This window comes from Dromaius novaehollandiae, unplaced genomic scaffold (genome assembly GCF_036370855.1).
Source record: "Dromaius novaehollandiae isolate bDroNov1 unplaced genomic scaffold, bDroNov1.hap1 HAP1_SCAFFOLD_42, whole genome shotgun sequence".
Taxonomy (NCBI): domain Eukaryota; kingdom Metazoa; phylum Chordata; class Aves; order Casuariiformes; family Dromaiidae; genus Dromaius; species Dromaius novaehollandiae.
In genome coordinates, this window is record NW_026991361.1 from 2,323,393 (window position 1) to 2,395,223 (window position 71,831).

Below are 71,831 nucleotides of genomic sequence, written 5' to 3' on the forward strand. Positions count from 1 at the left end.
ACCTGGATCTGTCCTCAGAGGCCCTGCGGCTGCTGTGACCTCACAAGCACAGCCAGCAGGGGGCGCTGTGGAGTAACCGTTGAGGATCTGAGGCTGCTGTGACGTCATAAACACAGCCAGCAGCCATGAACCTGACACTGGCCTCGGAGGCACTGAGGGTGCTGTGACCTCACAAGCACAGCCAGCAGTCATGGGCCTGCCACTGGCCTCAGAGGCACTGAGGCTGCTGTGACCTCATACGCAACGACAGCAGCCATGAGCCTGCCGCTGGCCTAGGAGGCACTCAGGCTGCTGTGACCTGACAAGCACAGACAGCAGCCATGAGCCTGCCGCTGGCCTAGGAGGCACTGAGGCTGCTGGGACCTCACAAGCACAGCCAACAGGGGGCACTGTAGACTAACCTTTGAGGCACTGAGTCTGCTGTGACCTCACAAGCACCGCTAGCAGCCATGAGCCTGACAGTGACCTTGGAGGCACTGAGTCTGCTGTGACCTCACAAGCACAGCCAGCAGCCAGGAGCCTGCCACTGGCCTATGAGGCACTCAGGCTACTGTGACCTCACAAGCACAGCCAGCAGCCATGAGCCTGCCACTGGCCTAGAAGGCACTGAGGCTGCTATGACCTCACAAGCACAGGCAGCAGAGGGCGCTGTAGACTAACCTATGAGGCCCTGAGGCTGCTGTGACCTCACAAGCACAGGCAGCAGCCAGGAGCCTGCCACTGGCCTAGGAGGCACTGAGGCTGCTGTGACCTCACAAGCAACGACAGCAGCCTTGAGCCTGCCACTGGCCTATGAGACACTCAGGCTGCTGTGACCTCACAAGCACAGCCAGCAACCATGAGCTTGCCACTGGCCTCGGAGGCACTGAGGCTGCTATGACCTCACAAGCACAGGCAGCACGGGGCGCTGTAGACTAACCTATGAGGCACTTAGTCTGCCGTGACCTCACAAGCACAGCCAGCAGCAAAGAGCCTGCCCTTGGCCTCGGAGGCATGGAGGCTGCTGTCACCTCCCAAGCAAACCAGCAACCAACAGACTACGACTGGCCGAGGAGGCACTGAGGCTGCGGTGACCTCATGAGCACAGCCAGCAGCCATGAGCCTGCCACCGGCCTGAGAGAAACTGAGGCTGCTGTGACCTCACTAGCTCAGCCATGTGCCATGAGCTTGCCCCTGGCCTCAGAGGGACTCAGGCCACTATGCTCTCACAAGTTCAGCCAGCAGCCAGGACCCTGCCACTGGCCTCGGAGGAACGGAGGCGGCTGTGACCTCACAAGCACACGCAGCAGCCATGAACCTGCCACTGGCCTGAGAGGCCCTGAGGCTGCTGTGACTTCACTAGCACAGCCAGCAGCCAGCAGCCTGCCACTGGCCTAGGAGGTACTGTGGCTGCTGTGACCTCATAAGCACAGCCAGCATGGGTCGCTGTATACTAAGCTTTGAGGCACTGAGGTTGCTGTGACCTCACAAGCACAACCAGCAGCCAAGAGCCTGCCCTTGGCCTCGGAGACACTGAGGCTGCTGTGACCTCGCAAGCACAGATAGCAGCCATGAGACTGCCACTGGCCTCAGAGGCCCTGAGGCTGCTGTGACCTCACAAGCACAGCCATCAGCCATGAACCTGGATCTGGCCTAGGAGGCACTGAGGCTGCTGTGACCTCACAAGCACAGGCAGCAGCCATGAACCTGCCACTAGCCTAGGAGGCACTGAGGCTGCTGTAACCTCAGAAGTACAGGCAGCAGCCATGAGCCTACCACTGGCCACGGAGGCAGTGAGGCTGCTGTGACCTCACAAGCACAGCCAGCAGGGGGCGCTGTAGACTAACCTATGAGGAACTGAGTCTGCTTTGACCTCACAAGCACACGCAGCAGCCATGAACCTGACAGTGGCCTCGAAGGCACTGAGACCGCTGTCACCTCATGAGCACAGCAAGCAGCCAGGACCCTGCCACTGGCCTCGGAGGAACGGAGGCTGCTGTGACCACACAAGCACAGCCAGTAGCCATGAACCTGCCACTGGCCTCAGAGGCCCTGAGGCTGCTGTGACATCACTAGCATAGGCAGTAGCCTGCCACTGGTCTGGGAGGCACTGTGGCTGCTGTGGCCTCATAACCACAGCCAGCAGGGCTCACTGTAGGGTAACATTTGAGAAACTGAGGCTGCTGTGACCTCACAAGCACAGCCAGCAGCCATGAAACTGACAGTGGCCACGGAGGCAGTGAGGCTGCTGTGACCTCACAAGCACAGGCAGCAGCCATGAGCATGAAACTGGCCTAGGAGGCACTCAAACTGCTGTGACGTCACAAGCACAGCCAGCAGCTTTCGGCATGTCACTGGTCTAGGAGGCACTCAGGCTGCTGTGACCTCACAAGCACAGCCAGCAGGGGTCGCTGTAGACTAACCTATGAGGCAGTGAGGCTGCTGTGACCTCACAAGCACAGCCAACAGGGGGCGCTGTGGAGTAACCGTTGAGGAACTGAGGCTGCTGTGATGTCATAAACACAGCCAGCAGCCATGAACCTGACACTGGCCTAGGAGGCACTGAGACTGCGGTGACCTCACAAGCACAGGCAGCAGCCATGAGCCTGACACTGGCCTAGGAGGCACTGAGACTGCGGTGACCTCACAAGCACAGGCAGCAGCCATGAGCCTGCCGCTGGCCTAGGAGGCACTCAGGCTGCTGTGACCTGACAAGCACAGACAGCAGCCATAATCCTGCCACTGGCCTAGGGGGCACTGAGGCTGCTGTGACCTCACAAGTACAGGCAGCAGGGGGTGCTGTAGACTAAACTATGAGGCACTGAGGCTGCTGTGACCTCACAAGCACCGCTAGCAGCCATGAGCCTGCCACTAACCTATGAGGCACTGAGGCTGCTGTGACGTCACAAGCACAGGCAGCAGCCAGGAGCCTGCCACTGGCCTAGGAGGCACTGAGGCTGCTGTGACCTGACAAGCACAGCCAGCAGCCATGAACCTGCCAGTGGACTAGGAGGCGGTGAGGCTGCTGTGACCTCACAAGCACAGCCAGCAGTCATGGGCCTGCCACTGGCCTAGGAGGCACTGAGGCTGCTGTGACCTCACAAGCACAGCCAGCAGTCATGGGCCTGCCACTGGCCTAGGAGGCACTGAGGCTGCTGTGACCTCACCAGCACAGCCAGCAGCCAGGAGCCTGCCACCGGCCTGAGAGAAACTGAGGCTGCTGTGACCTCACTAGCTCAGCCATGTACCATGAGCTTGCCCCTGGCCTCAGAGGCACTCAGGCTACTGTGCTCTCACAAGTTCAGCCAGCAGCCAGGACCCTGCCACTGGCCTAGGAGGCACTGAGGCTGCTGTGACCTCACAAGCACAGCCAGCAATCATGAACCTGCCACTGACATAGGAGGCAGTGTGGCTGCTGTGACCTCACAAGCACAGCCATCAGCCATGAACCTGGATCTGTCCTCGGAGGCCCTGCGGCTGCTGTGACCTCACAAGCACAGACAGCAGCCATGAGCCTACCCCTGGCCTTGGAGGCACTGAGGCTGCTGTGACCTCACAAGCACAGCCAGCAGGGGGCGCTGTGGAGTAACCGTTGAGGATCTGAGGCTGCTGTGACGTCATAAACACAGCCAGCAGCTATGAACCTGACACTGGCCTTAGAGACACTGAGGCTGCTGTGACCTCATAAGCAACGACAGCAGCCATGAGCGTGCCGCTGGCCTGGAGGCACTCAGGCTGCTGTGACCTGAGAAGCACAGACAGCAGCCATAATCCTGCCACTGGCCTAGGGGGCACTGAGGCTGCTGTGACCTCACAAGCACAGCCAGCAGGGGGCGCTGTGTAGTAACCGTTGAGGAACTGAGGCTGCTGTGACGTCATAAACACAGCCAGCAGCCATGAACCTGACACTGGCCTCGGAGGCCCTGAGTCTGCTGTGACCTCACAAGCACAGCCAGCAGCCAGGAGCCTGCCACCGGCCTGAGAGAAACTGAGGCTGCTGTGACCTCACTAGCTCAGCCATGTGCCATGAGCTTGTCCCTGGCCTCAGAGGCACTCAGGCTATTGTGCTCTCACAAGTTCAGCCAGCAGCCAGGACCCTGCCACTGGCCTCGGAGGAACGGAGGCTGCTGTGACCTCACAAGCACAGGCAGCAGCCATGAGCCTGCCACTGGCCTCAGAGGCTCTGAGGCTGCTGTGACATCACGAGCACAGCCAGCAGCCAGCAGCCTGCCACCGGCCTAGGAGGCACTGAGGCTGCTGTGACCTCATAAGCACAGCCAGCAGGGCTCACTGTAGAGTAACATTTGAGAAACTGAGGCTGCTGTGACCTCACAAGCACAGGCAGCAGCCATAATCCTGCCACTGGCCTCGGAGGCCCTGTGGCTGCTGTGACGTCACAAGCACATGCAGCAGCCATGATCCTGCCACTGGCCTATGAGGCACTCAGGCTGCTGTGGCCTCACAAGCACTGCCAGCAGGGGGTGCTGTAGACTAACCTATGAGGCACTGAGGTTGCTGTGACCTCCCAAGCACAGCCAGCAGCCAAGAGCCTGCCCTTGGCCTCGGAGACACTGAGGCTGCTGTGACCTCACAAGCACAGCCAGCAGCCATGAACCTGCCAGTGAACTAGGAGGCGGTGAGGCTGCTGTGACCTCACAAGCACAGCCAGCAGTCATGGGCCTGCCACTGGCCTAGGAGGCACTGAGGCTGCTGTGACCTCACAAGCACAGCCAGCAGTCATGGGCCTGCCACTGGCCTAGGAGGCACTGAGGCTGCTGTGACCTCACCAGCACAGCCAGCAGCCAGGAGCCTGCCACCGGCCTGAGAGAAACTGAGGCTGCTGTGACCTCACTAGCTCAGCCATGTGCCATGAGCTTGCCCCTGGCCTCAGAGGCACTCACGCTACTGTGCTCTCACAAGTTCAGCCAGCAGCCAGGACCCTGCCACTGGCCTTGGAGGCACTGAGGCTGCTGTGACCTCACAAGCACAGCCATCAGCCATGAACCTGGATCTGGCCTCGGAGGCACTGAGGCTGCTGTGACCTCACAAGCACAACCAGCAGGGGGCGCTGTAGACTAACTCTTGAGGCACTGAGGCTGCTGTGACCTCACAAGCACAGCTAGCAGCCATGAGCCTGCCACTGGCCTAGGAGTCACTCAGGCTGCTGTGACCTCACAAGCATAGCCAGCAGCCATGAGCCTGCCACCGGCCTGAGAGAAACTGAGGCTGCTGTGACCTCACTAGCTCAGCCATGTACCATGAGCTTGCCCCTGGCCTCAGAGGCACTCAGGCTACTGTGCTCTCACAAGTTCAGCCAGCAGCCAGGACCATGGCACTGGCCTCGGAGGAACTCAGGCTGCTGTGACATCACTAGCACAGGCAGCAGCCAGCAGCCTGCCACTGGCCTAGGAGGCACTGTGGCTGCTGTGACCTCAAAGCACAGCCAGCAGCCATGAAACTGCCACTGGCCTCGGAGACACTGAGGCTGCTGTGACTTCACAAGCACAGCCAGCAGACATGAACCTGCCACTGACCTAGGAGGCACTGTGGCTGCTGTGACCTCATAAGCACAGCCAGCAGGGCTCACTGTAGAGTAACATTTGAGAAACTGAGCCTGCTGTTACCTCACAAGCACAGCCAGCAGCCATAAAACTGACAGCGGCCACGGAGGCAGTGAGGGTGCTGTGACCTCACAAGCACAGCCAGCAGCCATGAGCCTGACACTGGCCTGTCAGGAACTGACGGTGCTGCTGTGACCTCACAAGCAAAGGCAGCAGCCATGAGCCTACCACTGCCCTCGGAGGCACTTAGGCTGCTGTGACCTCAGAAGTACAGGCAGCAGCCGGGAGCCTGCCACTGGCCTCAGAGGCCCTGAGGCTGCTGTGACGGCACAAGCACAGACAGCAGCCATGAGCTTGCCACTGGCCTTGGAGGCACTGAGGCTGCTGTGACCTCACAAGCACAGCCAGCACAGGTCACTGTAGACTAACCTATGAGGCAGTGAGGCTGCTCTGGCCTCACAAGCACAGCCAACAGGGGGCGCTGTGGACTTACCGTTGAGGAACTGAGGCTGCTGTGACCTCACAAGCACAGGCAGCAGCCATGAGACTGCCACTGGCCTAGGAGGCACTGAGGCTGCTGTGACCTCAGAAGTACAGCCAGCAGCCAGGAGCCTGCCACTGGCCTCAGAGGCCCTGAGGCTGCTGTGACCTCACAAGCACAGACAGCAGCCATGAGCCTGACACTTGCCTTGGAGGCAGTGAGGCTGCTGTGACCTCACAAGTACAGCCAACAGGGGGCGCTGTGGAGTAACCGTTGAGGATCTGAGGCTGCTGTGACGTCATAAACACAGCCAGCAGCCATGAACCTGACACTGGCCTCGGAGGCACTGAGGGTGCTGGGACCTCACAAGCACAGCCAGCAGTCATGGGCCTGCCACTGGCCTCAGAGGCACTGAGGCTGCTGTGACCTCATACGCAACGACAGCAGCCATGAGCCTGCCGCTGGCCTAGGAGGCACTCAGGCTGCTGTGACCTGACAAGCACAGACAGCAGCCATGAGCCTGCCGCTGGCCTAGGAGGCACTGAGGCTGCTGGGACCTCACAAGCACAGCCAACAGGGGGCACTGTAGACTAACCTTTGAGGCACTGAGTCTGCTGTGACCTCACAAGCACCGCTAGCAGCCATGAGCCTGACAGTGACCTTGGAGGCACTGAGTCTGCTGTGACTTCACTAGCACAGCCAGCAGCCAGCAGCCTGCCACTGGCCTAGGAGGTACTGTGGCTGCTGTGACCTCATAAGCACAGCCAGCATGGGTCGCTGTATACTAAGCTTTGAGGCACTGAGGTTGCTGTGACCTCACAAGCACAACCAGCAGCCAAGAGCCTGCCCTTGGCCTCGGAGACACTGAGGCTGCTGTGACCTCGCAAGCACAGACAGCAGCCATGAGACTGCCACTGGCCTCAGAGGCCCTGAGGCTGCTGTGACCTCACAAGCACAGCCATCAGCCATGAACCTGGATCTGGCCTAGGAGGCACTGAGGCTGCTGTGACCTCACAAGCACAGGCAGCAGCCATGAACCTGCCACTAGCCTAGGAGGCACTGAGGCTGCTGTAACCTCAGAAGTACAGGCAGCAGCCATGAGCCTGCCACTGGCCTCAGAGGCTCTGAGGCTGCTGTGACATCACTAGCACAGCCAGCAGCCAGCAGCCTGCCACTGGCCTAGGAGGCAGTGAGGCTGCTGTGACCTCACAAGCACAGCCAGCAGGGGGCGCTGTAGACTAACCTATGAGGAACTGAGTCTGCTTTGACCTCACAAGCACACGCAGCAGCCATGAACCTGACAGTGGCCTCGAAGGCACTGAGACCGCTGTCACCTCATGAGCACAGCAAGCAGCCAGGACCCTGCCACTGGCCTCGGAGGAACGGAGGCTGCTGTGACCACACAAGCACAGCCAGTAGCCATGAACCTGCCACTGGCCTCAGAGGCCCTGAGGCTGCTGTGACATCACTAACATAGGCAGTAGCCTGCCACTGGTCTGGGAGGCACTGTGGCTGCTGTGGCCTCATAACCACAGCCAGCAGGGCTCACTGTAGAGTAACATTTGAGAAACTGAGGCTGCTGTGACCTCACAAGCACAGCCAGCAGCCATGAAACTGACAGTGGCCACGGAGGCAGTGAGGCTGCTGTGACCTCACAAGCACAGGCAGCAGCCATGAGCATGAAACTGGCCTAGGAGGCACTCAAACTGCTGTGACGTCACAAGCACAGCCAGCACCTTTCGGCATGTCACTGGTCTAGGAGGCACTCAGGCTGCTGTGACATCACAAGCACAGCCAGCAGGGGTCGCTGTAGACTAACCTATGAGGCAGTGAGGCTGCTGTGACCTCACAAGCACAGCCAACAGGGGGCGCTGTGGAGTAACCGTTGAGGAACTGAGGCTGCTGTGATGTCATAAACACAGCCAGCAGCCATGAACCTGACACTGGCCTCGGAGGCACTGAGGGTGCTGTGACCTCACAAACACAGGCAGCAGCCATGAGCCTGACACTGGCCTTAGAGACACTGAGACTGCTGTGACCTCACAAGCACAGGCAGCAGCCATGAGCCTGCCGCTGGCCTAGGAGGCACTCAGGCTGCTGTGACCTGACAAGCACAGACAGCAGCCATAATCCTGCCACTGGCCTAGGGGGCACTGAGGCTGCTGTGACCTCACAAGTACAGGCAGCAGGGGGTGCTGTAGACTAAACTATGAGGCACTGAGGCTGCTGTGACCTCACAAGCACCGCTAGCAGCCATGAGCCTGCCACTAACCTATGAGGCACTGAGGCTGCTGTGACGTCACAAGCACAGGCAGCAGCCAGGAGCCTGCCACTGGCCTAGGAGGCACTGAGGCTGCTGTGACCTGACAAGCACAGCCAGCAGCCATGAACCTGCCAGTGGACTAGGAGGCGGTGAGGCTGCTGTGACCTCACAAGCACAGCCAGCAGTCATGGGCCTGCCACTGGCCTAGGAGGCACTGAGGCTGCTGTGACCTCACAAGCACAGCCAGCAGTCATGGGCCTGCCACTGGCCTAGGAGGCACTGAGGCTGCTGTGACCTCACCAGCACAGCCAGCAGCCAGGAGCCTGCCACCGGCCTGAGAGAAACTGAGGCTGCTGTGACCTCACTAGCTCAGCCATGTACCATGAGCTTGCCCCTGGCCTCAGAGGCACTCAGGCTACTGTGCTCTCACAAGTTCAGCCAGCAGCCAGGACCCTGCCACTGGCCTAGGAGGCACTGAGGCTGCTGTGACCTCACAAGCACAGCCAGCAATCATGAACCTGCCACTGACATAGGAGGCAGTGTGGCTGCTGTGACCTCACAAGCACAGCCATCAGCCATGAACCTGGATCTGTCCTCGGAGGCCCTGCGGCTGCTGTGACCTCACAAGCACAGACAGCAGCCATGAGCCTACCCCTGGCCTTGGAGGCACTGAGGCTGCTGTGACCTCACAAGCACAGCCAGCAGGGGGCGCTGTGGAGTAACCGTTGAGGATCTGAGGCTGCTGTGACGTCATAAACACAGCCAGCAGCTATGAACCTGACACTGGCCTTAGAGACACTGAGGCTGCTGTGACCTCATAAGCAACGACAGCAGCCATGAGCGTGCCGCTGGCCTGGAGGCACTCAGGCTGCTGTGACCTGAGAAGCACAGACAGCAGCCATAATCCTGCCACTGGCCTAGGGGGCACTGAGGCTGCTGTGACCTCACAAGCACAGCCAGCAGGGGGCGCTGTGTAGTAACCGTTGAGGAACTGAGGCTGCTGTGACGTCATAAACACAGCCAGCAGCCATGAGCCTGACACTGGCCTCGGAGGCCCTGAGTCTGCTGTGACCTCACAAGCACAGCCAGCAGCCAGGAGCCTGCCACCGGCCTGAGAGAAACTGAGGCTGCTGTGACCTCACTAGCTCAGCCATGTGCCATGAGCTTGTCCCTGGCCTCAGAGGCACTCAGGCTATTGTGCTCTCACAAGTTCAGCCATCAGCCAGGACACTGGCACTGGCCTCGGAGGAACGGAGGCTGCTGTGACCTCACAAGCACAGGCAGCAGCCATGAGCCTGCCACTGGCCTCAGAGGCTCTGAGGCTGCTGTGACATCACGAGCACAGCCAGCAGCCAGCAGCCTGCCACCGGCCTAGGAGGCACTGAGGCTGCTGTGACCTCATAAGCACAGCCAGCAGGGCTCACTGTAGAGTAACATTTGAGAAACTGAGGCTGCTGTGACCTCACAAGCACAGGCAGCAGCCATAATCCTGCCACTGGCCTCGGAGGCCCTGTGGCTGCTGTGACGTCACAAGCACATGCAGCAGCCATGATCCTGCCACTGGCCTATGAGGCACTCAGGCTGCTGTGGCCTCACAAGCACTGCCAGCAGGGGGTGCTGTAGACTAACCTATGAGGCACTGAGGTTGCTGTGACCTCCCAAGCACAGCCAGCAGCCAAGAGCCTGCCCTTGGCCTCGGAGACACTGAGGCTGCTGTGACCTCACAAGCACAGCCAGCAGCCATGAACCTGCCAGTGAACTAGGAGGCGGTGAGGCTGCTGTGACCTCACAAGCACAGCCAGCAGTCATGGGCCTGCCACTGGCCTAGGAGGCACTGAGGCTGCTGTGACCTCACAAGCACAGCCAGCAGTCATGGGCCTGCCACTGGCCTAGGAGGCACTGAGGCTGCTGTGACCTCACCAGCACAGCCAGCAGCCAGGAGCCTGCCACCGGCCTGAGAGAAACTGAGGCTGCTGTGACCTCACTAGCTCAGCCATGTGCCATGAGCTTGCCCCTGGCCTCAGAGGCACTCACGCTACTGTGCTCTCACAAGTTCAGCCAGCAGCCAGGACCCTGCCACTGGCCTTGGAGGCACTGAGGCTGCTGTGACCTCACAAGCACAGCCATCAGCCATGAACCTGGATCTGGCCTCGGAGGCACTGAGGCTGCTGTGACCTCACAAGCACAACCAGCAGGGGGCGCTGTAGACTAACTCTTGAGGCACTGAGGCTGCTGTGACCTCACAAGCACAGCTAGCAGCCATGAGCCTGCCACTGGCCTAGGAGTCACTCAGGCTGCTGTGACCTCACAAGCATAGCCAGCAGCCATGAGCCTGCCACCGGCCTGAGAGAAACTGAGGCTGCTGTGACCTCACTAGCTCAGCCATGTACCATGAGCTTGCCCCTGGCCTCAGAGGCACTCAGGCTACTGTGCTCTCACAAGTTCAGCCAGCAGCCAGGACCATGGCACTGGCCTCGGAGGAACTCAGGCTGCTGTGACATCACTAGCACAGGCAGCAGCCAGCAGCCTGCCACTGGCCTAGGAGGCACTGTGGCTGCTGTGACCTCAAAGCACAGCCAGCAGCCATGAAACTGCCACTGGCCTCGGAGACACTGAGGCTGCTGTGACTTCACAAGCACAGCCAGCAGACATGAACCTGCCACTGACCTAGGAGGCACTGTGGCTGCTGTGACCTCATAAGCACAGCCAGCAGGGCTCACTGTAGAATAACATTTGAGAAACTGAGCCTGCTGTTACCTCACAAGCACAGCCAGCAGCCATAAAACTGACAGCGGCCACGGAGGCAGTGAGGGTGCTGTGACCTCACAAGCACAGCCAGCAGCCATGAGCCTGACACTGGCCTGTCAGGAACTGACGGTGCTGCTGTGACCTCACAAGCAAAGGCAGCAGCCATGAGCCTACCACTGCCCTCGGAGGCACTTAGGCTGCTGTGACCTCAGAAGTACAGGCAGCAGCCGGGAGCCTGCCACTGGCCTCAGAGGCCCTGAGGCTGCTGTGACGGCACAAGCACAGACAGCAGCCATGAGCTTGCCACTGGCCTTGGAGGCACTGAGGCTGCTGTGACCTCACAAGCACAGCCAGCACAGGTCACTGTAGACTAACCTATGAGGCAGTGAGGCTGCTCTGGCCTCACAAGCACAGCCAACAGGGGGCGCTGTGGACTTACCGTTGAGGAACTGAGGCTGCTGTGACCTCACAAGCACAGGCAGCAGCCATGAGACTGCCACTGGCCTAGGAGGCACTGAGGCTGCTGTGACCTCAGAAGTACAGCCAGCAGCCAGGAGCCTGCCACTGGCCTCAGAGGCCCTGAGGCTGCTGTGACCTCACAAGCACAGACAGCAGCCATGAGCCTGACACTTGCCTTGGAGGCAGTGAGGCTGCTGTGACCTCACAAGTACAGCCAACAGGGGGCGCTGTGGAGTAACCGTTGAGGATCTGAGGCTGCTGTGACGTCATAAACACAGCCAGCAGCCATGAACCTGACACTGGCCTCGGAGGCACTGAGGGTGCTGGGACCTCACAAGCACAGCCAGCAGTCATGGGCCTGCCACTGGCCTCAGAGGCACTGAGGCTGCTGTGACCTCATACGCAACGACAGCAGCCATGAGCCTGCCGCTGGCCTAGGAGGCACTCAGGCTGCTGTGACCTGACAAGCACAGACAGCAGCCATGAGCCTGCCGCTGGCCTAGGAGGCACTGAGGCTGCTGGGACCTCACAAGCACAGCCAACAGGGGGCACTGTAGACTAACCTTTGAGGCACTGAGTCTGCTGTGACCTCACAAGCACCGCTAGCAGCCATGAGCCTGACAGTGACCTTGGAGGCACTGAGTCTGCTGTGACTTCACTAGCACAGCCAGCAGCCAGCAGCCTGCCACTGGCCTAGGAGGTACTGTGGCTGCTGTGACCTCATAAGCACAGCCAGCATGGGTCGCTGTATACTAAGCTTTGAGGCACTGAGGTTGCTGTGACCTCACAAGCACAACCAGCAGCCAAGAGCCTGCCCTTGGCCTCGGAGACACTGAGGCTGCTGTGACCTCGCAAGCACAGACAGCAGCCATGAGACTGCCACTGGCCTCAGAGGCCCTGAGGCTGCTGTGACCTCACAAGCACAGCCATCAGCCATGAACCTGGATCTGGCCTAGGAGGCACTGAGGCTGCTGTGACCTCACAAGCACAGGCAGCAGCCATGAACCTGCCACTAGCCTAGGAGGCACTGAGGCTGCTGTAACCTCAGAAGTACAGGCAGCAGCCATGAGCCTGCCACTGGCCTCAGAGGCTCTGAGGCTGCTGTGACATCACTAGCACAGCCAGCAGCCAGCAGCCTGCCACTGGCCTAGGAGGCAGTGAGGCTGCTGTGACCTCACAAGCACAGCCAGCAGGGGGCGCTGTAGACTAACCTATGAGGAACTGAGTCTGCTTTGACCTCACAAGCACACGCAGCAGCCATGAACCTGACAGTGGCCTCGAAGGCACTGAGACCGCTGTCACCTCATGAGCACAGCAAGCAGCCAGGACCCTGCCACTGGCCTCGGAGGAACGGAGGCTGCTGTGACCACACAAGCACAGCCAGTAGCCATGAACCTGCCACTGGCCTCAGAGGCCCTGAGGCTGCTGTGACATCACTAGCATAGGCAGTAGCCTGCCACTGGTCTGGGAGGCACTGTGGCTGCTGTGGCCTCATAACCACAGCCAGCAGGGCTCACTGTAGAGTAACATTTGAGAAACTGAGGCTGCTGTGACCTCACAAGCACAGCCAGCAGCCATGAAACTGACAGTGGCCACGGAGGCAGTGAGGCTGCTGTGACCTCACAAGCACAGGCAGCAGCCATGAGCATGAAACTGGCCTAGGAGGCACTCAAACTGCTGTGACGTCACAAGCACAGCCAGCACCTTTCGGCATGTCACTGGTCTAGGAGGCACTCAGGCTGCTGTGACATCACAAGCACAGCCAGCAGGGGTCGCTGTAGACTAACCTATGAGGCAGTGAGGCTGCTGTGACCTCACAAGCACAGCCAACAGGGGGCGCTGTGGAGTAACCGTTGAGGAACTGAGGCTGCTGTGATGTCATAAACACAGCCAGCAGCCATGAACCTGACACTGGCCTCGGAGGCACTGAGGGTGCTGTGACCTCACAAACACAGGCAGCAGCCATGAGCCTGACACTGGCCTTAGAGACACTGAGACTGCTGTGACCTCACAAGCACAGGCAGCAGCCATGAGCCTGCCGCTGGCCTAGGAGGCACTCAGGCTGCTGTGACCTGACAAGCACAGACAGCAGCCATAATCCTGCCACTGGCCTAGGGGGCACTGAGGTTGCTGTGACCTCACAAGTACAGGCAGCAGGGGGTGCTGTAGACTAAACTATGAGGCACTGAGGCTGCTGTGACCTCACAAGCAGCGCTAGCAGCCATGAGGCTGCCACTAACCTATGAGGAACTGAGGCTGCTGTGACCTCACAAGTACAAACAACATCCATGAGCCTGATACTGGCCTGTCAGGATCTGAGGCTGCTGTGATCTCACAAGCACAGGCAGCAGCCAGGAGCCTGACACTGGCCTCGGAGGCACTGAGGCTGCTGTGACCTCACAAGCACAGCTAGCAGCCATGATCCTGCCACTGGCCTAGGAGGCACTGAGGCTGCTATGACCTCACAAGCACAGCCAGCAGCCAAGAGCCTGCCCTTGGCCTCGGAGGCACTGAGGCTGCTGTGGCCTCACAAGCACAGCCAGCAGCCATGAACCTGCCGGTGGACTAGGAGACGGTGAGGCTGCTGTGACCTGACAAGCACAGCCAGCAGTCATGGGCCTGCCATTGGCCTAGGAGGCACTGAGTCTGCTGTGACCTCACGAGCACAGGCAACAGCCAGGAGCCTGCCACCGGCCTGAGAGAAACTGAGGCTGCTGTGACCTCACTAGCTCAGCCATGTGCCATGAGCTTGCCCCTGGCCTCAGAGGCACTCAGGCTACTGTGCCCTCACAAGCACAGCCAGCAGCCAGGACCCTGCCACTGGCCTCGGAGGAACGGAGGCTGCTGTGACCTCACAAGCACACGCAGCAGCCATGAGCCTGCCACTGGCCTAGGAGGCACTGAGGCTGCTGTGACCTCACGAGCAGAGCCAGCAGCCAGGAGCCTGCCACCGGCCTGAGAGAAACTGAGGCTGCTGTGACCTCATTAGCTCAGCCATGTGCCATGAGCTTGCCCCTGGCCTCAGAGGCACTCGGGCTACTGTGCTCTCACAAGTTCAGCCAGCAGCCAGGACCCTGCCACTGGCCTCGGAGGAACGGAGGCTGCTGTGACCTCACAAGCACAGCCAGCAGCCATGAGCCTGCCACTGGCCTTGGAGGCCCTGAGGCTGCTGTGACCTCACAAGCACAGCCAGCAGGGCTCACTGTAGAGTAACATTTGAGAAACTGAGGCTGCTGTGACCTCACAAGCACAGCCAGCAGCCATGAAACTGACAGTGGCCACGGAGGCAGTGAGGCTGCTGTGACCTCACAAGCACAGGCCGCAGCCATGAGCATAAATCTGGCCTAGGAGGCACTGTGGCTGCAGTGAGCTCACAAGCACAGGCAGCAGCCAGAATCCTGCCACTGGCCTAGGAGGCACTCAGGCTGCTGAGGCCTCACAAACACAGCCAGCAGGGGTGGCTGTATACTAACCTTTGAAGCACTGAGGTTGCTGTGACCTCACAAGCACAACCAGCAGCCAGGAGCCTGCCACTAACCTATGAGGCACTGAGTCTGCTGTGACCTCACAAACACAGCCAGCATCCATGAGCCTGACACTGGCCTGTCAGGATCTGACGGTGCTGTGTCCTCACAAGCAAAGGCGGCAGCCCTGAGCCTACCACTGCCCTCGGAGGCACTGAGGCTGCTGTGACCTCAGAAGTACAGGCAGCAGCCATGACCTGCCACTGGCCTAGGAGGCACTGAGGCTGCTGTGACTTCACAAGCACAGCCAGCAGCCATGAACCTGACAGTGGCCTTGGAGGCACTGAGGCTGCTGTGTTGTCACAAGCACAGCCAGCAGCCAGGAGCCTGCCACTGCCATAGGAGGCAGTCAGGCTGCTGTGACCTCACAAGCACAGCCAGCAGCCAGGCGCCTGCCAGTGGACTAGGAGGCGGTGAGGCTACTGTGACCTGACAAGCACAGCCAGCAGTCATGGGCCTGCCACTGGCCTAGGAGGCACTGAGGCTGCTGTGACTTGACAAGCACAGCCAGCAGCCATGAAACTGACAGTGGCCACGGAGGCAGTGAGGCTGCTGTGACCTCACAAGCACCGCTAGCAGCCATGAGCCTGCCACTAACCTATGAGGCACTGAGTCTGCTGTGATGTCACAAGCATAGCCAGCATGCATGAGCCTGACACTGGGCTGTCAGGATCTGACGTTGCTGCTGTGTCCTCACAAGCAAAGGCAGCAGCCATGAGCCTACCACTGCCCTCGGAGGCACTTAGTCTGCTGTGAGCTCAGAAGCACAACCAGCAGCCAAGAGCCTGCCCCTGGCCTTGGAGACACTGAGGCTGCTGTGACCTCACAAGCACAGCCATCAGCCATGAGTCTGCCACTGGCCTAGGAGGCACTGAGGCTGCTGTGACCTCACAAGCACAGTCATCAGCCATGAACCTGGATCTGGCCTCAAGGCCCTACGTCTGCTGTGACCTCACAAGCACAGCCCGCAGCCAGGAGCCTGCCACTAACCTATGAGGCACTGAGTCTGCTGTGACCTCACAAGCACAGCTAGCAGCCATGAGCCTGCCACTGGCCTGTGAGGATCTGACGGTGCTGTGACTTCACAAGCAAAGGCAGCAGCCAGGAGCCTACCACTGCCCTCGGAGGCACTGAAGCTGCTGTGACCTCACAAGTACAGGCAGCAGCCATGAGCCTACCACTGCCCTTGGAGGCCCTGAGGCTGCTGTGACCTCACAAGCACAGACAGCAGCCAGCAGCCTGCCCCTGGCCTTGGAGGCACTGAGGCTGCTGTGGCCTCACAAGCACAGCCAGCAGGGGGCGCTGTGTAGTAACCGTTGAGGAACTGAGGCTGCTGTGACGTCATAAACACAGCCAGCAGCCATGAACCTGACACTGGCCTCGGAGGCACTGAGTCTGCTGTGACCTCACAAGCACAGGCAGCAGCCATGAGCCTGACACTGGCCTTGGAGACACTGAGGCTGCTGTGACCTCATAAGCAACGACAGCAGCCATGAGCGTGCCGCTGGCCTGGGAGGCACTCAGGCTGCTGTGACCTGACAAGCACAGACAGCAGCCATAATCCTGCCACTGGCCTAGGGGGCACTGAGGCTGCTGTGACCTCACAAGCACAGCCAGCAGGGGGTGCTGTAGACTAACCTCTGAGGCACTGAGGCTGCTGTGACCTCACAAGCACCGCTAGCAGCCATGAGCCTGCCACTAACCTGTGAGGCACTGAGGTTGCTGTGACCTCACAAGCACAGGCAGCAGCCAGGAGCCTGCCACTGGCCTAGGAGGAACTCAGGCTACTGTGCCCTCACAAGCACAGCCAGCAACCATGAACCTGCCAGTGGACTAGGAGGCGGTGAGGCTGCTGTGACCTCACAAGCACAGCCAGCAGTCATGGGCCTGCCACTAACCTATGAGGCACTGAGGCTGCTGTGATCTCACCAGCACAGCCAGCAGCCAGGAGCCTGCCACCGGCCTGAGAGAAACTGAGGCTGCTGTGACCTCACTAGCTCAGCCATGTGCCATGAGCTTGCCCCTGGCCTCAGAGGCACTCAGGCTACTGTGCTCTCACAAGTTCAGCCAGCAGCCAGGACCCTGCCACTGGCCTTGGAGGCACTGAGGCTGCTGTGACCTCACAAGCACAGCCAGCAGCCATGAGCCTGACACTGGCCTCAGAGGCTCTGAGGCTGCTGTGACATCACTAGCACAGCCAGCAGCCAGCAGCCTGCCACTGGCCTAGGAGGCACTGAGGCTGCTGTGACCTCATAAGCACAGCCAGCAGGGCTCACTGTAGAGTAACATTTGAGAACCTGAGGCTGCTGTGACCTCACAAGCACAGGCAGCAGCCATAATCCTGCCACTGGCCTCGGAGGCCCTGCGGCTGCTGTGACGTCACAAGCACTGCCAGCAGGGGTCGCTGTATACTAACCTTTCAGGCATTGAGGTTGCTGTGACCTCACAAGCACAGACAGCAGCCATGAGCCTGCCCCTGGCCTTGGAGGCACTGAGGCTGCTGTGACCTCACAAGCACAGCCAGCAGGGAGCGCTGTGTAGTAACCGTTGAGGAACTGAAGCTGCTGTGAAGTCATAAACACAGCCAGCAGCCATGAACCTGACACTGGCCTCGGAGGCACTCAGGCTGCTGTGACCTGACAAGCACACACAGCAGCCATAATCCTGCCACTGGCCTAGGAGGCACTGAGGCTGCTGTGACCTCACAAGCACAGCCAGCAGGGGGTGCTGTAGACTAACCTATGAGGCACTGAGGCTGCTGTGACCTCACAAGCACCGCTAGCAGCCATCAGCCTGCTACTAACCTATGAGGCACTGAGGCTGCTGTGACGTCACAAGTACAGCCAGCAGCCATGAACCTGCCAGTGGACTAGGAGGCGGTGAGGCTGCTGTGACCTCACAAGCACAGCCAGCAGTCATGGGCCTGCCACTGGCCTAGGAGGCACTGAGGCTGCTGTGACCTCACAAGCACAGCCAGCAGTCATGGGCCTGCCACTGGCCTAGGAGGCACTGAGGCTGCTGTGACCTCACAAGCACAGCCAGCAGTCATGGGCCTGCCACTGGCCTAGGGGGCACTGAGGCTGCTGTGACCTCACAAGCACAGCCAGCAGCCAGGAGCCTGCCACTGGCCTAGGAGGAACTCAGGCTACTGTGCCCTCACAAGCACAGCCAGCAACCATGAACCTGCCAGTGGACTAGGAGGCGGTGAGGCTGCTGTGACCTCACAAGCACAGCCAGCAGTCATGGGCCTGCCACTAACCTATGAGGCACTGAGGCTGCTGTGACCTCACCAGCACAGCCAGCAGCCAGGAGCCTGCCACCGGCCTGAGAGAAACTTAGGCTGCTGTGACCTCACTAGCTCAGCCATGTGCCATGAGCTTGCCCCTGGCCTCAGAGGCACTCAGGCTACTGTGCTCTCACAAGTTCAGCCAGCAGCCAGGACCCTGCCACTGGCCTTGGAGGCACTGAGGCTGCTGTGACCTCACAAGCACAGGCAGCAGCCATGAGCCTGACACTGGCCTCAGAGGCTCTGAGGCTGCTGTGACCTCACAAGCACAGCCAGCAGGGGGCGCTGTAGACTAACTTTTGAGGCACTGAGGCTGCTGTGACCTCACAAGCACAGCCAGCAGCCATGAGCCTGCCACTGGCCTAGGAGTCACTCAGGCTGCTGTGACCTCACAAGTTCAGCCAGCAGCCAGGACCCTGGCACTGGCCTTGGAGGAACTCAGGCTGCTGTGACCTGACAAGCACACGCAGCAGCCATGAACCTGCCACTGGCCTTGGAGGCCCTGAGGCTGCTGTGACATCACTAGCACAGCCAGCAGCCAGCAGCCTGCCACTGGCCTAGGAGGCACTGTGGCTGCTGTGACCTCACAAGCACAGCCAGCATGGGTCGCTGTATACTCTACTTTGAGGCACTGAGGTTGCTGTGACCTCACAAGCACAGCCAGCAGCCATGAAACTGCCACTGGCCTTGGAGACACTGAGGCTACTGTGACCTCACAAGCACAGCCAGCAGCCATGAACCTGCCACTGGCCTAGGAGGCACTGACGCTGCTGTGACCTCATAAGCACAGCCAGCAGGGCTCACTGTAGAGTGACATTTGAGAAACTGAGGCTGCTGTGACCTCACAAGCACAGGCAGCAGCCATAATCCTGCCACTGGCCTCGGAGACACTGCGGCTGCTGTGACGTCACAAGCACATGCAGCAGCCATGATCCTGCCACTGGCCTATGAGGCACTCAGGCTGCTGTGGCCTCACAAGCACTGCCAGCAGGGGTCGCTGTATACTAACCTTTGAGGCATTGAGGTTGCTGTGACCTCCCAAGCACAGCCAGCAGCCAAGAGCCTGCCCTTGGCCTCAGAGACACTGAGGCTGCTGTGACCTCACAAGCACAGCCATCAGCCATGAACATGGATCTGTCCTCGGAGGCCCTGCGCCTGCTGTGACCTCACAAGCACAGACAGCAGCCATGAGCCTGCCCCTGGCCTAGGAGGCACTGAGGCTGCTGTGACATCATAAGCAATGACAGCAGCCATGAGCGTGCCGCTGGCCTGGGAGGCACTCAGGCTGCTGTGACCTGACAAGCACAGCCAGCAGCCATAATCCTGCCACTGGCCTAGGGGGCACTGAGGCTGCTGTGACCTCACAAGCACAGCCAGCAGGGGGTGCTGTAGACTAACCTATGAGGCACTGAGGCTGCTGTGACCTCACAAGCACCGCTAGCAGCCATGAGCCTGCCACTGGCCTAGGAGGAACTCAGGCTGCTGTGACCTCACAAGCACAGCCAGCAACCATGAACCTGCCAGTGGACTAGGAGGGGGTGAGGCTGCTGTGACCTCACAAGCACAGCCAGCAGTCATGGGCCTGCCACAGGCCTAGGAGGCACTGAGGCTGCTGTGACCTCACCAGCACAGCCAGCAGCCAGGAGCCTGCCACCGGCCTGAGAGAAACTGAGGCTGCTGTGACCTCACTAGCTCAGCCATGTGCCATGAGCTTGCCCCCGGCCTCAGAGGCACTCAAGCTACTGTGCTCTCACAAGTTCAGCCAGCAGCCAGGACCCTGCCACTGGCCTCGGAGGAACTCAGGCTGCTGTGACCTCACAAGCACAGGCAGCAGCCAGGAGCCTGCCACTGGCCTCAGAGGCTCTGAGGCTGCTGTGACATCACTAGCACAGCCAGCAGCCAGCAGCCTGCCACTGGCCTCGGAGGCCCTGCGGCTGCTGTGACATCACAAGCACATGCAGCAGCCATGATCCTGCCACTGGCCTATGAGGCACTCAGGCTGCTGTGGCCTCACAAGCACTGCCAGCAGGGGTCGCTGTATACTAACCTTTCAGGCATTGAGGTTGCTGTGACCTCACAAGCACAGCCAGCAGCCATGAACCTGCCACTGACATAGGAGGCAGTGTGGCTGCTGTGACCTCACAAGCACAGCCATCAGCCATGAATCTGGATCTGTCCTCGGAGGCCCTGCGGCTGCTGTGACCTCACAAGCACAGCCAGCAGGGGGCGCTGTGTAGTAACCGTTGAGGAACTGAGGCTGCTGTGACGTCATAAACACAGTCAGCAGCCATGAACCTGACACTGGCCTCGGAGGCCCTGAGTCTGCTGTGACCTCACAAGCACAGGCAGCAGCCATGAGCCTGACACTGGCCTTAGAGACACTGAGGCTGCTGTGACCTCATAAGCACAGCCAGCAGCCATGAGCGTGCCGCTGGCCTGGGAGGCACTCAGGCTGCTGTGACGTGACAAGCACAGACAGCAGCCATAATCCTGCCACTGGCCTCGGAGGCACTGAGGCTGCTGTGACCTCACAAGCACAGCCAGCAGGGGGCACTGGACACAAACCTAGGAGGCACTGAGGCTGATGTGACCTCACAAGTAAAGCACAGCCAGCAACCATGAGCCTGCCACTGGCCTCGGAGGCAATGAGGCTGCTGTGACCTCACAAGCACAACCAGCAGCCAGGAGCATGGCCCTGGCCTAGGAGGCACAGAGGTTGCTGTGACATCAGAAGCACAGCCAGCAGGGGGCGCTGGACACTAACCTATGAGGCACTGAGGCTGCTGTGACCTCACAAGCACAGCCAGCAACCAAGAGCCTGCCACGGGCCTCGGAGGCACTGAGGTTGCTGTGACCTCACTAGCACAGCCAGCAGCCATGACCCTGACACTGGTCTAGGAGGCACTGAGTCTGCTGTGACCTCACAAGCACAGCCAGCAGAGTTGAGCATGGCATTGGCCTAGGGGGCACTGAGGCTGCTGTGACCTCACAAGCACAGGCAGCAGGGGGCACTGAACACTAACCTCGGAGGCACTGAGGCTGCTGTGACCTCACAAGCACAGCCAGCAGCCATGAGACTAGCACTGGCCTCAGAGGCACTCAGGCTGCTGTGACCTCACAAGGACAGCCAGCAGGGGGAACTGAACACTAACCTAGGAGGCACTGAGGCTGATGTGACCTCACAAGCACAGTGAGCAGCCATGAACCTCGCAATGGCCCCGGAGGCACTCAGGCTGCTGTGACCTCACAAGCACAGCCAGCAGCCATGAGCCTGCCACTGGCCTCGGAGGCACTGCGGCTGCTGTGACCTCACAATCACAGCCATTAGCATGACACTGGCCTAGGGGGCACTGAGGCTGCTGTGAGCTCACAAGCACAGCCAGCAGCCATGAGCCTGCCACTGGCCTTAGAGACACTGAATCTGCTGTGACCTCACAAGCACAGGCAGTACGCTGCGCTGGACACTAACCTATGAGGCACTGAGGCTGCTGTGACCTCACAAGCACAGCCAGCGGGGGCTGCTGGACACTAACCTAGGAGGCACTGAGGCTGCTGTGACCTCACAAGCACAGCCAGCAGTCATGAGCCTGCCACTGGCCTTGGAGGTATTCAGGGTGCTGTGACCTCACAAGCACAGCCAGCAGCCATGAGCCTGACAATGGCCTCAGACCCAGTCAGGATGCTGTGACCTCGTAAGTACAGCCATCAGCCTTGAGCCTGCTACTGGCCTTGGAGGCACTGAGGTTGCTGTGACCTCACAAGCACAGCCAGCAGCGTTGAGCATGGCACTGGCCTAGGGGGCACTGAGGCTGCTGTGACCTCACAAGCACAGCCAGCAGGGGGCACTGAACACTAACCTCGGAGGCAATGAGGCTGCTGTGACCTCACAAGCACAGCCAGCAGCCATGAGACTAGCACTGGCCTCAGAGGCACTGAGGCTGCTGTGACCTCACAAGCACAGCCCGCAGCCGTGAGTCTGCCACTGGCAGAGGAGGCACAGAGGCTGCTGTGACCTCACAAACACAGCCAGCAGCGTTGAGCAAGGCACAGGCCTAGGGGGCACTGAGGCTGCTGTGACCTCACAAGCACAGCCAGCAGCCATGAGCCTGCCACTGGCCTAGGAGACACTGAGTCTGCTGTGACCTCACAAGCACAGCCAGCAGGGGACACTGGACACTTTCCTCGGAGGCACTGAGGCTGCTGTGACGTCACAAGCACAGCCAGCAGCCATGAGACTAGCACTGGCCTCGGAGGCACTCAGGCTGCTGTGACCTCACAAGCACAGCCATTAGCATGACACTGGCCTAGGGGGCACTGAGGCTGCTGTGAGCTCACAAGTACAGCCAGCAGCCATGAGCATGGTACTGGCCTCAGGGGCACTGAGGCTGCTGAGACCTCACAAGCACAGCCAGCAGCCATGAGCCTGCCACTGGCCTTAGAGCCACTGAGTCTGCTGAGACCTCACAAGGACAGCCAGCAGGGGGCACTAGACACTTTTCCTCTGAGGCACTGAGTCTGCTGTGATCTCACAAGCACAGGCAGTACGCTGCGCTGGACACTAACCTAGGAGGCACTGAGTCTGCTGTGACCTCACAAGCCAGGTCGCAGCCATGAGCCTGCCTCTGCCAGAGGAGGCACTGAGGCTGCTGTGACCTCACAAGGACAGCCAGCAGGGGGCACGGGACACTTTCCTCTGAGGCACTGAGGCTGCAGTGACCTCACAAGCACAGCCAGCAGTCATGAGCCTGCCACCGGCCTCGGAGGAATTCAGGGTGCTGTGACCTCACAAGAACAGCCAGCAGGGGGCGCTGGACGCTAACCTATGAGGCACTCAGGCTGCTGTGAGCTCACAAGCACAGCCAGCAGCCATGAGACTGCCACTTGCAGAGGAGAAACTGAGGCTGCTGAGTCCTCACCAGTGCAGCCAGCAGCCATGAGCATGGCACTGGCCTAGGAGACACTGAGGCTGCTGTGACCTCACAAGCACAGCCATCAGCCATGAGCCTGACAAGGGCCTCAGAGCCAGTCAGGGTGCTGTGAGCTCACAAGTACAGCCAGCAGCCATGAGCCTGCTACTGGCCTCGGAGGCACTGAGGTTGCTGTGACCTCACAAGCACTGCCAGCAGGGGGCGCTGGACACTAACCTAGGAGGCACTGAGTCTGCTGTGACCTCACAAGCACAGCCAGCAATCAAGAGCCTGCCACGGGCCTCGGAGGCAATGAGGTTGCTGTGACCTCACTAGCACAGCCAGCAGCCATGACCCTGACACTGGTCTAGGAGGCACTGAGTCTGCTGTGACCTCACAAGCACAGCCAGCAGCCATGAGACTGCCACTGGTAGAGGAGGCACTGAGTCTGCTGTGACCTCACAAGCAGAGGTCGCAGCCATGAGCCTGCCTCTGCCAGAGGAGGCACTGAGGCTGCTGTGACGTTCACAAGCACAGCCAGCAGCCATGAGACTAGCACTGGCCTCGGAGGCACTCAGGCTGCTGTGACCTCACAAGCACAGCCAGCAGGGGGCGCTGTACACTAACCTAGGAGGCACTGAGGCTGAGGTGACCTCAGAAGCACAGTGAGCAGCCATGAACCTCGCAATGGCCCCGGAGGCACTGCGGCTGCTGTGACCTCACAAGCACAGCCATTAGCATGACACTGGCCTAGGGGGCACTGAGGCTGCTGTGAGCTCACAAGTACAGCCAGCAGCCATGAGCCTGCCACTGGCCTCAGGGGCACTGAGGCTGCTGTGACCTCACAAGAACAGCCAGCAGCCATGAGACTGCCACTGGCAGAGGAGGCACTGAGGCTGCTGTGACCTCACAAGCACAGCCAGCAGCGTTCAGCATGGCACTGGCCTAGGTGGCACTGAGGCTGCTGTGACCTCACAAGTACAGCCAGCAGCCATGAGCTTGACACTGGCCTTAGAGACACTGAATCTGCTGTGACCTCACAAGCACAGGCAGTACGCTGCGCTGGACACTAACCTATGAGGCACTGAGGCTGCTGTGACCTCACAAGCACAGGCAGCAGCCATGCGCCTGACAATGGCCTCAGAGCCAGTCAGGGTGCTGTGACCTCACAAGTACAGCCAGCAGCCATGAGCCTGCTACTGGCCTCGGAGGCACTGAGGCTGCTGTGACCTCACAAGCACAGCCAGCAGGGGGCGCTGGACACTAACCTATGAGGCACTGAGGCTGCTGTGACCTCACAAACACAGCCAGCAACCAAGAGTCTGCCACGGGCCTCGGAGGCACTGAGGTTGCTGTGACCTCACTAGCACAGCCAGCAGCCATGACCCTGACACTGGTCTAGGAGGCACTGAGTCTGCTGTGACCTCACAAGCACAGCCAGCAGCATTGAGCATGGCACTGGCCTAGGGGGCACTGAGGCTGCTGTGACCTCACAAGCACAGCCAGCAGCCATGAGCCTGCCACTGGCCTTAGAGGCACTGAGTCTGCTGTGACCTCACAAGCACAGCCAGCAGCCATGAGCCTGCCTCTGCCAGAGGAGGCACTGAGGCTGCTGTGACCTCACAAGGACAGCCAGCAGGGGGCACTGAACAGTAACCTATGAGGCACTGAGGCTGCTGTGACCTCACAAGCACAGCCAGCAGCCATGAGACTAGCACTGGCCTCAGAGGCACTGATGTTGCTGTGACCTCACAAGCACAGCCAGCAGGGGGCGCTGGACACTAACCTAGGAGGCACTGAGTCTGCTGTGACCTCACTAGCACAGCCAGCAGCCATGACCCTGACACTGGTCTAGGAGGCACTGAGGCTGCTGTGACCTCACAAGCACAGCCAGCAGCCATGAGACTGCCACTGGCAGAGGAGAAACTGAGGCTGCTGAGACCTCACCAGTGTAGCCAGCAGCCATGAGCATGGCACTGGCCTAGGAGACACTGAGGCTGCTGTGACCTCACAAGCACAGCCATCAGCCATGAGCCTGCTACTGGCCTCGGAGGCACTGATGTTGCTGTGACCTCACAAGCACAGCCAGCAGGGGGCGCTGGACACTAACCTAGGAGGCACTGAGTCTGCTGTGACCTCACTAGCACAGCCAGCAGCGTTGAGCATGGCACTGGTCTAGGAGGCACTGAGGCTGCTGTGACCTCACAAGCACAGCCAGCAGCATTGAGCATGGCACTGGCCTAGGGGGCACTGAGGCTGCTGTGACCTCACAAGCACAGCCAGCAGCCATGAGCCTGCCACTGGCCTTAGAGGCACTGAGTCTGCTGTGACCTCACAAGCACAGCCAGCAGCCATGAGCCTGCCTCTGCCAGAGGAGGCACTGAGGCTGCTGTGACCTCACAAGGACAGCCAGCAGGGGGCACTGAACACTAATGATGAGGCACTGAGGCTGCTGTGACCTCACAAGCACAGCCAGCAGGGGGCACTGGAGATAACCTATCAGGCACTGAGGCTGCTGTGACCTCACAAGCACAGCCAGCAGCCATGAGCCTGCCACTGGCCTTAGAGGCACTGAGGCTGATGTGACCTCACCAGCACAGCCAGCAGCCATGAACCTCGCAATGGCCCCGGAGGCACTCAGGCTGCTGTGAGCTCACAAGCACAGCCAGCAGCCATGAGCCTGACACTGGCCTCGGAGGCACTGCGGCTGCTCTGACCTCACAAGCACAGCCATTAGCATGACACTGGCCTAGGGGGCACTGAGGCTGCTGTGAGCTCACAAGTACAGCCAGCAGCCATGAGCCTGCCACTGGCCTCAGGGGCACTGAGGCTGCTGTGACCTCACAAGCACAGCCAGCAGTCATGAGCCTGCCACTGGCCTCGGAGGAATTCAGGGTGCTGTGACCTCACAAGAACAGCCAGCAGCCATGAGCCTGACAATGGCCTCAGAGCCAGTCAGGGTGCTGTGACCTGATAAGTACAGCCATCAGCCATGAGCCTGCTACTGGCCTCGGAGGCACTGAGGTTGCTGTGACCTCACTAGCACAGCCAGCAGGGGGCGCTGGACACTAACCTAGGAGGCACTGAGGCTGCTGTGACCTCACAAGCACAGCCAGCAACCAAGAGCCTGCCACGGGCCTCGGAGGCACTGAGGTTGCTGTGACCTCACTAGCACAGCCAGCAGCCATGACCCTGACACTGGTCTAGGAGGCACTGAGGCTGCTGTGACCTCACAAGCACAGCCAGCAGCCAGGAGCCTGCCTCTGCCAGAGGAGGCACTGAGCATGCTGTGACCTCACAAGCACAGGTTGCAGCCATGAGCCTGCCTCTGCCAGAGGAGGCACTGAGGCTGCTGTGACCTCACAAGGACAGCCAGCAGGGGGCACTGAACACTAATGATGAGGCACTGAGGCTGCTGTGACGTTCACAAGCACAGCCAGCAGCCATGAGACTAGCACTGGCCTCGGAGGCACTCAGGCTGCTGTGACTTCACAAGCACAGCCAGCAGGGGGCGCTGTACAGTAACCTAGGAGGCACTGAGGCTGCTGTGACCTCAGAAGCACAGCCAGCAGCCATGAACCTCGCAATGGCCCCGGAGGCACTCAGGCTGCTGTGACCTCACAAGCACAGCCAGCAGCCATAAGCTTGACAGTGGCCTCGGAGGCACTGCGGCTGCTGTGACCTCACAAGCACAGCCAGCAGGGGGCGCTGGACACTAACCTATGAGGCACTGAGGCTGCTGTGACCTCACAAGCACAGCCAGCAACCAGGAGCCTGCCACAGGCCTCGGAGGCACTGAGGTTGCTGTGACCTCACTAGCACAGCCAGCAGCCATGACCCTGACACTGGTCTAGGAGGCACTGAGTCTGCTGTGACCTCACAAGCACAGCCAGCAGCGTTGAGCATGACACTGGCCTAGGGGGCACTGAGGCTGCTGTGACCTCACAAGCACAGCCAGCAGCCATGAGCCTGCCACTGGCCTTAGAGGCACTGAGTCTGCTGTGACCTGACAAGCACAGCCAGCAGCCATGAGCCTGCCTCTGCCAGAGGAGGCACTGAGGCTGCTGTGACCTCACAAGCACAGCCAGCAGGGGGCACTGAACACTAACCTCGGAGGCACTGAGGGTGCTGTGACCTCACAAGCACAGCCAGCAGCCATCAGACTAGCACTGGCCTCGGAGGCACTCAGGCTGCTGTGACCTCACAAGCACAGCCAGCAGGGGGCGCTGTACACTAACCTAGGAGGCACTGAGGCTGATGTGACCTCACAAGCACCGCCAGCAGCCATGAGCATGACACTGGCCTAGGGGGCACTGAGGCTGCTGCGAGCTCACAAGTACAGCCAGCAGCCATGAGCATGGCACTGGCCTCAGGAACACTGAGGCTGCTGTGACCTCAGAAGTAAAGCCAGCAGGGGGCTGTGAACAGTAACCTATGAGGCACTGAGGCTGCTGGGAGCTCACAAGTACAGCCAGCAGCCATGAGCATGGCCCTGGACTCAGGGGCACTGAGGCTGCTGTGACCTCACAAGTAAAGCCAGCAGGGGGCTGTGAACAGTAACCTATGAGGCACTGAGGCTGCTGTGACCTCACAAGCACAGCCAGCAGCCATGAGACTGCCACTGGCAGAGGAGGCACTGAGGCTGCTGTGACCTCAGAAGCACAGCCAGCAGTGATCAGCATGGCACTGGCCTAGGGGGCACTGAGGCTGCTGTGACCTCACAAGCACAGCCAGCAGGGGGCACTGGACACTAACCTAGGAGGCACTGAGGCTGCTGTGACCTCACAAGCACAGCCAGCAATCAGGAGCCTGCCACTGGTCTAGGAGGCACTGAGTCTGCTGTGACCTCACAAGCACAGCCAGCAGCGTTGAGCATGGCACTGGCCTAGGGGGCACTGAGGCTGCTGTGACCTCACAAGCACAGCCAGCAGCCATGAGACTAGCACTGGCCTCGGAGGCACTCAGGCTGCTGTGACCTCACAAGCACAGACAGCAGCCATGAGCCTGCCTCTGCCAGAGGAGGCACTGAGGCTGCTGTGACCTCACAAGCACAGCCAGCAGCCATGTGCCTGACACTGGCCTCGGAGGCACTGCGGCTGCTGTGACCTCAGAATCACAGCCATTAGCATGACACTGGCCTAGGGGGCACTGAGGCTTCTGTGAGCTCACAAGTACAGCCAGCAGCCATGAGCATGGCACTGGCCTCAGGGGCACTGAGGCTGCTGTGACCTCACAAGTAAAGCCAGCAGGGGGCTGTGAACAGTAACCTATGAGGCACTGAGGCTGCTGTGACCTCACAAGCACAGACAGCAGCCATGAGACTGCCACTGGCAGAGGAGGCACTGCGGCTGCTGTGACCTCAGAAGCACAGCCAGCAGCGTTCAGCATGGCACTGGCCTAGGGGGCACTGAGGCTGCTGTGACCTCACAAGCACAGCCAGCAGGGGGCACTAGACACTTTCCTCTGAGGCACTGAGTCTGCTGTGACCTCACAAGCACAGGCAGTACGCTGAGCTGGACACTAACCTATGAGGCACTGAGGCTGCTGTGACCTCACAAGCACAGGCAGCAGCCATGAGCCTGACACTGGCAGAGGAGGCACTGAGGCTGCTGTGACCTCACAAGTACAGCCATCAGCCATGAGCCTGCTACTGGCCTCGGAGGCACTGAGGCTGCTGTGACCTCACAAGCACAGCCAGCAATCAGGAGCCTGCCACTGGCCTCGGAGGCACTGAGGTTGCTGTGACCTCACAAGCACAGCCAGCAGCCATGACCCTGACACTGGTCTAGGAGGCACTGAGGCTGCTGTGACCTAACAAGCACAGCCAGCAGTGTTGAGCATGGCACTGGCCTAGGGGGCACTGAGGCTGCTGTGACCTCACAAGCACAGCCAGCAGCCATGAGCCTGCCACTGGCCTTAGAGGCACTCAGTCTGCTGTGACCTCACAAGCACAGCCAGCAGTCATGAGCCTGCCTCTGCCAGAGGAGGCACTGAGGCTGCTGTGACCTCACAAGCACAGCCAGCAGCCATGAGACTAGCACTGGCCTCGGAGGCACTCAGGCTGCTGTGACCTCACAAGCACAGCCAGCAGTCATGGGCCTGCCACTGGCCTAGCGGGCACTCAGGCTGCTGTGACCTCACAAGCACAGCCAGCAGGGGGCTGTGAACAGTAACCTATGAGGCACTGAGGCTGCTGTGACCTCACAAGCACAGCCAGCAGCCATGAGCCTGCCACTGGCCTTAGAGGCACTGAGGCTGCTGTGACCTCACAGGCACATCCATTAGCCTGCCACTGGCCTAGGGAGCACTGAGTCTGCTGTGACGTCACAAGCACAGCCAGCAAGGGGCACTGGACACTAAACTATGAGGCATAGCGGCTGCTGTGACCTTACAAGCACAGCCAGTAGTGGGGGCTGGACCCTAACTTTTGAGGCACTGAGACTGCTGTGACCTCACTAGCACAGCCAGCAGGGGACACTGGACTCTAACCTATGAGGCACTGAGGCTGCTGTGACCTCACAACCACAGCCAGCAGCCATGAGCCTGACAATGGCCTCAGAGCCAGTCAGGGTGCTGTGACCTCACAAGTACAGCCATCAGCCATGAGCCTGCTACTGGCCTCAGAGGCACTGAGGCTGCTGTGACCTCACAAGCACAGCCAGCAGCCATGACCCTGACACTTCTCTAGGAGGCACTGAGTCTGCTGTGACCTCACAAACACAGCCAGCAGCATTGAGCATGGCACTGGCCTAGGGGGCACTGAGTCTGCTGTGACCTCACAAGCACAGGTCGCAGCCATGAGCCTGAAACTGGCCTCAGAGGCACTGAGGCTGCTGTGAGCTCACAAGTACAGCCAGCAGGGGGCTGTGAACAGTAACCTATGAGGCACTGAGGCTGCTGAGACCTCACAAGCACAGCCAGCAGCCATGAGACTGCCACTGGCAGAGGAGGCACTTAGGCTGCTGTGACCTCACAAGCACAGCCAGCAGCCATGAGACTGCCACTGGCAGAGGAGGCACTTAGGCTGCTGTGACCTCACAAGCACAGCCAGCAGCCATGAGACTGCCACTGGCAGAGGAGGCACTGAGTCTGCTGTGACCTCACAAGCACAGCCAGCAGCCATGAGCCTGCCACTGGCCTTAGAGGCACTGAGGCTGCTGTGACCTCACAAGCACAGCCAGCAGCGTTGAGCATGGCACTGGCCTAGGGGGCACTGAGTCTGCTGTGACCTCACAAGCACAGCCAGCAGCCATGAGCCTGCCACTGGCCTTAGAGGCACTGAGTCTGCTGTGACCTCACAAGCACAGCCAGCAGCCATGAGCCTGCCTCTGCCAGAGGAGGCACTGAGGCTGCTGTGACCTCACAAGGACAGCCAGCAGCCATGAGACTAGCACTGGCCTCGGAGGCACTCAGGCTGCTGTGACCTCACAAGCACAGCCAGCAGTCATGGGCCTGCCACTGGCCTAGGGGGCACTCAGGCTGCTGTGACCTCACAAGCACAGCCAGCAGGGGGCTGTGAACAGTAACCTATGAGGCACTGAGGCTGCTGTGACCTCACAAGCACAGCCAGCAGCCATGAGCCTGCCACTGGCCTTAGAGGCACTGAGGCTGCTGTGAGCTCACAAGTACAGCCAGCAGCCATGAGCATGGCACTGGACTCAGGGGCACTGAGGCTGCTGTGACCTCACAAGTAAAGCCAGCAGGGGGCTGTGAACAGTAACCTATGAGGCACTGAGGCTGCTGTGACCTCACAAGCACAGCCAGCAGCCATGAGACTGCCACTGGCAGAGGAGGCACTGAGGCTGCTGTGACCTCAGAAGCACAGCCAGCAGTGTTCAGCATGGCACTGGCCTAGGGGGCACTGAGGCTGCTGTGACCTCACAAGCACAGCCAGCAGGGGGCACTGGACACTAACCTAGGAGGCACTGAGGCTGCTGTGACCTCACAAGCACAGCCAGCAATCAGGAGCCTGCCACTGGTCTAGGAGGCACTGAGTCTGCTGTGACCTCACAAGCACAGCCAGCAGCGTTGAGCATGGCACTGGCCTAGGGGGCACTGAGGCTGCTGTGACCTCACAAGCACAGCCAGCAGCCATGAGACTAGCACTGGCCTCGGAGGCACTCAGGCTGCTGTGACCTCACAAGCACAGCCAGCAGCCATGAGCCTGCCTCTGCCAGAGGAGGCACTGAGGCTGCTGTGACCTCACAAGCACAGCCAGCAGCCATGTGCCTGACACTGGCCTCGGAGGCACTGCGGCTGCTGTGACCTCAGAATCACAGCCATTAGCATGACACTGGCCTAGGGGGCACTGAGGCTTCTGTGAGCTCACAAGTACAGCCAGCAGCCATGAGCATGGCACTGGCCTCAGGGGCACTGAGGCTGCTGTGACCTCACAAGTAAAGCCAGCAGGGGGCTGTGAACAGTAACCTATGAGGCACTGAGGCTGCTGTGACCTCACAAGCACAGACAGCAGCCATGAGACTGCCACTGGCAGAGGAGGCACTGCGGCTGCTGTGACCTCAGAAGCACAGCCAGCAGCGTTCAGCATGGCACTGGCCTAGGGGGCACTGAGGCTGCTGTGACCTCACAAGCACAGCCAGCAGGGGGCACTAGACACTTTCCTCTGAGGCACTGAGTCTGCTGTGACCTCACAAGCACAGGCAGTACGCTGAGCTGGACACTAACCTATGAGGCACTGAGGCTGCTGTGACCTCACAAGCACAGCCAGCAGCCATGAGACTGCCACTGGCAGAGGTGAAACTGAGGCTGCTGAGACCTCACCAGTGCAGCCAGCAGCCATGAGCATGGCACTGGACTCAGGGGCACTGAGGCTGCTGTGACCTCACAAGGAAAGCCAGCAGGGGGCTGTGAACAGTAACCTATGAGGCACTGAGGCTGCTGTGACCTCACAAGCACAGCCAGCAGCCATGAGACTGCCACTGGCAGAGGAGGCACTGAGGCTGCTGTGACATCAGAAGCACAGCCAGCAGTGTTCAGCATGGCACTGGCCTAGGGGGCACTGAGGCTGCTGTGACCTCACAAGCACAGCCAGCAGGGGGCACTGGACACTAACCTAGGAGGCACTGAGGCTGCTGTGACCTCACAAGCACAGCCAGCCATCAGGAGCCTGCCACTGGCCTCGGAGGCACTGAGGTTGCTGTGACCTCACTAGCACAGCCAGCAGCCATGACCCTGACACTGGTCTAGGAGGCACTGAGTCTGCTGTGACCTCACAAGCACAGCCAGCAGCGTTGAGCATGGCACTGGCCTAGGAGACACTGAGGCTGCTGTGACCTCACAAGTACAGCCATCAGCCATGAGCCTGCTACTGGCCTCGGAGGCACTGAGGCTGCTGTGACCTCACAAACACAGCCAGCAATCAGGAGCCTGCCACTGGCCTCGGAGGCACTGAGGTTGCTGTGACCTCACTAGCACAGCCAGCAGCCATGACCCTGACACTGGTCTAGGAGGCACTGAGGCTGCTGTGACCTAACAAGCACAGCCAGCAGCGTTGAGCATGGCACTGGCCTAGGGGGCACTGAGGCTGCTGTGACCTCACAAGCACAGCCAGCAGCCATGAGCTTGCCACTGGCCTTAGAGGCACTCAGTCTGCTGTGACCTCACAAGCACAGCCAGCAGCCATGAGCCTGCCTCTGCCAGAGGAGGCACTGAGGCTGCTGTGACCTCACAAGGACAGCCAGCAGCCATGAGACTAGCACTGGCCTCGGAGGCACTCAGGCTGCTGTGACCTCACAAGCACAGCCAGCAGTCATGGGCCTGCCACTGGCCTAGGGGGCACTCAGGCTGCTGTGACCTCACAAGCACAGCCAGCAGGGGGCTGTGAACAGTAACCTATGAGGCACTGAGTCTGCTGTGACCTCACAAGCACAGCCAGCAGCCATGAGCCTGCCACTGGCCTTAGAGGCACTGAGGCTGCTGTGACCTCACAGGCACATCCATTAGCCTGCCACTGGCCTAGGGAGCACTGAGTCTGCTGTGACGTCACAAGCACAGCCAGCAAGGGGCACTGGACACTAAACTATGAGGCATAGCGGCTGCTGTGACCTTACAAGCACAGCCAGTAGTGGGGGCTGGACCCTAACTTTTGAGGCACTGAGACTGCTGTGACCTCACTAGCACAGCCAGCAGGGGACACTGGACTCTAACCTATGAGGCACTGAGGCTGCTGTGACCTCACAACCACAGCCAGCAGCCATGAGCCTGACAATGGCCTCAGAGCCAGTCAGGGTGCTGTGACCTCACAAGTACAGCCATCAGCCATGAGCCTGCTACTGGCCTCAGAGGCACTGAGGCTGCTGTGACCTCACAAGCACAGCCAGCAGCCATGACCCTGACACTTCTCTAGGAGGCACTGAGTCTGCTGTGACCTCACAAACACAGCCAGCAGCATTGAGCATGGCACTGGCCTAGGGGGCACTGAGTCTGCTGTGACCTCACAAGCACAGGTCGCAGCCATGAGCCTGAAACTGGCCTCAGAGGCACTGAGGCTGCTGTGAGCTCACAAGTACAGCCAGCAGGGGGCTGTGAACAGTAACCTATGAGGCACTGAGGCTGCTGAGACCTCACAAGCACAGCCAGCAGCCATGAGACTGCCACTGGCAGAGGAGGCACTTAGGCTGCTGTGACCTCACAAGCACAGCCAGCAGCCATGAGACTGCCACTGGCAGAGGAGGCACTTAGGCTGCTGTGACCTCACAAGCACAGCCAGCAGCCATGAGACTGCCACTGGCAGAGGAGGCACTGAGTCTGCTGTGACCTCACAAGCACAGCCAGCAGCCATGAGACTGCCACTGGCCGAGGAGGCACTGAGGCTGCTGTGACCTCCCAAGCACAGCCAGCAGCCTTGAGCATGGCACTGGCCTAGGGGGCACTGAGTCTGCTGTGACCTCACACGCACAGCCAGCAGCCATGAGCCTGCCACTGGCCTTAGAGGCACTGAGTCTGCTGTGACCTCACAAGCACAGCCAGCAGCCATGAGCCTGCCTCTGCCAGAGGAGGCACTGAGGCTGCTGTGACCTCACAAGGACAGCCAGCGGGGGCACTGAACACTAACCTCGGAGGCAGTGAGGCTGCTGTGACGTCACAAGGACAGCCAGCAGCCATGAGACTAGCACTGGCCTCGGAGGCACTCAGGCTGCTGTGACCTCACAAGCACAGCCAGCAGCCATGAGCCTGACACTGGCCTCGGATGCACTGCGGCTGCTGTGACCTCAGAATCACAGCCATTAGCATGACACTGGCCTAGGGGGCACTGAGGCTGCTGTGAGCTCACAAGTACAGCCAGCAGCCATGAGCATGGCACTGGCCTCAGGGGCACTGAGGCTGCTGTGACCTCACAAGTAAAGCCAGCAGGGGGCTGTGAACAGTAACCTATGAGGCACTGAGGCTACTGTGACCTCACAAGCACAGACAGCAGCCATGAGACTGCCACTGGCAGAGGAGGCACTGAGGCTGCTGTGACCTCAGAAGCACAGCCAGCAGCGTTCAGCATGGCACTGGCCTAGGGGGCACTGAGGCTGCTGTGACCTCACAAGCACAGCCAGCAGGGGGCACTAGACACTTTCCTCTGAGGCACTGAGTCTGCTGTGACCTCACAAGCACAGGCAGTACGCTGAGCTGGACACTAACCTATGAGGCACTGAGGCTGCTGTGACCTCACAAGCACAGCCAGCAGCCATGAGACTGCCACTGGCAGAGGTGAAACTGAGGCTGCTGAGACCTCACCAGTGCAGCCAGCAGCCATGAGCATGGCACTGGACTCAGGGGCACTGAGGCTGCTGTGACCTCACAAGGAAAGCCAGCAGGGGGCTGTGAACAGTAACCTATGAGGCACTGAGGCTGCTGTGACCTCACAAGCACAGCCAGCAGCCATGAGACTGCCACTGGCAGAGGAGGCACTGAGGCTGCTGTGACCTCAGAAGCACAGCCAGCAGTGTTCAGCATGGCACTGGCCTAGGGGGCACTGAGGCTGCTGTGACCTCACAAGCACAGCCAGCAGGGGGCACTGGACACTAACCTAGGAGGCACTGAGGCTGCTGTGACCTCACAAGCACAGCCAGCAATCAGGAGCCTGCCACTGGCCTCGGAGGCACGGAGTCTGTTGTGACCTCACAAGCACAGCCAGCAGCGTTGAGCATGGCACTGGCCTAGGGGGCACTGAGGCTGCTGTGAACTCACAAGCACAGCCAGCAGCCATGAGCCTGCCACTGGCCTTAGAGGCACTGAGTCTGCTGTGACCTCACAAGCACAGCCAGCAGCCATGACCCTGACACTGGCCTCGGAGGCACGGAGTCTGTTGTGACCTCACAAGCACAGCCAGCAGCGTTGAGCATGGCACTGGCCTAGGGGGCACTGAGGCTGCTGTGAATTCACAAGCACAGCCAGCAGCCATGAGCCTGCCACTGGCCTTAGAGGCACTGAGTCTGCTGTGACCTCACAAGCACAGCCAGCAGCCATGAGCCTGCCTCTGCCAGAGGAGGCACTGAGGCTGCTGTGACCTCACAAGGACAGCCAGCAGCCATGAGACTAGCACTGGCCTCGGAGGCACTCAGGCTGCTGTGACCTCACAAGCACAGCCAGCAGCCATGAGCCTGACACTGGCCTCGGAGGCACTGCGGCTGCTGTGACCTCAGAATCACGGCCATTAGCATGACACTGGCCTAGGGGGCACTGAGGCTGCTGTGAGCTCACAAGTACAGCCAGCAGCCATGAGCATGGCACTGGCCTCAGGGGCACTGAGGCTGCTGTGACCTCACAAGTAAAGCCAGCAGGGGGCTGTGAACAGTAACCTATGAGGCACTGAGGCTGCTGTGACCTCACAAGCACAGCCAGCAGCCATGAGACTGCCACTGGCAGAGGAGGCACTGAGGCTGCTGTGACCTCACCAGCACAGCCAGCAGCGTTGAGCATGGCACTGGTCTAGGGGGCACTGAGGCTGCTGTGACCTCACAAGCACAGCCAGCAACCAAGACCCTGCCACTGGCCTCGGAGGCACTGCGGCTGCTGTGACCTCACAAGCACAGCCATTAGTATGACACTGGCCTAGGGGACACTGAGGCTGCTGTGAGCTCACAAGTACAGCCAGCAGCCATGAGCATGGCACTGGCCTAGGGGGCACTGAGGCTTCTGTGAGCTCACAAGTACAGCCAGCAGCCATGAGCATGGCACTGGCCTCAGGGGCACTGAGGCTGCTGTGACCTCACAAGTAAAGCCAGCAGGGGGCTGTGAACAGTAACCTATGAGGCACTGAGGCTGCTGTGACCTCACAAGCACAGACAGCAGCCATGAGACTGCCACTGGCAGAGGAGGCACTGCGGCTGCTGTGACCTCAGAAGCACAGCCAGCAGCGTTCAGCATGGCACTGGCCTAGGGGGCACTGAGGCTGCTGTGACCTCACAAGCACAGCCAGCAGGGGGCACTAGACACTTTCCTCTGAGGCACTGAGTCTGCTGTGACCTCACAAGCACAGGCAGTACGCTGAGCTGGACACTAACCTATGAGGCACTGAGGCTGCTGTGACCTCACAAGCACAGGCAGCAGCCATGAGCCTGACACTGGCAGAGGAGGCACTGAGGCTGCTGTGACCTCACAAGTACAGCCATCAGCCATGAGCCTGCTACTGGCCTCGGAGGCACTGAGGCTGCTGTGACCTCACAAGCACAGCCAGCAATCAGGAGCCTGCCACTGGCCTCGGAGGCACTGAGGTTGCTGTGACCTCACTAGCACAGCCAGCAGCCATGACCCTGACACTGGTCTAGGAGGCACTGAGGCTGCTGTGACCTAACAAGCACAGCCAGCAGCGTTGAGCATGGCACTGGCCTAGGGGGCACTGAGGCTGCTGTGACCTCACAAGCACAGCCAGCAGCCATGAGCCTGCCACTGGCCTTAGAGGCACTCAGTCTGCTGTGACCTCACAAGCACAGCCAGCAGTCATGAGCCTGCCTCTGCCAGAGGAGGCACTGAGGCTGCTGTGACCTCACAAGCACAGCCAGCAGCCATGAGACTAGCACTGGCCTCGGAGGCACTCAGGCTGCTGTGACCTCACAAGCACAGCCAGCAGTCATGGGCCTGCCACTGGCCTAGCGGGCACTCAGGCTGCTGTGACCTCACAAGCACAGCCAGCAGGGGGCTGTGAACAGTAACCTATGAGGCACTGAGGCTGCTGTGACCTCACAAGCACAGCCAGCAGCCATGAGCCTGCCACTGGCCTTAGAGGCACTGAGGCTGCTGTGACCTCACAGGCACATCCATTAGCCTGCCACTGGCCTAGGGAGCACTGAGTCTGCTGTGACGTCACAAGCACAGCCAGCAAGGGGCACTGGACACTAAACTATGAGGCATAGCGGCTGCTGTGACCTTACAAGCACAGCCAGTAGTGGGGGCTGGACCCTAACTTTTGAGGCACTGAGACTGCTGTGACCTCACTAGCACAGCCAGCAGGGGACACTGGACTCTAACCTATGAGGCACTGAGGCTGCTGTGACCTCACAACCACAGCCAGCAGCCATGAGCCTGACAATGGCCTCAGAGCCAGTCAGGGTGCTGTGACCTCACAAGTACAGCCATCAGCCATGAGCCTGCTACTGGCCTCAGAGGCACTGAGGCTGCTGTGACCTCACAAGCACAGCCAGCAGCCATGACCCTGACACTTCTCTAGGAGGCACTGAGTCTGCTGTGACCTCACAAACACAGCCAGCAGCATTGAGCATGGCACTGGCCTAGGGGGCACTGAGTCTGCTGTGACCTCACAAGCACAGGTCGCAGCCATGAGCCTGAAACTGGCCTCAGAGGCACTGAGGCTGCTGTGAGCTCACAAGTACAGCCAGCAGGGGGCTGTGAACAGTAACCTATGAGGCACTGAGGCTGCTGAGACCTCACAAGCACAGCCAGCAGCCATGAGACTGCCACTGGCAGAGGAGGCACTTAGGCTGCTGTGACCTCACAAGCACAGCCAGCAGCCATGAGACTGCCACTGGCAGAGGAGGCACTGAGGCTGCTGTGACCTCACAAGCACAGCCAGCAGCCATGAGCCTGCCACTGGCCTTAGAGGCACTGAGTCTGCTGTGACCTCACAAGCACAGCCAGCAGCCATGAGACTGCCACTGGTAGAGGAGGCACTGAGGCTGCTGTGACCTCACAAGCACAGCCAGCAGCGTTGAGCATGGCACTGGCCTAGGGGGCACTGAGTCTGCTGTGACCTCACAAGCACAGCCAGCAGCCATGAGCCTGCCACTGGCCTTAGAGGCACTGAGTCTGCTGTGACCTCACAAGCACAGCCAGCAGCCATGAGCCTGCCTCTGCCAGAGGAGGCACTGAGGCTGCTGTGACCTCACAAGGACAGCCAGCAGCCATGAGACTAGCACTGGCCTCGGAGGCACTCAGGCTGCTGTGACCTCACAAGCACAGCCAGCAGTCATGGGCCTGCCACTGGCCTAGGGGGCACTCAGGCTGCTGTGACCTCACAAGCACAGCCAGCAGGGGGCTGTGAACAGTAACCTATGAGGCACTGAGGCTGCTGTGACCTCACAAGCACAGCCAGCAGCCATGAGCCTGCCACTGGCCTTAGAGGCACTGAGGCTGCTGTGAGCTCACAAGTACAGCCAGCAGCCATGAGCATGGCACTGGACTCAGGGGCACTGAGGCTGCTGTGACCTCACAAGTAAAGCCAGCAGGGGGCTGTGAACAGTAACCTATGAGGCACTGAGGCTGCTGTGACCTCACAAGCACAGCCAGCAGCCATGAGACTGCCACTGGCAGAGGAGGCACTGAGGCTGCTGTGACCTCAGAAGCACAGCCAGCAGTGTTCAGCATGGCACTGGCCTAGGGGGCACTGAGGCTGCTGTGACCTCACAAGCACAGCCAGCAGGGGGCACTGGACACTAACCTAGGAGGCACTGAGGCTGCTGTGACCTCACAAGCACAGCCAGCAATCAGGAGCCTGCCACTGGTCTAGGAGGCACTGAGTCTGCTGTGACCTCACAAGCACAGCCAGCAGCCATGAGCCTGCCTCTGCCAGAGGAGGCACTGAGGCTGCTGTGACCTCACAAGGACAGCCAGCAGCCATGAGACTAGCACTGGCCTCGGAGGCACTCAGGCTGCTGTGACCTCACAAGCACAGCCAGCAGTCATGGGCCTGCCACTGGCCTAGGGGGCACTCAGGCTGCTGTGACCTCACAAGCACAGCCAGCAGGGGGCTGTGAACAGTAACCTATGAGGCACTGAGGCTGCTGTGACCTCACAAGCACAGCCAGCAGCCATGAGCCTGCCACTGGCCTTAGAGGCACTGAGGCTGCTGTGAGCTCACAAGTACAGCCAGCAGCCATGAGCATGGCACTGGACTCAGGGGCACTGAGGCTGCTGTGACCTCACAAGTAAAGCCAGCAGGGGGCTGTGAACAGTAACCTATGAGGCACTGAGGCTGCTGTGACCTCACAAGCACAGCCAGCAGCCATGAGACTGCCACTGGCAGAGGAGGCACTGAGGCTGCTGTGACCTCAGAAGCACAGCCAGCAGTGTTCAGCATGGCACTGGCCTAGGGGGCACTGAGGCTGCTGTGACCTCACAAGCACAGCCAGCAGGGGGCACTGGACACTAACCTAGGAGGCACTGAGGCTGCTGTGACCTCACAAGCACAGCCAGCAATCAGGAGCCTGCCACTGGTCTAGGAGGCACTGAGTCTGCTGTGACCTCACAAGCACAGCCAGCAGCGTTGAGCATGGCACTGGCCTAGGGGGCACTGAGGCTGCTGTGACCTCACAAGCACAGCCAGCAGCCATGAGACTAGCTCTGGCCTCGGAGGCACTCAGGCTGCTGTGACCTCACAAGCACAGCCAGCAGCCATGAGCCTGCCTCTGCCAGAGGAGGCACTGAGGCTGCTGTGACCTCACAAGCACAGCCAGCAGCCATGTGCCTGACACTGGCCTCGGAGGCACTGCGGCTGCTGTGACCTCAGAATCACAGCCATTAGCATGACACTGGCCTAGGGGGCACTGAGGCTTCTGTGAGCTCACAAGTACAGCCAGCAGCCATGAGCATGGCACTGGCCTCAGGGGCACTGAGGCTGCTGTGACCTCACAAGTAAAGCCAGCAGGGGGCTGTGAACAGTAACCTATGAGGCACTGAGGCTGCTGTGACCTCACAAGCACAGACAGCAGCCATGAGACTGCCACTGGCAGAGGAGGCACTGCGGCTGCTGTGACCTCAGAAGCACAGCCAGCAGCGTTCAGCATGGCACTGGCCTAGGGGGCACTGAGGCTGCTGTGACCTCACAAGCACAGCCAGCAGGGGGCACTAGACACTTTCCTCTGAGGCACTGAGTCTGCTGTGACCTCACAAGCACAGGCAGTACGCTGAGCTGGACACTAACCTATGAGGCACTGAGGCTGCTGTGACCTCACAAGCACAGCCAGCAGCCATGAGACTGCCACTGGCAGAGGTGAAACTGAGGCTGCTGAGACCTCACCAGTGCAGCCAGCAGCCATGAGCATGGCACTGGACTCAGGGGCACTGAGGCTGCTGTGACCTCACAAGGAAAGCCAGCAGGGGGCTGTGAACAGTAACCTATGAGGCACTGAGGCTGCTGTGACCTCACAAGCACAGCCAGCAGCCATGAGACTGCCACTGGCAGAGGAGGCACTGAGGCTGCTGTGACATCAGAAGCACAGCCAGCAGTGTTCAGCATGGCACTGGCCTAGGGGGCACTGAGGCTGCTGTGACCTCACAAGCACAGCCAGCAGGGGGCACTGGACACTAACCTAGGAGGCACTGAGGCTGCTGTGACCTCACAAGCACAGCCAGCAATCAGGAGCCTGCCACTGGCCTCGGAGGCACTGAGGTTGCTGTGACCTCACTAGCACAGCCAGCAGCCATGACCCTGACACTGGTCTAGGAGGCACTGAGTCTGCTGTGACCTCACAAGCACAGCCAGCAGCGTTGAGCATGGCACTGGCCTAGGAGACACTGAGGCTGCTGTGACCTCACAAGTACAGCCATCAGCCATGAGCCTGCTACTGGCCTCGGAGGCACTGAGGCTGCTGTGACCTCACAAACACAGCCAGCAATCAGGAGCCTGCCACTGGCCTCGGAGGCACTGAGGTTGCTGTGACCTCACTAGCACAGCCAGCAGCCATGACCCTGACACTGGTCTAGGAGGCACTGAGGCTGCTGTGACCTAACAAGCACAGCCAGCAGCGTTGAGCATGGCACTGGCCTAGGGGGCACTGAGGCTGCTGTGACCTCACAAGCACAGCCAGCAGCCATGAGCTTGCCACTGGCCTTAGAGGCACTCAGTCTGCTGTGACCTCACAAGCACAGCCAGCAGCCATGAGCCTGCCTCTGCCAGAGGAGGCACTGAGGCTGCTGTGACCTCACAAGGACAGCCAGCAGCCATGAGACTAGCACTGGCCTCGGAGGCACTCAGGCTGCTGTGACCTCACAAGCACAGCCAGCAGTCATGGGCCTGCCACTGGCCTAGGGGGCACTCAGGCTGCTGTGACCTCACAAGCACAGCCAGCAGGGGGCTGTGAACAGTAACCTATGAGGCACTGAGTCTGCTGTGACCTCACAAGCACAGCCAGCAGCCATGAGCCTGCCACTGGCCTTAGAGGCACTGAGGCTGCTGTGACCTCACAGGCACATCCATTAGCCTGCCACTGGCCTAGGGAGCACTGAGTCTGCTGTGACGTCACAAGCACAGCCAGCAAGGGGCACTGGACACTAAACTATGAGGCATAGCGGCTGCTGTGACCTTACAAGCACAGCCAGTAGTGGGGGCTGGACCCTAACTTTTGAGGCACTGAGACTGCTGTGACCTCACTAGCACAGCCAGCAGGGGACACTGGACTCTAACCTATGAGGCACTGAGGCTGCTGTGACCTCACAACCACAGCCAGCAGCCATGAGCCTGACAATGGCCTCAGAGCCAGTCAGGGTGCTGTGACCTCACAAGTACAGCCATCAGCCATGAGCCTGCTACTGGCCTCAGAGGCACTGAGGCTGCTGTGACCTCACAAGCACAGCCAGCAGCCATGACCCTGACACTTCTCTAGGAGGCACTGAGTCTGCTGTGACCTCACAAACACAGCCAGCAGCATTGAGCATGGCACTGGCCTAGGGGGCACTGAGTCTGCTGTGACCTCACAAGCACAGGTCGCAGCCATGAGCCTGAAACTGGCCTCAGAGGCACTGAGGCTGCTGTGAGCTCACAAGTACAGCCAGCAGGGGGCTGTGAACAGTAACCTATGAGGCACTGAGGCTGCTGAGACCTCACAAGCACAGCCAGCAGCCATGAGACTGCCACTGGCAGAGGAGGCACTTAGGCTGCTGTGACCTCACAAGCACAGCCAGCAGCCATGAGACTGCCACTGGCAGAGGAGGCACTTAGGCTGCTGTGACCTCACAAGCACAGCCAGCAGCCATGAGACTGCCACTGGCAGAGGAGGCACTGAGTCTGCTGTGACCTCACAAGCACAGCCAGCAGCCATGAGACTGCCACTGGCCGAGGAGGCACTGAGGCTGCTGTGACCTCCCAAGCACAGCCAGCAGCCTTGAGCATGGCACTGGCCTAGGGGGCACTGAGTCTGCTGTGACCTCACACGCACAGCCAGCAGCCATGAGCCTGCCACTGGCCTTAGAGGCACTGAGTCTGCTGTGACCTCACAAGCACAGCCAGCAGCCATGAGCCTGCCTCTGCCAGAGGAGGCACTGAGGCTGCTGTGACCTCACAAGGACAGCCAGCAGGGGGCACTGAACACTAACCTCGGAGGCAGTGAGGCTGCTGTGACGTCACAAGGACAGCCAGCAGCCATGAGACTAGCACTGGCCTCGGAGGCACTCAGGCTGCTGTGACCTCACAAGCACAGCCAGCAGCCATGAGCCTGACACTGGCCTCGGATGCACTGCGGCTGCTGTGACCTCAGAATCACAGCCATTAGCATGACACTGGCCTAGGGGGCACTGAGGCTGCTGTGAGCTCACAAGTACAGCCAGCAGCCATGAGCATGGCACTGGCCTCAGGGGCACTGAGGCTGCTGTGACCTCACAAGTAAAGCCAGCAGGGGGCTGTGAACAGTAACCTATGAGGCACTGAGGCTACTGTGACCTCACAAGCACAGACAGCAGCCATGAGACTGCCACTGGCAGAGGAGGCACTGAGGCTGCTGTGACCTCAGAAGCACAGCCAGCAGCGTTCAGCATGGCACTGGCCTAGGGGGCACTGAGGCTGCTGTGACCTCACAAGCACAGCCAGCAGGGGGCACTAGACACTTTCCTCTGAGGCACTGAGTCTGCTGTGACCTCACAAGCACAGGCAGTACGCTGAGCTGGACACTAACCTATGAGGCACTGAGGCTGCTGTGACCTCACAAGCACAGCCAGCAGCCATGAGACTGCCACTGGCAGAGGTGAAACTGAGGCTGCTGAGACCTCACCAGTGCAGCCAGCAGCCATGAGCATGGCACTGGACTCAGGGGCACTGAGGCTGCTGTGACCTCACAAGGAAAGCCAGCAGGGGGCTGTGAACAGTAACCTATGAGGCACTGAGGCTGCTGTGACCTCACAAGCACAGCCAGCAGCCATGAGACTGCCACTGGCAGAGGAGGCACTGAGGCTGCTGTGACCTCAGAAGCACAGCCAGCAGTGTTCAGCATGGCACTGGCCTAGGGGGCACTGAGGCTGCTGTGACCTCACAAGCACAGCCAGCAGGGGGCACTGGACACTAACCTAGGAGGCACTGAGGCTGCTGTGACCTCACAAGCACAGCCAGCAATCAGGAGCCTGCCACTGGCCTCGGAGGCACGGAGTCTGTTGTGACCTCACAAGCACAGCCAGCAGCGTTGAGCATGGCACTGGCCTAGGGGGCACTGAGGCTGCTGTGAACTCACAAGCACAGCCAGCAGCCATGAGCCTGCCACTGGCCTTAGAGGCACTGAGTCTGCTGTGACCTCACAAGCACAGCCAGCAGCCATGAGCCTGCCTCTGCCAGAGGAGGCACTGAGGCTGCTGTGACCTCACAAGGACAGCCAGCAGCCATGAGACTAGCACTGGCCTCGGAGGCACTCAGGCTGCTGTGACCTCACAAGCACAGCCAGCAGCCATGAGCCTGACACTGGCCTCGGAGGCACTGCGGCTGCTGTGACCTCAGAATCACGGCCATTAGCATGACACTGGCCTAGGGGGCACTGAGGCTGCTGTGAGCTCACAAGTACAGCCAGCAGCCATGAGCATGGCACTGGCCTCAGGGGCACTGAGGCTGCTGTGACCTCACAAGTAAAGCCAGCAGGGGGCTGTGAACAGTAACCTATGAGGCACTGAGGCTGCTGTGACCTCACAAGCACAGCCAGCAGCCATGAGACTGCCACTGGCAGAGGAGGCACTGAGGCTGCTGTGACCTCACCAGCACAGCCAGCAGCGTTGAGCATGGCACTGGTCTAGGGGGCACTGAGGCTGCTGTGACCTCACAAGCACAGCCAGCAACCAAGACCCTGCCACTGGCCTCGGAGGCACTGCGGCTGCTGTGACCTCACAAGCACAGCCATTAGTATGACACTGGCCTAGGGGACACTGAGGCTGCTGTGAGCTCACAAGTACAGCCAGCAGCCATGAGCATGGCACTGGCCTCAGGGGCACTGAGGCTGCTGTGACCTCACAAGTAAAGCCAGCAGGGGGCTGTGAACAGTAACCTATGAGGCACTGAGGCTGCTGTGACCTCACAAGCACAGACAGCAGCCATGAGACTGCCACTGGCAGAGGAGGCACTGAGGCTGCTGTGACCTCAGAAGCACAGCCAGCAGCGTTCAGCATGGCACTGGCCTAGGGGGCACTGAGGCTGCTGTGACCTCACAAGCACAGCCAGCAGCCATGAGACTAGCACTGGCCTCGGAGGCACTCAGGCTGCTGTGACCTCACAAGCACAGCCAGCAGTCATGGGCCTGCCACTGGCCTAGCGGGCACTCAGGCTGCTGTGACCTCACAAGCACAGCCAGCAGGGGGCTGTGAACAGTAACCTATGAGGCACTGAGGCTGCTGTGACCTCACAAGCACAGCCAGCAGCCATGAGCCTGCCACTGGCCTTAGAGGCACTGAGGCTGCTGTGACCTCACAGGCACATCCATTAGCCTGCCACTGGCCTAGGGAGCACTGAGTCTGCTGTGACGTCACAAGCACAGCCAGCAAGGGGCACTGGACACTAAACTATGAGGCATAGCGGCTGCTGTGACCTTACAAGCACAGCCAGTAGTGGGGGCTGGACCCTAACTTTTGAGGCACTGAGACTGCTGTGACCTCACTAGCACAGCCAGCAGGGGACACTGGACTCTAACCTATGAGGCACTGAGGCTGCTGTGACCTCACAACCACAGCCAGCAGCCATGAGCCTGACAATGGCCTCAGAGCCAGTCAGGGTGCTGTGACCTCACAAGTACAGCCATCAGCCATGAGCCTGCTACTGGCCTCAGAGGCACTGAGGCTGCTGTGACCTCACAAGCACAGCCAGCAGCCATGACCCTGACACTTCTCTAGGAGGCACTGAGTCTGCTGTGACCTCACAAACACAGCCAGCAGCATTGAGCATGGCACTGGCCTAGGGGGCACTGAGTCTGCTGTGACCTCACAAGCACAGGTCGCAGCCATGAGCCTGAAACTGGCCTCAGAGGCACTGAGGCTGCTGTGAGCTCACAAGTACAGCCAGCAGGGGGCTGTGAACAGTAACCTATGAGGCACTGAGGCTGCTGAGACCTCACAAGCACAGCCAGCAGCCATGAGACTGCCACTGGCAGAGGAGGCACTTAGGCTGCTGTGACCTCACAAGCACAGCCAGCAGCCATGAGACTGCCACTGGCAGAGGAGGCACTTAGGCTGCTGTGACCTCACAAGCACAGCCAGCAGCCATGAGACTGCCACTGGCAGAGGAGGCACTGAGTCTGCTGTGACCTCACAAGCACAGCCAGCAGCCATGAGACTGCCACTGGTAGAGGAGGCACTGAGGCTGCTGTGACCTCACAAGCACAGCCAGCAGCGTTGAGCATGGCACTGGCCTAGGGGGCACTGAGTCTGCTGTGACCTCACAAGCACAGCCAGCAGCCATGAGCCTGCCACTGGCCTTAGAGGCACTGAGTCTGCTGTGACCTCACAAGCACAGCCAGCAGCCATGAGCCTGCCTCTGCCAGAGGAGGCACTGAGGCTGCTGTGACCTCACAAGGACAGCCAGCAGCCATGAGACTAGCACTGGCCTCGGAGGCACTCAGGCTGCTGTGACCTCACAAGCACAGCCAGCAGTCATGGGCCTGCCACTGGCCTAGGGGGCACTCAGGCTGCTGTGACCTCACAAGCACAGCCAGCAGGGGGCTGTGAACAGTAACCTATGAGGCACTGAGGCTGCTGTGACCTCACAAGCACAGCCAGCAGCCATGAGCCTGCCACTGGCCTTAGAGGCACTGAGGCTGCTGTGAGCTCACAAGTACAGCCAGCAGCCATGAGCATGGCACTGGACTCAGGGGCACTGAGGCTGCTGTGACCTCACAAGTAAAGCCAGCAGGGGGCTGTGAACAGTAACCTATGAGGCACTGAGGCTGCTGTGACCTCACAAGCACAGCCAGCAGCCATGAGACTGCCACTGGCAGAGGAGGCACTGAGGCTGCTGTGACATCAGAAGCACAGCCAGCAGTGTTCAGCATGGCACTGGCCTAGGGGGCACTGAGGCTGCTGTGACCTCACAAGCACAGCCAGCAGGGGGCACTGGACACTAACCTAGGAGGCACTGAGGCTGCTGTGACCTCACAAGCACAGCCAGCAATCAGGAGCCTGCCACTGGCCTCGGAGGCACTGAGGTTGCTGTGACCTCACTAGCACAGCCAGCAGCCATGACCCTGACACTGGTCTAGGAGGCACTGAGTCTGCTGTGACCTCACAAGCACAGCCAGCAGCGTTGAGCATGGCACTGGCCTAGGAGACACTGAGGCTGCTGTGACCTCACAAGTACAGCCATCAGCCATGAGCCTGCTACTGGCCTCGGAGGCACTGAGGCTGCTGTGACCTCACAAACACAGCCAGCAATCAGGAGCCTGCCACTGGCCTCGGAGGCACTGAGGTTGCTGTGACCTCACTAGCACAGCCAGCAGCCATGACCCTGACACTGGTCTAGGAGGCACTGAGGCTGCTGTGACCTAACAAGCACAGCCAGCAGCGTTGAGCATGGCACTGGCCTAGGGGGCACTGAGGCTGCTGTGACCTCACAAGCACAGCCAGCAGCCATGAGCTTGCCACTGGCCTTAGAGGCACTCAGTCTGCTGTGACCTCACAAGCACAGCCAGCAGCCATGAGCCTGCCTCTGCCAGAGGAGGCACTGAGGCTGCTGTGACCTCACAAGGACAGCCAGCAGCCATGAGACTAGCACTGGCCTCGGAGGCACTCAGGCTGCTGTGACCTCACAAGCACAGCCAGCAGTCATGGGCCTGCCACTGGCCTAGGGGGCACTCAGGCTGCTGTGACCTCACAAGCACAGCCAGCAGGGGGCTGTGAACAGTAACCTATGAGGCACTGAGTCTGCTGTGACCTCACAAGCACAGCCAGCAGCCATGAGCCTGCCACTGGCCTTAGAGGCACTGAGGCTGCTGTGACCTCACAGGCACATCCATTAGCCTGCCACTGGCCTAGGGAGCACTGAGTCTGCTGTGACGTCACAAGCACAGCCAGCAAGGGGCACTGGACACTAAACTATGAGGCATAGCGGCTGCTGTGACCTTACAAGCACAGCCAGTAGTGGGGGCTGGACCCTAACTTTTGAGGCACTGAGACTGCTGTGACCTCACTAGCACAGCCAGCAGGGGACACTGGACTCTAACCTATGAGGCACTGAGGCTGCTGTGACCTCACAACCACAGCCAGCAGCCATGAGCCTGACAATGGCCTCAGAGCCAGTCAGGGTGCTGTGACCTCACAAGTACAGCCATCAGCCATGAGCCTGCTACTGGCCTCAGAGGCACTGAGGCTGCTGTGACCTCACAAGCACAGCCAGCAGCCATGACCCTGACACTTCTCTAGGAGGCACTGAGTCTGCTGTGACCTCACAAACACAGCCAGCAGCATTGAGCATGGCACTGGCCTAGGGGGCACTGAGTCTGCTGTGACCTCACAAGCACAGGTCGCAGCCATGAGCCTGAAACTGGCCTCAGAGGCACTGAGGCTGCTGTGAGCTCACAAGTACAGCCAGCAGGGGGCTGTGAACAGTAACCTATGAGGCACTGAGGCTGCTGAGACCTCACAAGCACAGCCAGCAGCCATGAGACTGCCACTGGCAGAGGAGGCACTTAGGCTGCTGTGACCTCACAAGCACAGCCAGCAGCCATGAGACTGCCACTGGCAGAGGAGGCATTAGGCTGCTGTGACCTCACAAGCACAGCCAGCAGCCATGAGACTGCCACTGGCAGAGGAGGCACTGAGTCTGCTGTGACCTCACAAGCACAGCCAGCAGCCATGAGACTGCCACTGGTAGAGGAGGCACTGAGGCTGCTGTGACCTCACAAGCACAGCCAGCAGCGTTGAGCATGGCACTGGCCTAGGGGGCACTGAGTCTGCTGTGACCTCACACGCACAGCCAGCAGCCATGAGCCTGCCACTGGCCTTAGAGGCACTGAGTCTGCTGTGACCTCACAAGCACAGCCAGCAGCCATGAGCCTGCCTCTGCCAGAGGAGGCACTGAGGCTGCTGTGACCTCACAAGGACAGCCAGCAGGGGGCACTGAACACTAACCTCGGAGGCAGTGAGGCTGCTGTGACGTCACAAGGACAGCCAGCAGCCATGAGACTAGCACTGGCCTCGGAGGCACTCAGGCTGCTGTGACCTCACAAGCACAGCCAGCAGCCATGAGCCTGACACTGGCCTCGGATGCACTGCGGCTGCTGTGACCTCAGAATCACAGCCATTAGCATGACACTGGCCTAGGGGGCACTGAGGCTGCTGTGAGCTCACAAGTACAGCCAGCAGCCATGAGCATGGCACTGGCCTCAGGGGCACTGAGGCTGCTGTGACCTCACAAGTAAAGCCAGCAGGGGGCTGTGAACAGTAACCTATGAGGCACTGAGGCTACTGTGACCTCACAAGCACAGACAGCAGCCATGAGACTGCCACTGGCAGAGGAGGCACTGAGGCTGCTGTGACCTCAGAAGCACAGCCAGCAGCGTTCAGCATGGCACTGGCCTAGGGGGCACTGAGGCTGCTGTGACCTCACAAGCACAGCCAGCAGGGGGCACTAGACACTTTCCTCTGAGGCACTGAGTCTGCTGTGACCTCACAAGCACAGGCAGTACGCTGAGCTGGACACTAACCTATGAGGCACTGAGGCTGCTGTGACCTCACAAGCACAGCCAGCAGCCATGAGACTGCCACTGGCAGAGGTGAAACTGAGGCTGCTGAGACCTCACCAGTGCAGCCAGCAGCCATGAGCATGGCACTGGACTCAGGGGCACTGAGGCTGCTGTGACCTCACAAGGAAAGCCAGCAGGGGGCTGTGAACAGTAACCTATGAGGCACTGAGGCTGCTGTGACCTCACAAGCACAGCCAGCAGCCATGAGACTGCCACTGGCAGAGGAGGCACTGAGGCTGCTGTGACCTCAGAAGCACAGCCAGCAGTGTTCAGCATGGCACTGGCCTAGGGGGCACTGAGGCTGCTGTGACCTCACAAGCACAGCCAGCAGGGGGCACTGGACACTAACCTAGGAGGCACTGAGGCTGCTGTGACCTCACAAGCACAGCCAGCAATCAGGAGCCTGCCACTGGCCTCGGAGGCACGGAGTCTGTTGTGACCTCACAAGCACAGCCAGCAGCGTTGAGCATGGCACTGGCCTAGGGGGCACTGAGGCTGCTGTGAACTCACAAGCACAGCCAGCAGCCATGAGCCTGCCACTGGCCTTAGAGGCACTGAGTCTGCTGTGACCTCACAAGCACAGCCAGCAGCCATGACCCTGACACTGGCCTCGGAGGCACGGAGTCTGTTGTGACCTCACAAGCACAGCCAGCAGCGTTGAGCATGGCACTGGCCTAGGGGGCACTGAGGCTGCTGTGAATTCACAAGCACAGCCAGCAGCCATGAGCCTGCCACTGGCCTTAGAGGCACTGAGTCTGCTGTGACCTCACAAGCACAGCCAGCAGCCATGAGCCTGCCTCTGCCAGAGGAGGCACTGAGGCTGCTGTGACCTCACAAGGACAGCCAGCAGCCATGAGACTAGCACTGGCCTCGGAGGCACTCAGGCTGCTGTGACCTCACAAGCACAGCCAGCAGCCATGAGCCTGACACTGGCCTCGGAGGCACTGCGGCTGCTGTGACCTCAGAATCACGGCCATTAGCATGACACTGGCCTAGGGGGCACTGAGGCTGCTGTGAGCTCACAAGTACAGCCAGCAGCCATGAGCATGGCACTGGCCTCAGGGGCACTGAGGCTGCTGTGACCTCACAAGTAAAGCCAGCAGGGGGCTGTGAACAGTAACCTATGAGGCACTGAGGCTGCTGTGACCTCACAAGCACAGCCAGCAGCCATGAGACTGCCACTGGCAGAGGAGGCACTGAGGCTGCTGTGACCTCACCAGCACAGCCAGCAGCGTTGAGCATGGCACTGGTCTAGGGGGCACTGAGGCTGCTGTGACCTCACAAGCACAGCCAGCAACCAAGACCCTGCCACTGGCCTCGGAGGCACTGCGGCTGCTGTGACCTCACAAGCACAGCCATTAGTATGACACTGGCCTAGGGGACACTGAGGCTGCTGTGAGCTCACAAGTACAGCCAGCAGCCATGAGCATGGCACTGGCCTCAGGGGCACTGAGGCTGCTGTGACCTCACAAGTAAAGCCAGCAGGGGGCTGTGAACAGTAACCTATGAGGCACTGAGGCTGCTGTGACCTCACAAGCACAGACAGCAGCCATGAGACTGCCACTGGCAGAGGAGGCACTGAGGCTGCTGTGACCTCAGAAGCACAGCCAGCAGCGTTCAGCATGGCACTGGCCTAGGGGGCACTGAGGCTGCTGTGACCTCACAAGCACAGCCAGCAGGGGGCACTAGACACTTTCCTCTGAGGCACTGAGTCTGCTGTGACCTCACAAGCACAGGCAGTACGCTGAGCTGGACACTAACCTATGAGGCACTGAGGCTGCTGTGACCTCACAAGCACAGCCAGCAGCCATGAGACTGCCACTGGCAGAGGTGAAACTGAGGCTGCTGAGACCTCACCAGTGCAGCCAGCAGCTATGAGCATGGCACTGGCCTAGGAGACACTGAGGCTGCTGTGACCTCACAAGCACAGCCAGCAGCCATGAGCCTGCCTCTGCCAGAGGAGGCACTGAGGCTGCTGTGACCTCACAAGTACAGCCATCAGCCATGAGCCTGCTACTGGCCTCGGAGGCACTGAGGCTGCTGTGACCTCACAAGCACAGCCAGCAATCAGGAGCCTGCCACTGGCCTCGGAGGCACTGAGGCTGCTGTGACCTCACTAGCACAGCCAGCAGCCATGAACCTGACACTGGTCTAGGAGGCACTGAGGCTGCTGTGACCTCACAAGCACAGCCAGCAGCGTTGAGCATGGCACTGGCCTAGGGGGCACTGAGGCTGCTGTGACCTCACAAGCACAACCAGCAGCCATGAGCCTGCCACTGGCCTTAGAGGCACTCAGTCTGCTGTGACCTCACAAGCACAGCCAGCAGCCATGAGCCTGCCTCTGCCAGAGGAGGCACTGAGGCTGCTGTGACCTCACAAGCACAGCCAGCAGCCATGAGACTAGCACTGGCCTCGGAGGCACTCAGGCTGCTGTGACCTCACAAGCACAGACAGCAGTCATGGGCCTGCCACTGGCCTAGGGGGCACTCAGGCTGCTGTGACCTCACAAGCACAGCCAGCAGGGGGCTGTGAACAGTAACCTATGAGGCACTGAGGCTGCTGTGACCTCACAAGCACAGCCAGCAGCCATGAGCCTGCCACTGGCCTTAGAGGCACTGAGGCTGCTGTGACCTCACAGGCACATCCATTAGCCTGCCACTAGCCTAGGGAGCACTGAGTCTGCTGTGACGTCACAAGCACAGCCAGCAAGGGGCACTGGACACTAAACTATGAGGCATAGCGGCTGCTGTGACCTTACAAGCACAGCCAGTAGTGGGGGCTGGACCCTAACTTTTGAGGCACTGAGACTGCTGTGACCTCACTAGCACAGCCAGCAGGGGACACTGGACTCTAACCTATGAGGCACTGAGGCTGCTGTGACCTCACAACCACAGCCAGCAGCCATGAGCCTGACAATGGCCTCAGAGCCAGTCAGGGTGCTGTGACCTCACAAGTACAGCCATCAGCCATGAGCCTGCTACTGGCCTCAGAGGCACTGAGTCTGCTGTGACCTCACAAGCACAGGCAGCAGCATTGAGCATGGCACTGGCCTAGGGGGCACTGAGGCTGCTGTGACCTCACAAGCACAGGTCGCAGCCATGAGCCTGAAACTGGCCTCAGAGGCACTGAGGCTGCTGTGAGCTCACAAGTACAGCCAGCAGGGGGCTGTGAACAGTAACCTATGAGGCACTGAGGCTGCTGAGACCTCACAAGCACAGCCAGCAGCCATGAGACTGCCACTGGCAGAGGAGGCACTGAGGCTGCTGTGACCTCAGAAGCACAGCCAGCAGCGTTCAGCATGGCACTGGCCTAGGGGGCACTGAGGCTGCTGTGACCTCACAAGCACAGCCAGCAGCCATGAGCCTGCCACTGGCCTTAGAGACACTGAGTCTGCTGTGACCTCACAAGGACAGCCAGCAGGGGGCACTGGACACTTTCCTCTGAGGCACTGAGTTTGCTGTGACCTCAGAAGCACAGCCAGCAGCCATGAACCTGCCAGTGGACTAGGAGGCGGTGAGGCTGCTGTGACATCACAAGCACAGCCAGCAGCCATGAGACTGCCATTGGCCTATGAGGCACTCAGGCTGCTGTGACCTCACAAGCACAGCCAGCAGCCATGAGCCTGCCACTGGCCTTAGAGGCACTGAGGCTGCTGTGACCTCACAGGCACATCCATTAGCCTGCCACTAGCCTAGGGAGCACTGAGTCTGCTGTGACGTCACAAGCACAGCCAGCAAGGGGCACTGGACACTAAACTATGAGGCATAGCGGCTGCTGTGACCTTACAAGCACAGCCAGTAGTGGGGGCTGGACCCTAACTTTTGAGGCACTGAGACTGCTGTGACCTCACTAGCACAGCCAGCAGGGGACACTGGACTCTAACCTATGAGGCACTGAGGCTGCTGTGACCTCACAACCACAGCCAGCAGCCATGAGCCTGACAATGGCCTCAGAGCCAGTCAGGGTGCTGTGACCTCACAAGTACAGCCATCAGCCATGAGCCTGCTACTGGCCTCAGAGGCACTGAGGCTGCTGTGACCTCACAAGCACAGCCAGCAGCCATGACCCTGACACTTGTCTAGGAGGCACTGAGTCTGCTGTGACCTCACAAGCACAGGCAGCAGCATTGAGCATGGCACTGGCCTAGGGGGCACTCAGGCTGCTGTGACCTCACAAGCACAGGCAGCAGCCATGCGCCTGACAATGGCCTCAGAGCCAGTCAGGGTGCTGTGACCTCACAAGCACAGCCAGCAGGGGGCGCTGGACACTAACCTATGAGGCACTGAGGCTGCTGTGACCTCACAAGCACAGCCAGCAACCAGAAGCCTGCCACGGGCCTCGGAGGCACTGAGGTTGCCGTGACCTCACTAGCACAGCCAGCAGCCATGACCCTGCCACTGGTCTAGGAGGCACTGAGTCTGCTGTGACCTCACAAGCACAGCCAGCAGCGTTCAGCATGGCACTGGCCTAGGGGGCACTGAGGCTGCTGTGACCTCACAAGCACAGCCAGCAGCCATGAGCCTGCCACTGGCCTTAGAGGCACTGAGTCTGCTGTGACCTCACAAGCACAGCCAGCAGCCATGAGACTGCCTCTGCCAGAGGAGGCACTGAGGCTGCTGTGACCTCACAAGCACAGCCAGCAGGGGGCACTGAACACTAACCTCGGAGGCACTGAGGCTGCTGTGACGTCACAAGCACAGCCAGCAGCCATGAGACTAGCACTGGCCTCGGAGGCACTCAGGCTGCTGTGACCTCACAAGCACAGCCAGCAGCCATGAGCCTGACACTGGCCTCGGATGCACTGCGGCTGCTGTGACCTCAGAATCACAGCCATTAGCATGACACTGGCCTAGGAGGCACTGAGGCTGCTGTGAGCTCACAAGTACAGCCAGCAGCCGTGAGACTGCCACTGGCAGAGGAGGCACTGAGTCTGCTGTGACCTCACAAGCACAGCCAGCAGCCATGAGACTGCCACTGGCAGAGGAGGCACTGAGGCTGCTGTGACCTCACAAGCACAGCCAGCAGCGTTGAGCATGGCACTGGCCTAGGGGGCACTGAGTCTGCTGTGACCTCACAAGGACAGCCAGCAGGGGGAACTGAACACTAACCTATTAGGCACTGAGGCTGCTGTGACCTCACAAGCACAGCCAGCAGCCATGAGACTGCCACTGGCAGAGGAGGCACTGAGGCTGCTGTGACCTCACAAGCACAGCCAGCAGCGTTGAGCATGGCACTGGCCTAGGGGGCACTGAGTCTGCTGTGACCTCACAAGGACAGCCAGCAGGGGGCACTGGACACTTTCCTCTGAGGCACTCAGGCTGCTGTGACCTCACAAGCACAGCCAGCAGCCATGTGCCTGACAATGGCCTCAGAGCCAGTCAGGGTGCTGTGACCTCACAAGCACAGCCAGCAGGGGGCGCTGGACACTAACCTATGAGGCACTGAGGCTGCTGTGACCTCACAAGCACAGCCAGCAACCAGAAGCCTGCCACGGGCCTCGGAGGCACTGAGGTTGCCGTGACCTCACTAGCACAGCCAGCAGCCATGACCCTGCCACTGGTCTAGGAGGCACTGAGTCTGCTGTGACCTCACAAGCACAGCCAGCAGCGTTCAGCATGGCACTGGCCTAGGGGGCACTGAGGCTGCTGAGACCTCACAAGCACAGCCAGCAGCCATGAGCCTGCCACTGGCCTTAGAGGCACTGAGTCTGCTGTGACCTCACAAGCACAGCCAGCAGCCATGAGACTGCCTCTGCCAGAGGAGGCACTGAGGCTGCTGTGACCTCACAAGGACAGCCAGCAGGGGGCACTGAACACTAACCTCGGAGGCACTGAGGCTGCTGTGACGTCACAAGCACAGCCAGCAGCCATGAGACTAGCACTGGCCTCGGAGGCACTCAGGCTGCTGTGACCTCACAAGCACAGCCAGCAGCCATGAGCCTGACACTGGCCTCGGATGCACTGCGGCTGCTGTGACCTCAGAATCACAGCCATTAGCATGACACTGGCCTAGGGGGCACTGAGGCTGCTGTGAGCTCACAAGTACAGCCAGCAGCCATGAGCATGGCACTGGCCTCAGGGGCACTGAGGCTGCTGTGACCTCACAAGTAAAGCCAGCAGGGGGCACTGAACACTAACCTATGAGGCACTGAGGCTGCTGAGACCTCACAAGCACAGCCAGCAGCCATGAGACTGCCACTGGCCTTAGAGGCACTGAGGCTGCTGTGACCTCACAAGCACAGCCAGCAGCCATGACCCTGACACTGGTCTATGAGGCACTGAGTCTGCTGTGACCTCACAAGCACAGCCATTAGCATGACACTGGCCTAGGGGGCACTGAGGCTGCTGTGAGCTCACAAGTACAGCCAGCAGGGGGCTGTGAACAGTAACCTATGAGGCACTGAGGCTGCTGAGACCTCACAAGCACAGACAGCAGCCATGAGACTGCCACTGGCAGAGGAGGCACTGAGGCTGCTGTGACCTCAGAAGCACAGCCAGCAGCGTTCAGCATGGCACTGGCGTAGGGGTCACTGAGGCTGCTGTGACCTCACAAGCACAGCCAGCAGCCATGAGCCTGCCACTGGCCTTAGAGACACTGAGTCTGCTGTGACCTCACAAGGACAGCCAGCAGGGGGCACTGGACACTTTCCTCTGAGGCACTGAGTTTGCTGTGACCTCAGAAGCACAGCCAGCAGCCATGAACCTGCCAGTGGACTAGGAGGCGGTGAGGCTGCTGTGACATCACAAGCACAGCCAGCAGCCATGAGACTGCCATTGGCCTATGAGGCACTCAGGCTGCTGTGACCTCACAAGCACAGCCAGCAGCCATGAGCATGGCACTGGCCTAGGGGGCACTCAGGCTGCTGTGACCTCCCAAGCACAGCCAGCAGCCATGCGCCTGCCACTAAACTATGAGGCACTGAGTCTGCTGTGACGTCCCAAGCACAGCCAGCAGCCATGAGGCTGCCACTGGCCTAGGAGGCACTCACGCTGCTGTAACCTCACAAGCACAGCCAGCAGGAGGCGATATACAATACACACCCTTTTACTACTATGCATACTCAGGGGAGGGGGTCTTCACCTGGGCGCGGGTCTTTTTGACCTATGGGTGTGACTTTATGTGTTATAATGAGGACAGTCCAGTTAGGGATATGGGGAACTCCAATTCTTTTGCCAAATTGGCAATACGTGCCTAGAAAGGAAACATTTTGATTTAATGTTTCATTAGGACTTTAGCAGTTCTAGGATGTCCTTGATTAAAGAATGCTTCTTCTCAGAAAATAGAGTTAGAGGTTACCGTGATCTTCCTACCGCAGGCTTTGGGATATCCAGTGCACCGTGACAGTGGGAGGCCGGGTCCATCATGGGGAAAGACGGTGCCCCAGCGGGGTGAGAGGGTCAGAGCGGGAAAGCACCGAAACAGCGTGGTACTGCTGGAGCTCTGGTTTGGTGTCCGCTTCTGCCCCAGGACTCACACAAACAGTGTCCATCAGGCAGCTGCACTCAAGGTGCCCACTGTCCATGTTGCCACTTTCTCCTCTGGTGAGCAAACAAGCCTGCCACACCGCTTAGCAGGCTAGTGCCGGCGCTTGGCTGAGCACACTGCCTATGCACGCTGCAGAGTGCGGAGTGCTCTAGAGCTGCCGAGGACGCTTGCTGTGGCCTGCTGCCAGATTGGAGATAATGAGGCGCACATTCTCAGCTCTGAGGTGTAATTCCCATGTTCAAACCATTCCCCCAGGTTCCCCGGGTATCTCAAGGGAGTCTCATCCAAGACGCCGTTCCCAGATTTCAGCACCTCCGTTCACAGGTACGTGATTATGCCAAGATGGCTGTCTACAAAGTCCTTGCAATCATACGGAAGCAGTTAGAAGAAGAAAATAATCAAAAGGCAGATGCTTTGTGGGGCAGGCCAGAGGAAGACGACACAGGATCGTAGATTCCATCTTAGGTCGGTGCCGTCAGCGCCTGACTGCCTTGCCTTCAGACCCACATTTTGCAAGGTGTGTGGCAGAAAAGCGGACGCCGTCTGGAAAGGAGGCCTCTCCTGCTCGGGGCACACTCAGGCCACAGGGAAGGAAAATACCTGTGAGAAAGTTAGAAAAGATTCAGCCAAGAACCAGCTTGCCACCTATCAACATCCCTGGAATGGCCATGTATTCCGAGGAAGAAACAGAAAGCGAAGAGGAAATGCTTTGTGATCTCCTCCCCTCTGTCCTCCAAGACTGTGTGCCAGGGGCCCAGACCACGCTATGGGGGATTCACAAGTCCACGTACTGGACCACTGCATCCACAGCAAGCTCTCCAAAGACAGTGCTGCATTCCCTACCTAAACTGAGGCCCGGGAGCACCAGCGAGACCCTGCCCATCATAGGCCAGGAATTTCCAAGAAAGCCCTTCCCTCCTCCGTGTGCAAAGCCCCCTTCCCAGAGGGCAAGGCTGCGGAGACCAGTGCGTGAGGCGCCTGTGCCAAGCGAGCCAGAGCAAGCCCAGTGGGAAGAGGAAGCACTAGCCAGCAAGCTGGTGGAAGGAGTCCTGCAGAGGTGTGTGGCTACAGGCTGTGTTTGGGCACCTTTGGAGTAAAAAAGATTTTTCTTCTGCGGAAGTGGAAATTGTTGCCTTTCAGTTTGTGCCCATGGCCTCCTGTCCTCTCCTTGCCACAACCGATGAGTCCAGCTCCATCGTCTTTAGTCCCCCTCCCCACCGTCAGATGTTTTTCCCCACTGATAAGATCCCCTCGCCCTGCCCCGAGCCGTCTCTTCTGCAGGCTGACCAATTCCAGCTCGCTCCCCCTCTCGCCCTGTGACACATGGCCCAAGCCCTTCATCAATCAACCCCCTTTGGTGGCCGGGCTCGCTCCACTAGGCCCACGCCTTTTTCTTCTACTGGGCAGGCCACAACTGGGCAAAGCACTCCAGAGGTGGCCTCCCCAGTGCTGAGCACAGGGCAAGGAACACCTGCCTCGACCTGCCGGTCACACTCTTCCTAATGCAGCCTGGCGTGCTGGCGGCCGCCTGTGCCACAAGGGCACGTTGCTGACTCTTGGCCGCTTGCTCTCCCCCAGCACCCCCAGGTCTTTCTCTGCTGAGCTGCTTTCCCGCCGCTTGGCCCCTAGCCTCTAATGGTGCAAGGAGTTCCTGTGTCCCGGGGGCAAGAACAAGTCCTTGCCCTTGACAGCCAACTCTTTCTGCGCTTCCACAACAAGCAGCTTAGCTTTGCCAATTACAATATTGCTTACACACCATTTTACTACTCCGCATGCTCAGGGGAGGGGTCTTTACCCGGGCGCAGGCCTTTTTGGCCTATGGGCATGATGCAAAGGCACCCTGAAGGAGGTGGATAGGCAGCAAAGTATTTCCTGGTGAGGGCAAATAACCTGGGCTTGCTTTCTCAAAGAATACAGAGCATTAAGGCTTTTCCTGAGTCCTCACTTTTCCTCCCCTTTCACTGTCCTCATGCCTGAGCCTAGCAAAAGCTTGAACTGTGCTTAGAGTCATCCATGGGGGGCTGATGGCTACAGCAGTGTCAGTGCTTGGAGAGGAATCATCTACTAAGACATACCTACAGATGGGCCTGGGCTCCCTGCTCTCACCCTCCTGCCTCCCTAGCAGGGAGACGCCTCAAAGGGTTGCATCTTAATGCGCCGGAAAGACACAAAAGCAATTGAAAAACACTGTTGTGAGCACAAAGCTCTGTCACTGACACGGGTGAGGAAACAAACTCTCCTCTATTTACAAAGCAAAGCAAAGATTCCTTTTGCACTTAAAAAAATAATGTAATGCCAAGCCTATATTCCCTGGGAGGCCCAGGCATTACCACAATCACAGGCAGGGAACGAGGGTCCTTTCTGGTTTTAAAATCCAGCATGTTTCATCCAGGGGCCACACATCCCCCACAGAGGCACCCATCCCTCCGGCACCAGGAGATCATGGGCTGGGTGCCCAAGGACAGACGCCCACCCGGCCGGCTGTGGCACCCCCCACCACCAGAGGCCTGCACCCTGTGTCAATGGCCCCTCGGAGGCTCTGGCATAGCCTAAGGACAGTGGGGAGAGCAGCGAGGTGGGCTTTGCATCATGGAGGAAATGCGGTTTCTCCTGGGGACCCTCTTGGGCACACAGGCAGCCCTTGCCCTGCCCCGGATGCAGCTGACTCTGGGGGGGCCCTCGTGGGGCCTGTGGAGCACAACTGCAGCCTGCCCTTCCTGAGAGCGGGCAAGGCACTCCCTGTCCGCAAAGTCACCCCCTTGGCCAAGCAACCTGTGGCTCCGGCATCCTCTTTCCCTTTCCGACACGAAGCTCCTGCCGGCCCAGCCCTGCCGGGGGGCAGGATGCCCAGGGCATCCCCGACGCCCAGGCGGGACAGGCAGAGGAGCTGGGGCCAGGCAGCGCCCAGTGCGGGCAGTGCTGCTCTCACGCGACATGGCTGCCACCACCAGCCTCCCACAGCAGGGAAGCCACCGGCTGCCCTCCCCTAAGATGGCGGCCACTGCCCCACCCCACTGGGTGCTGACAGCCCCGCCCCTGTCGCCATGGGGACGGCCCAGCCCAAGGCAGAGCCGCCATGTTGGCTGCGCCCTGCAGCTGCTGAGGGGCAGGGAGAGAGCTGGAGGCAGGGTGGGCCAGGGCCGGGGGCCGGGCTGAAGGGGTGGGTGATGTTTGGGGCCAGAGACCCTCCAGGACCCCACACACCACACAGAACGCCCCGCCACCCCAGGGCACATGAGAAACCCCCTCAGGCTCCCACACACCCTCACAGCTCCCCCCAGTTTGCCACTCTGGGCCTAAGGGCGCGATTCTTTGTGTTATAAGGAGGACAGCTCAGTTAGGCATACATGGACCTTGAATTCTTTTGCCAAATTGGCAATTCATACCTAGAAAGGAAACATTTTGATTTAATGTTTCTTTTAGGGCTTTAGCAGTTCTAGGATGTCCTTGATTAAAGAATGCTTCTTCTCAGAAAATAGAGATAGAGGTTACCCTGATCTTCCTACCCCAGGCTTTGGGGTATCCAGTGCACCGTGACAGTGGGAGGCCGGGTCCATCGTGGGGAAAGGCGGTGCCGCGGCAGGGTGAGAGGGTCAGAGCGGGAAAGCACTGAAACAGCGCGGTACTGCTGGAGCTCTGGTTTGGTGGCCACTTCTGCTCCAGGACTCACCCACACAGTGTCCATTAGGCAGCTGTTTACTGTTTTCCCGCTTGTTTGTGTGCTGAAACATTTTGCTTAGAACGGAGGATTTTGAGTTCTTTATTTACAGCTTCTCGTTCAGAGTTTACTACTAAGGGTTTCTCCTAGCGAGATTATGACTTAGTACTTCATTGCATAGTGCTCACAGCTCACACTTTATCATTCAGGGTCTAAAATTTCAGCCACTGATTAGAGGTCAAGGTTTAAAATGTGACAACCAATAAATATGAAACCGCTAAGTGTAGTTTGTGTTCTAGGGTTTACAGTCCATTGCTTCGAGTTCAGGGTTTGTGGCTTACTGTTAAATAGAAAGTCTAAACCATTAGATGAAGAACTGTAAGCCTTGAGCGCCAAATGATAAACTGTAAATACCTATGTGGGATTTGTCACTTTCCACTCTGCCACCCAGCATGCAGCTCTGTGGTCTGAGGTCTAGGCTCTGCTCTAGGTGCCAGAGTAGAACTGCAGACAGCTAGGGCCAGGGGTTTCCCGCTAGAGTATCAAAGCTGATGCTTATCCCCAAGGGAAAAAAGAGGGGAGTCCAATGCCAGCTGGGTGACTTAGCCACACCCATGGCCTTGTCCAAGCAACAGCAGAAGCCAATCAGTTGGATGACTGCCAGTCCAGTAACTACTCTTCAGGTGCCTTGGAGAGCTGAGGAAGCATACTGGTACTTGGGCCCATGGCTAGTCCGCTCCTAGCTGTTGTTTGTGCGTATTAATGAATAAAGAGTTGCTTTGATCTCCAGACTTGGCTCTGTGGTTTCTGTGGTCTCTGCACACAGGAAAAAGTGCCTGAACACAGTGCCCTGGGGAGGAGGTTACACAATGTTTCTGGAGGATGAGGCAGCCTGCCCTTAGATCTCTCCCACTATTTCGGGTGCCCTTGGACAGCCCCAGTGTTGTTTACAAGGCCTCAGGAGCCTTCCATATGGATTTCCATGGATGTTTGAGACTGTTGGAGGCTTTTCCCACTGCCCTGGAGACAGCTAGGGTCCCTCCAGGGCGGTAGGAGGGCCCAGATGCCCTCCTGATGCTCCCTGAGCTGCTCTCGGCACCCCAGCAGTGTTTCGGAGCACTCTGGGGACAGTGGGGTTTTCCATACCCATGGCTCCCACTGTCCCAGTACTGGGTGGGGGATGTTTCCCATCTCTGGTGGGATCAGGCAGGGTTTTACAGGAAGGCTGGGACTGTCCCTGTTGGCAGTGGTGCAGGGCAGACCCACGCTGGGTGCAGGCCCACAGTGCTGTGTGCTGGGCAGCTGGAGAAAGCAGAGGGGGTTGGCCTGAGCAGTGCAATGTGGGGCAGGTCTGGGGTGACAGGAGGGATGGGGGGGCTGTGGTGGCTCTCAGTAGCAGTGCCTTTGTCTGGGGCTGGGAAGGCAGCAACCTGGAGCAGAGGATCACTGGGACCACAAAGGACCACTGAGAGGAGGGGAAGCAGTGGGAGAGGAGGGTCATGAGAAGCATGAGTTTTAACAAGCTTTTCCTTTTCTAGTCTCCTATAGGCTTGTCCAGTGGACATGCAATTCCCTCACCGTGAAGACTGGATGGCTGCAGCAGGGTGGTTCTGCTTCCAGATCCCTCCATCTTCAGGTCCTCTGTGGCATGCCCTTCTCGCTAGTGTCTCAGCTGCTCGTGCCACGGTAGAAGCTGGGCAGTCAGGCCAGATTGAGGCCAGAGCAGTTTGGCCAGAATATTTCCGTAGTGTCCATTGGACACTGCAGACTTTGGGAATGGAAAGAGAGCATGGGTCACTCCTGCTTGGGGAGGCACACTGGGATCTCCTCCGTGGTCTCAGCTTGCCTCACATGGAAACAGTGCTGTGTGTAGTGGTGGAAGAGGTGCCTGTCCCAAGGGGAGTCATGAGACAGGCTGTTTCCCTAAGCCTATTGTCCTGTTCTCCTGTGGCAGCATCATTGGAAAGCTTTGTGTATTTGTTTGGCCAGTAGCCCCACTACATTGCACAAATCAAAGAGCGGATCTGTTGTGTGGCACCCAAGGGAGTCTTAACAGTGTGAGCAGTGCTTGTGAGTGAGGAGAAGTGTGAAGCCAGATGAAGTGAGTAGAGAGAGGGATTTGGAGAGACAGGGTTGGGCTGTGGATTGCAGTGGAATGCGAAGAAAGAAGGCCTTGCACACTGGTTGGAGAAAGAGTTGGGGAGCAGACAAAAAGCCAAGGTTAGTAAGCATCTGGACAGTTTCCTGGTGCTGTATCTTTTCAGTTGCTTCACGTACTATGGTGGTGAGCTGGACAGCATTGAACTGGACTTTCTGCCTGTCCTATGATGAGATTAAGCTACATGAAACCTGTCCTCCAGGGATATTTGCTTTTTGGCACTCACATTACTGACATGCATGGCTTCCCAAGGACCGTTCTGGGTGGGTCCTGGTGCACGAGCAGTGATTGCTGAGTTGTGTGCTGGGCCAACACTACTGCTGAGAGAGCTGGGTTTGGCTTCTCAGAGGTAAGAAGTGGGGTCTGAGTGGGAAGGTGTTCAGGAAGTCCCTCAGAGGGTCCTTTGCTTCATCGGGAATGTGTACAACCCTGTAGTCTCTGTTTGCACACAGCAGCCAGTGCCTTCTCAGATGTGACCTGAGTTAACAAAAGCCGTTGTTAATGCTAGTGTGTGCTAGCAGCCTTGCACAGATTCAGCAGCCTTTCAGCCTCCTGAATTTATTAATTCTCATGCATTCCATGTCACTACTCATCGCTGCAGCTAACCAGTCTCTGGGTGACTGTGGCCCATTGCCTCTCAGCACATGCTTTTCCTCTCTTTGGCCTGCTGTATTCTGCTTCCTGCTTTTCCATCCGCACCCTCAGGTACCTAGAGAGCCCATTCGCAGAATCACAGAATCCCTGGAGTTGGAAAGGACCCCTGGAGATCATCTAGTCCAATCCTCCCGCTCAAAACAGAGACCCATAGAATAGGTTGCTCTCAACTGTGTCTACTTGGGGTTGGAACGTCTCCAGCAATGGAGACTCCACAACCTCTCTGGGCAACCTGTTCCAGTGCTCAGACAAAGTTCTTTCTTATGTCTAAACAGAATTACTTGTATTTCAGGTTGTGTCCATTTCCACTTGTCCTGTCACTAGCTATCACTGAGAAGAGTCCAGCCCCATCTTCCTTACTATCCCTGCATCAGATATTTATACAAATGGATAAGGTACCCCCCCCCCCCCCCGCCCAAGCCTTCTCTTCTCCAGGCTAAGCAATTCCAGCTCTCTCAGCCTTTCCTTATATGTCAGATGCTCCAGTCCCTTCATCATCTGTGCAGCCTTTTGCTGGACTCACCCCAGTAGGCCCACGTCTTTCTTGTACTGGGGAGCCCAGACCTGGACACGGCAGTCCTACGAGGTCTGAGCAGAGGGGAAGGATCACCTCCCTTGACCTGCTGGCAACGTTGGCCTTCCTTGCTGCAACAGCACATTGCATTGCATACACTAATACAGAACGGTCTTCTATGAAATCCCTTCCTCTCGGATTACAAGTTACAGCTGTCATACCATTAATATCACTCAGAGTGGACATAACTGCTGATATTCACTTTGGTGTTATTTTCATTATATTTACTTGTAACCATGAGCATAAGCATTTTTACCTTGTTATGATTATCATAACTGATAAAGTACAAGTGCAATTAACCATTCAACAGGGTGCCTTAAAAGATACAGAGCAGTAATTCCCTTAAGGATCCATCCCTTAAAAACTGACCCCAAATATCTCCCCGTAACAGGCAGACAATGGTGGGATGTTTCCCTTTCCACATATAATTAATCTATTTGCCAGGACATTCTCTTTTACTGTGAGTAAAATTATACTTACAACTTACCTTTTCCAGGACACAGGTACATCCTACCTTGTCACATCACCTAATTTAGCTCAGATACATAAACAGTGCTATTTCCTGTCATTACTGGAAGAGGTAGTGTGCAGTTATGATGTGATGATCAAACCAGTTCCATCCCTCTTGCTGTTGACAGCAACAGCTTCATCTGACTCACAATTTTTGCCTGGCCTACCCCTGTTCTTAGCCTTCTTGTCTTCTTGGAGGATGTTTCACACACTAGCAGTTGTCTCCGAAGTCTGGGCCAAGGTTATGCGGCTGCGCCACATCAGAGCTGGGCTTCAGATCCTTCAAATGCAGGCAGCTAAACAGGCAGGAGGAGAGAGTGGTGGAGAGAAAAAGCAGAGGGGAACTGTACAGAGTTGTCTTTAGGCCTGACAGAAGTCCCTGCTTCCAGTCTGAGTCTCCACTCCTTCACACTGCACCATCATTCTAGGATCTTTGGCTACAGTCACCCACAAAATAACAACTTGCTATGGCTCTCTGTATTGTTAGAGTGCATAGTTAGACACAGCTAACTAGACAGAGGTTTTATTACAGGTGAGCTAGCTAACCACAAATAATCTTATTGGAGGAATTACTGGTTATTCCAGTTAGAGCAAAGTAAAGTTCCAAGCAAGCAAAAACCTGACACGCATGGCCTGCAAAGTTAGCTTAATACAGGGCCTGTGGCCCTGCTAGCAATGGCAAGGCCATATTCACTGGCCTACTGGTTGTTGTTCCCCTTCTCCTTTGGTAGTCCAGGAATCACAGGTCCAGCAAGGATGTTGTAAACTGTCCTATTGCTCAAGGCTCCCAATCAGGAGCAAACAGAGCATCTTCTTGGAGGCACTGGTTTTCTCCTATCATCTGGTTTGCCTCGTGATGACTCATTAAGGTCTTGAGGTAGCCTGTAGTTCTTCTGGGCAGTGTAGGGTCATTACCTGATTTGCTACATGTCTGTCATTAACACAAAAACTAATACAACAGCTAAAATCCTTGCTGTAGGATGTAGAGCCAAGTTAAAAATGCTGGCAATTGCAGGAACCCTCTCTGAGTCCAACAGAGCGAGCCATACACAGCACATCCTAGAGCTCAAGGCCAGCAACTGCTACCGCCCAAGTTCTTCTGGCAGTATCTCAACTGTGGGCATCTCAGCTCCTCAGACTTGCCTCAGTTTCCACTGTGGCATTGTAGCTTGGTCAGTTATTGGCTGTTGATGGAGCTGTATTAAAATCTGTCGTCTCACAAAAGATGATAACGCGCAAGCCACAAGCTTGTCCCACCCTTTGTTTCTGAGGGATAATGATTTGCTGTGGGTGGGAAGGAGGGGGAGTTAAAACTAAATAGCCTGTGGAGGTATCTTTAAGAAATGTTGTGTGTCCTTATTTTTGGTGCAGCTGTGCTCTGCCCCTTCTTCAATTAAGGCACAAGCAAGAAGATCCAGTTGCTGTAATGCTTGTACCCCTTCCCCCCTTCGTTAATATTAATGACCACTGTGCCACTTGGGCAGATGACACTGCCTACTGAAAACTACAGACTTCTAGACTGGATTACCGCTGGACTAGAACAGCCAGCTGGACTATTCAAGCCTCAAAGATTGTCACAATCCCACCTGCTGCATAACCTTCTCACAGCTGGAGGATTTCTGTCACAAAGGGGACATGGTTCCTGTGCTACTGCTACCCCTTTTTCCTTCACTATTGTTTTGTAGCAGTCCTGCTCCCACAGAATCAGCCGCTCTTGAAATCCTTATCGCAAAAGACTTTCCTTGCACTCAGAATTCTAATGCAGGAACTTCTTTTTAAAGAAGTGTCTTTCAGTGTGGTTCAAACATCAGCATATTCCTTGCCCCAAGTCCTTCACTGTTTCTCTGAACAGTGTTTTAAATTGTCACTGACTAGGAGGAGCTTTTATTTCACTCGAGACCTTAAGCTTGCTTTCTGTTACCTATCAATTTCTCTGTTTCTCCGACCACCATTCCCAAGTAATTAACCTGGGGTTGCACTAACAGGGCTTTGGTCAAATTGATCTCTTAATTTTAAAACTCAGATACTTTTCCCCCATACTACTTCTTCTGTGCCTCCGGTCACTAGAATATCATCTAAAGAATACCTTGGTTTCTTACAGCCCTTAAAACATAGTCTTTTGTAAATGCACAAAATCACACACAAAAATATATATACATGTGTATATACCGGCATGCACTTTATGTTATCTATACAGACCTTACCTTATGTGATGGTGTTCCATTAATCATGGTCTGTATTCACAGCAGTATTAAGAAGACATTGATGCTCACCAAGAGAAACAGAGGACCTCATCTGGAGATGGAGACACTTTTCAGTTGGATCCATTTGCTTTTACTGCCTCAGTTTGTATGTATTTTTCCCTTTTAACTTCAGCCACGACAATTAGCCTCTAAAGAAGATCTTATATGCTTCTTTTTAATGTATGCATATAGGATAATAAAACAAACGTGGTGACAAAAAGCTAAGCAACATACGGGTTTGAATATCCATAGGGCTGGAATGGATTACTTGTTCTTCTGTGCTACAACTGGAAGACAAAAATAACAAAAGATTGTTATTAGCAGTTATCTTAGTTACCCAAGCTGGAACATCTCCCTCCCTCAGAGTTTCTGGTGATAGTCAAGGTCTGCTAAGCTGTGGTTTTGCTTCCTTCACTTTATCCAGTTCATTAGCTATTGTTCATAAACAGCTGCTCACCAGTCTTCCATCTTTGTTATCCATCAGTGTTTGTTATCCACTGGCTCCTTCTCTTCTACACAGCAAAGAGATAAGGTTCATACTTCTATTTAAATTGCCACTATTTACACGTATGCATAAATTTTGACCATCTTCTTTTTCTTCTTTCTTCTCTAAAAGGTTTTAAAACATGGCTTCCCATTATGTTACAGAGTTAACTTTGGGGGAACATTAATACAGCACTTCTGTTTTGGTTACTGGATAGGTATGAGTATCCTCCACTACTCTTGATATCCTTCCTAGATCCCTCCTATACTTGCAGGCCCTTGCTTCAAAGAACATGACTGAAATCAGTTCTATCACTAGGTCTAGCCGCTTCTCTTCAAGTTGTCCTTTGGAGAGCTACCCTGGAAAGAAACCCTAAAAAATACCTAGAGAGGCCTTGAGGTTTCTATATTTCGGGTCACTTTTCCAAAGCTTTTACTGTGAGTAATAATGGAACCACTTCTAGGATATTTTGGTTACATTTCTGTGTTACTTAAGCCTGAACTTAATTGTGTCAGCCACAGCCTGCACCTCATAGATACTTTTTTTTTTAATATATCGATGGATGTGTTAGTGTCCAGTAGGTGCCAGGGGGCTCTTCATTTCTTGACCACCCAGCAAAGTTTTCAAATTAATACTTACAGGGTCATTTACATTTAGTTTTAAACGACTAATATTCTTAAGTTTACAAATTGACCACTATTCCATTTTGAGTATGAACACTGATGACTAAATTGTCTTTAGTAAACGACACAGAGCACAAGCGCTAGTCAGTTTAGCTAGTTCATTTCCATTTAACTCCTAATTTAAAACTCCTAATTTGAAAGTGCCATGCTCCAGTCCACGGCAGTGCTTCTTTTTCATGATCTGAGATCTGGAGGCTGTGGAGGGAGCAGAGCTCCTGGAGTTGGGGTAATGGCCTGCATCTACAGGGTGAGCTGGGGAGTGTTGGGGTCATATCGAGGCATATACTAGCAGGGCAATACAGGTTTGGGCACAGTGCCTGAGGCCACGGGCTGTATGTGTTTTCAGAGGGGTTCTGGCTTGGCTGTTTTCCCCTGCCCAAGGGCATGAATCAATCAGTGGGAGGGAGCTGCACTGCTGGGAAGGAAACAAAGTAGGACTGTATGCAACGTCTTGCAGGAAAGGGCAGTTTTACAGTCCTGCACTTGCCTGTTTTCCCACTAAAAGCACCTAGGAAGCACCCCGAGCACGTCAGAGACATCAACTGTGGTCCACTGGACAAATTCCAGAGTGATTCCTGGGTTTGGGGTGTTTGGCTGAAAGACAGGTGAATGCAGGTACCGGTGGGTCTGCTGTGCTTTTCGAGGCAAACATGGCATGGTGTGAGGGGCTGGGGATTTCTGCAGCAAAGGTGGCTGCCCAGGGATGAAGGTGGAGGGCGAGAGCATGGGGATATAGAGTGGGACTTTTCAGGGGAGCCAAAGGAGCAAGGAGGTTAATATATATGGGGGCGGGGGGGAATGAAGAGCATGAGGACTGTGGTGGTGGTCAAGGATCACCTGGCAGCCTTCAGTGCAGCCCAATTAGGTATGGTGTTACTCTCAAGAGCATGATTCTGTACATCTCAGACGGTACTGGCCATCTTTACTACCTCTGTGTGTATGATGCAAGAGAATTTGTCTTACTTGCAGAGTCCAGGGGTGAGGGTTACTTTCCTAGAATCTGTTCAAGTCTGTTATAGAGAGGGTGGTCTTTAGTAACCCAGAGACCCAGAAGCAGCAACAAAAGGCGCGCTTGAGCAGAGGAATAAAAATGGGACGATGCGGGCGGGATGGGGGTGCATCGCAGAGGAGACAAAGAAGAGGCTCTAGGCTGCAGAGGCCAAAGAGGGAGCCACAGGACAAAGTTCAAAGGGACAGAGACGCGGCAGCCACGGAAGGTCCGAGTGGCAGGTCCACATCGAGCGACGGACAGCCACCTGGGAAGAACTGCGCGAGGCTAAATGCAGGGCGGCGGGCTCGTGCCCGGGGCGAGGGACCAGGTGGTGGTGGCGCTCCGAGTACTCACCGCTCTGTGGTGGACTGGAGCTGCCCCAGCCGCAGGTGGCAAAGCTCCTCCTGTCCCATGTTTGAGCAGGCACTTACTTTAGTGGGGGTGAAAGCACTCCTGCGGCTCTGCCTCTGCCTAGTCTGGGCTCAACTTGCCGGGGAGGCAAACCACAAGCAGCAGGGCGGAGGTGAGGACAAGCGTGTGAGCCTCGGCCATGCCAGGGCGGCGGGCAGCGCACTGCCGGGGGCCTCGGAGGAGAGGGGCCGTGAGGGCAGGGCTGGGGGGCTGCGGGGGCAGGGCTGGAGGCGTGGAGCTCCGCGCGCCAGGACAACAGGGACATCGGTGCCACGCAGAAAGGCTTCCCCGGGGGACTCGGTACCTAGCAGAAAGGCTTCCCCGGGGGACTCGGTGCCGTGAAGAAAGGCTTCCCCCGGGGGACTCGGTACCTAGCAGAAAGGCTTCCCCCGGGACTGGGTACCAAGCAGAAAGGCTTCCCCGGGGGACTCGGTACCTAGCAGAAAGGCTTCCCCCGGGACACTCGGGAGCTCACACAAAGGCTTCCCCGGGAGCCTCGGTACGTCCCAGGAAGGCTTCCCCTGGGCACCTCGGAATGCCACAGCAGAATTCCCCCCGGGGACCTGGCAGCGCTCAGACTCCTGAATGCTCAGAAAGCATTCACCCCAGGACAGCCTGTGCTTCAGAAAAGTGTGACCTCCCGTAAAAGACCCCGTCCTTCTGCGCCTGGTGCCTCTGGCCAGGCCGCTTCCACCTGCTTGCTGTCCTGTGCCTGCGTGTGCTCGGACAAGGCCCGGCAGGTCTGGCCCTGCTGGTACCAGCTGCTGGAGAATGCACTGCCCGCCAGTCTGAACAGCCTCTAGCACTGATGGCTGTGTTGCAGTCCAGCACATTCAAGGCGCATGTCACTGCGGTTAGGCTTTGCCAACCCATGAAGGCTAGCCCACCCGCAAAGCTCCACTGAAGCTGAGGGATTTGTTCTGGCTTCAGGTTTGATAGCAGAGGAACAGTGTTGGGAAGCTACACGTTCAGTGTCACGACCTACAGCAGGAATGACCAGGGAGCACAGTGTCTGTATTAGCCCCGCTGCTCCGACCCCTCTCAAGGATATGCTACTTTTGAAGCCTGGGCACAGCACTGCCCGTTACAAGGAGCCCCTACATTCCCACAGAAGATGCGATTGCAGCTGGGACTGTCCTGACTTACTGAAGTGGAGGCTCGTGGGTGTCTCAAGAGAGACATCAGCTGATACCAGGGGAAGATATCCACTATGTATCCAGCTGATGGGAATGGCTCTCCAGAAATACCCAGCTCTCTCCCCTGACTACAGGCTTTGACAGAGAAAGCGACCTTTTAGAGGCTGGCCCTTTCTCTGGCCAGATGCCTACAAGGAGCTGAAATGAAGGCCCCAATTAAACACGAGTGGTGCAAGATGCCTCTTTCATCCCTGCACATAGTCCTCAGAGCTCACCCACCTCCTGCTGCAGTGCCATCCCGATCTTTCCCTCCTCCAAGCAGAGCACCCCCTGGGAGTGATGGCAAAAGGCAACCTTGCCACAGTTGTCCTGTTCCCCCTTTGGGGATTTACAGACCACCCAAAGAGGCAGGTTATCCTCCTAATGTCTTTGTGTGCACCTGTGCCTCCCTCTCAACAGCTGCCAGCATTTTCTATGCACTGCTGTTTTCATGTCTTTACGGCCCAATTCACGGCACTCCATGTGCTGTCCGAAAAGCAGATTCGTTGCCCGATGTGCAATAAGCCAAGAATTACACACATTTATGTACAATTATAATATTGCTTGCACACCATTTTACTACTATGCATGCTCAGGGGAGGGGGTCGTCACCCGAGCGCGGGTCTTTTTGGCCTATGGGTATGATTTTTTGTGTTATAAGGAGGACAGTTCAGTCCTTGAATGGACTTGAATTCTTTTGCCAAATTGGCAATACACACCTAGAAAGGAAACATTTTGATTTAATGTTTCATTAGGACTTTAGCAGTTCTAGGATGTCCTTGATTAAAGAATGCTTCTTCTCAGAAAATAGAGTTAGAGGTTACCGTGATCTTCCTACCGCAGGCTTTGGGATATCCAGTGCACCGTGACAGTGGGAGGCCGGGTCCATCATGGGGAAAGACGGTGCCCCAGCGGGGTGAGAGGGTCAGAGCGGGAAAGCACCGAAACAGCGTGGTACTGCTGGAGCTCTGGTTTGGTGTCCGCTTCTGCCCCAGGACTCACACAAACAGTGTCCATCAGGCAGCTGCACTCAAGGTGCCCACTGTCCATGTTGCCACTTTCTCCTCTGGTGAGCAAACAAGCCTGCCACACCGCTTAGCAGGCTAGTGCCGGCGCTTGGCTGAGCACACTGCCTATGCACGCTGCAGAGTGCGGAGTGCTCTAGAGCTGCCGAGGACGCTTGCTGTGGCCTGCTGCCAGATTGGAGATAATGAGGCGC